This window comes from Periplaneta americana, chromosome 15, assembly GCF_040183065.1.
Source record: "Periplaneta americana isolate PAMFEO1 chromosome 15, P.americana_PAMFEO1_priV1, whole genome shotgun sequence".
Lineage (NCBI taxonomy): Eukaryota > Metazoa > Arthropoda > Insecta > Blattodea > Blattidae > Periplaneta > Periplaneta americana.
Window position 1 is genome coordinate 172,400,251 of NC_091131.1, and position 72,089 is coordinate 172,472,339.

At 35.7% G+C, this 72,089-nt stretch overlaps 1 protein-coding gene across 5 annotated transcripts; it reads right to left on the bottom strand.

The window, feature by feature from the left end:
• Window positions 1–599: 599 nt before the first annotated feature.
• Window positions 600–37,224, bottom strand: LOC138715537 (uncharacterized). Of its 5 annotated transcripts, none has more exons than XM_069848579.1 (5): window positions 37,138–37,224; window positions 35,797–36,041; window positions 31,316–31,492; window positions 20,897–20,993; window positions 600–920 (listed from the first exon to the last, which is right to left on the bottom strand). In XM_069848579.1, exons 2-5 carry the CDS (start codon window positions 35,918–35,920, stop codon window positions 845–847), a joined length of 474 nt encoding a protein of 157 aa, XP_069704680.1. In that variant the 5' UTR covers window positions 35,921–36,041; window positions 37,138–37,224; the 3' UTR covers window positions 600–844. The 5 variants fall into 5 exon arrangements, 4 of the variants coding, with proteins under 4 accessions (XP_069704680.1, XP_069704683.1, XP_069704682.1 ...); XM_069848582.1 differs by adding an exon at window positions 17,118–17,400 and having other exon boundaries at window positions 35,797–37,217; XR_011336396.1 differs by lacking the exon at window positions 600–920 and adding exons at window positions 1,876–2,139; window positions 17,118–17,400 and having other exon boundaries at window positions 35,797–37,217.
• Between the last annotated feature and the right edge of the window lie 34,865 nt (window positions 37,225–72,089).

The window sequence follows — 72,089 nt, forward strand, 5'->3', positions numbered from 1 at the left end:
CCGGAGATGTGAGCCTGTGTCAGGCGAGTCCATTTAGTTACGCCAAGGGATGTTTGGATTAGTCACTTTTCTTGCCTTCGGAGCGATAGAATGACATACGTGCAGTAGAGCAGTATGTCTATAGTACAGTTAAGCTGTATTGCATTCGACCCCTTGCAATTATCTCTACTCCGGAGCTCTCCCCACTACTCCTATTACTTCTCCTCTTTCGAGTCGCTGAGGTGTCAGGACTAAATAAACGGTCTGTAGCTAGTGTTGAGTTCGGAAGAATATTTGTAGAGTAACGTTAGAGAGTGAATAGTTCTTCACTCTTTGAGACGGACCCAGGACAGAATATTTCCAGCCTTGGCAATACATACCTCTGTATGTTGTAGTACGTAGTTTCCTTTTTCTCTGCTGTGGCGCTGATCACCAACTATTCCTCCTCGCATTCTGCTGCTATAAACGTAACACCTTGCGATGAAGAGGTTTTGAGTTTATATATTTGGTCTTTCAAACGTCTCAGTTTGAACAAATGCCACAAGTTTTAACACTGTAGGCAAAAAGTATTTACATACACCGCTTGCTAGAATTGTTGAATGATATTGCAATTCACAGTGTTCACATGTAAGAATTTTATTTAGCTCTAGTATTAAATACGATTGATATTGTTTCCTCACACCATACGAGGGCAAGTACTCACAGCATTCTCAACAAATTCTGAAGTAATAGCTAACACATGTACAAAAGAAAGTGTGGTATAATATAAATTGTTTCCACTAACATCACACTTGTATATTACATCCATAAGAACTGAACTGCAGGAAGATGTAGCAATTATATTTCTGCATAATTGCACTTCACATCAGCTTATAGTTTCTTTAGCACGTATCCGCCAACACAGACTATTGAAGAAAGCCTGATGCTGTCTATGTTGGGATCTGCAAATAAATAAAAAGTTATATTTTTTCTAACTTGATGAAAATTGCATGGTGAAATTAGATAGACATAAAACTACAGGTATTAGAGTTGCAGTTGTAATAATTTTAAAGAATAAAATGATACTTACTTACAAATGGCTTTTAAGGAACCCGAAGGTTCATTGCCGCCCTCACATAAGCCCGCCATCAGTCCCTATCCTGTGCAAGATTAAGCCAGTCTCTATCATCATACCCCACCTCCCTCAAATCCATTTTAATATTATCCTCCCATCTACGTCTCGGCCTCCCTAAAGGTCTTTTTCCCTCCGGTCTCCCAACTAACACTCTATATGCATTTCTGGATTCGCCCATACGTGCTACATGCCCTGCCCATCTCAAACGTCTGGATTTCAAGTTCCTAATTATGTCAGGTGAAGAATACAATGCGTGCAGTTCTGTGTTGTGTAACTTTCTCCATTCTCCTGTAACTTCATCCCGCTTAGCCCCAAATATTTTCCTAAGCACCTTATTCTCAAACACCCTTAACCTATGTTCCTCTCTCAGAGTGAGAGTCCAAGTTTCACAGCCATATAGAAGAACCGGTAATATAACTGTTTTATAAATTCTAACTTTCAGATTTTTGGACAGCAGACTGGATGATAAGAGCTTCTCAACCGAATAATAACACGCATTTCCCATATTTATTCTGCGTTTAATTTCCTCCCGAGTGTCATTTATATTTGTTACTGTTGCTCCAAGATATTTGAATTTTTCCACCTCTTCGAAGGATAAATCTTCAATATTTATATTTCCATTTCGTACAATATTCCCGTCACGACTTACTGTAGGAATTCGTAACAAGCTGTTTTTTACGGTGATGGGTTGTTAGCCCTTCGCCCAACCCCCAAGCTGGAGGACCACCCCTTATCGGCTGTCCACGACTGCTTATTCAATATATTCGCAGCTACCCTCCATATCTGGAGGCCGTCTCCTCTATCCGCAACCTGAGGACGCGCCATGCCGTGGTGATAGGGACCCACCATACATGGGAATAAAATGATAATTGCATAAAAAATTAACACAATTTTCATTTCAGAAACTAAATGTTACAACTCACGTTGGGTTTCTTCCAAGCCAGTCTGAATTTTTACCACATGATTAGGCAGTGTACTTGATGTGCTATTGTTTTCCTCAGTCGCTGTGGTCTTGGGAAAACTCACTATTCCATCCAGAGAGTGACCTATTTTGTACATCAAGATTTGTTGATAATGGTATACTCAGCGGCGGTTCCTCAATACATGCTACCGTGCTGTAGCACGCTTCTAAAATCTGCTAAATAATTCAATCATAAAATTACTTTCGTTTTCGAAAACTGTACTTCAGTTTAAATGGCCCTCATTCTTTTGTAAACGATATAGTGGGCCAGCAAAGCCGGCCTGCAAGTTTGCATTTTATACACTGTGATGTTGTTTTTGGCTGCACATTAGCGCATTCTGCACACATAGCTAGTAACTAACTACATGCTAATTAAAACTGAGCACGTGGAGAATGTTGTTTTAACACTGCGTTTCCCCTCACGTCTTTAATCCCCAGCCAACTGCTGCCACATGTGAGAACCGTACTCTGGTGTGCTCTTTAAAGAGTAGCGCGGTTAGTAGTGTTAGTACAGCAGATAATCAGGTGTTGGGAAACAGTGTGATTTCGTTATTGTAATTAGTGATTGTTACAGAACAATCTGGTAAATTAGTGAATGTGTAATGTGAAATATTAAATCTGTGTAAAAGCATTAGTGAGAGCTGCTCAACGTGCGAATATTTGACACGAATTCCGTTGATTCTTTATTAAAGAAACCGTTCTCTTCTAGAACGTTAGAGGAGAGGGTTGAAGTTAAGAATTTAGGTAGACCCACGCCGTACTTAACCACTGTTCAACAAGCTAAGGGTAGTAAATCTCGTTCTTATAATACACAATTTAAAAGAGAAGTATATGAACGATATGAATGGTTGTGTGGAAGTGAAATTCGAAATGCTTTATTTTGTTTCCCTTGCTTACTGTTTGGGAGTACTGATTCCTGGTCGAAGGGTGGCATGAAGGATCTTGGACACTTGTATGAATATGCTAAGAAACATTCACAGAGTAAGAAGCACTTTAATAATGCCGTCGATCTCAGTGCCCTAGGCAGAGTAAACATTGCAGTTAGGCTTAGTCACGCATACCAGGAATCCATAGAGAAGCATAATCAACAAGTAGAAAGAAATAGATATATTTTATCTAGAATTATAGATTGCATAAAATTCTGTGTTGTTTTTGAACTGGCATTGCGCGGCCACGATGAAACAGAAAGTTCCGAAAATCCGGGAATATTTCGTGGTCTTGTTGACTTAGTCGGTAGCATTGACAGTGCTGTGAAGGAACACATGGAGAGCAGTACTGTATTTAAAGGCACCTCTAAAATTATTCAGAATGAGCTGTTGGAATGCATGTTAGAAGTGTGTCATGTCAAAATCATGAAAGAACTGCATCAATCTGACTTCATAGCTCTCATGGCAGATGACACTACAGACGTTTCTGAGCATTTACAAACAGTTTTAATGTTCAGATACGAACTCGAAGGAAAAGTATACGAGTGATTTTGGGGTTTTTTTCAATCCTGAAGGTCAAGGAGCCACAGAAATTTCTGAATGCATCCTTAAGGAATTACAAGTTTTTGACACTGATGCCGCCTGTAATAAAATAATTGCTCAGACATATGATGGAGCATCAGTTATGCGGGGTTTAGTTAATGAGGTGCAGTCCAAAATAAAAGAACATTTTCCTTTGGCACATTATGTCCACTGTTACGCTCACCAATTCAACTTGATAATGGAAAGAGCTGCGTCACAAAACCAGTCGGCAAGAATATTTTTTTGCAATCTCTCTGCATTCCCAGCTTTTTTCTCACGGTCGCCACAAGATGTAGATGCATTAGAAAATGTGACATCGCGATGCATATGAGGTAGTTCGGCTACTAGATGGAATTTCAAGTCGAGAACCGTCAATTCTGTGTATGAGAATTTGGAACCACTGAAAGAGTGTTTTTCTGAGCTAGAAAAATCCTATTCCAAGAACACAGCTCATGAAGCTCAAGCTCTTTGTCGTAATTTAGAAGATAGCGAATTTCTGTTCTAGTTGCAGTTCTTCCATAAAGTTATGTCCCATGTCGATATTCTCTACAGCCAAATTCAGTCTAGGCAAATCGACACCATAAAAGTAAAACATAATGTAAAAAATTTTATCACTACAGTTGAACGTGTTCAAAATGAAGTGAATGACATCATGACGGGGAGAACAGATAGTGAAAGCAAGCGTCGACGAATTGAATCATGCCATGTACTGGATGCAAAGGAAGTCTGTGATCGCATTACTACAGAAACACGCAATCGTTTTGAGAAAACAAGTCATCTTGATGCAGCAAAACTTCTGGATTCTGCGAACTTCGAAGAATTTTCTAAGAAATTTCCTCAAAATATCCTTAATCTGACAGTAGAGAACTACCCTATGTTAAACAAGGAAATACTACACTCTTAACTCTCTGTGCTATATGAAAGCCCAGACTTTAAGAATATTGATGGTGCCGTCCCTCTTCTTCAGCTTATTTATAATAGCAATCTTCGGAATACATTTAGTGAAATTACAACCCTCCTTAAAATAATAGTGACAATACCCATGACAACAGCTGAACCCGAAAGATGTTTTTCAACTTTAAACAGGATTAAGAATTTTGTCAGAAATTCTATGCACCAAGAACGGTTAAAAGCTCTTGCTATGCTTTCAATAGAGAAAAAACTTATTAATAATATGGGAGATTTCAATACCAAAGTGATAGAGAAGTTTGCCAGCAAAGAAAGGCGGAGAATGGATTTTAACTTTCGCCTTTGATGAGTAAGTCAATAATAATTATTTTTGTAGCATGCTAGTTTACTAAGTTCACGAGCCGCCACTGGGTTTACTGTAGAAATTAAGCCAGTTTTCAAAATCTTGTTCATACTAAAAGTCACTGCTCTGCAATCTAGCAGATCGTTGCCACCTATGTCTGACGTAAGCCACTGAAAAATAATTCTATGGGATATGGATTAAAAGATCTTGTCAGGACAAAATGAAACCCACCATTTAACAAATAGCGTACACACTTTACGGTGGAAGCTGTTGTATGGGTCAGTTCTTCGAAAGTTTCATTTGTTAGAATTTTTTTTTTTTTTTTTTTTCTTCAGATTTCTGACTCTCCCTTTTTATGCTTTCCAAATACAGAGGAAACTCTGGTGTCTTTTTGTTATAATTTACAATTATATCAAGTAGCAAAATCTTTTTTTAGAGTGGTTTTCTTCTGACAGAATACTCTCTAGATTCCTATGGTATTCGTTATTTTCTAAATACTCTTCCCAGTCTGATAATTTTCTTAAATTTTGGTCGACGCGATCAAGTTTGTAATTCAGATGCCAAATCTTAGTTTTCAAAGCTCTGTTTTCCTTTCCTAGACTTTTTAATTTAGAATCAAAATCCTCATCTATATGAACATCACTAGATTTATATACCGTCATATACATTATAAAACCTTCTTCCTCTTGCGGACTATTGCTCCTTTTACGTTTCTTAGTATTTTCTTTACAAATTATGCTGCCTTGGTTTTTTAAAACTTGTGGTACTTCATGTGCAGGATAATTAGGGAATTTACTTGGAACACTACCTCGTTTTAGGACTTTCCTTTTCAAATTCCGGTGTATAATCATTTATAGTGAAATGTTAGCTACAGACTTAGGACGAACTTGAATATGAATTAGGTACAAACTTGTCTCTGGAAATTGTGTTTAACCATTTGGTTCTCATATCTTCATCTACAGGGAATTCATGAAAGCTTATCCCTGTCGTTTTTCTCCTTTCATTTGTACAGAACGGTACGTATCAATTAAGCTTCTGCAATAAAATAACATAAATAAGACTTCGTTAATAATGTAATATTTTTATCGTCCTAAAACCCATGTCGTAAATTATTATTACAAGACACTGACTGGCATTAGTTTCTAACCAGTTATTTAATTGAGGTCTTCTACTATAAGAATATAAAAAATAACTAAACGTCATTGCATGATGATTAATAAAAGCTACAATATTTACGCCTATATAAAACAGAGATCATGCTGTCTGCCAGTATCGTTGGTTACCTTGTGGAAGATTAAATTCGCTAACACATTTAAAAATACTCACGTAACATTACATTCACCAACACAATGAAATAATATTACTTAAAATTCAATTCAACAATATCACTGAACAAAAAATAATGACTTGGTACCATGAAACACATACTGCACATCCACGTGGAAACATGCTTCCATACCGCCATACTCACCACGAGGAGGTAGCTGCATGTCGAGTTCCGCCCTGCGCATCCCAACCTGCCTACCTTGTGGACAAGGACTCTTCATTGTTATTTACCCATGTATAATTTTCTGTTAATGTCTTCAGAATGTTTCGAGTGAAACAATGTCAGTCTTGTATTTATATAAACGTTCCATTTCAGAACTCTTTATCTGAGGCTTTGAAAAGCTCCATGAAGATGTTCTTGTAGTCCAATACATAATAATTAATAATATTATACTAATCACATATATCACATTCTTAGTTACATTTCTTTGTTTCTATATAAGTTGTTCTTTACTTCCATTTGTCACTAGTAAGAATTAGGTAGTATCTTAACATTTAGTTGACATAACATCGATGGCTAAGAAGTAATACCTCGTATCTGTGAATTTGCAGGTGAATAAAAAAATTGTATACATTTTAATTTTTACTGTAAACAGAAGAGGATTTTCATACTTTTCAAGCAGCATATTCCAATAATTTGTTAACATATTTACATAATTATTTAACCAAATCAAATATAATGTGACTTGTAGCGTTTTAACAACCAAAAAACTGTCGATCACAATTTTGAGGGTTATTATTATTAAGGTTTCCAATTAGTTTCTCTCAAAATAGAAAAACTTTTTATATATGCTTCTCCTTCGCAAGATCTTATACTCGAGGACAAAATATTAGTTAACTGTCGAGTTTTGTAAACATAATAATAAAGTAATTATTGTAAATAATATAATGCAATTCAACTAAATAACCATTTTTGTAGATACGATGTATCATCTCTTAGCAATGGATATAAAATAATCTTCTCTTCTTTGTACATTTCTTTTGTATCGTAGGGTATTGTATTTCTGTCGTTCAGTAATTCTGTGACTATTCTTATATTTTTTTGCAATATCTCTTTGTGTGTTTATTCTTTCTCTCTTCATTTCCTTCATTCATTTTCTTCGGTTTCTCTTCCTATTATTTAGTTGCTTGCCTAGATTTATCACTCCTTGGAAGAACAGAAATTAGGCGACAGCTTACCTCAGCTTTCAGGCAGAATATTGAAAGACAGAATGATCAAGTAAGGAAAAATCGCTATGTTCCTTCTAAGATAATTGCTCACAATTATTCCCGTTAAGCTCATTTTAAGGGAATTATCTACTTTAAAGTACTGTAGTATTTTTTTTAATTTTTCAGAAATGGGATATCGTTTAAATTGTTGGAAAATCATGTAATATCATAAAAATAGTGAACCCTTATTATTTTAGGCACGAACCGCCACTGAATTCCTGTATTAAGAAGTTTAGTGAGTTATCCTACATCACTGTCTAAAGTAGAAAGACATGACAGGATGGAGTTAGATTGTTTGTAAAGGCGTGGGTGGAAATAGTCAACAGGATCGTGAAGACAGTATGATGGAAAACTTAGTGCATGACCACCATGAAGATTTCCTTAAGCTGATCATTTTTCTTTCCTCGAGTTTACATAGTTCTTAGTTATATCAGTTATCCTTATTTCACAAATTCATTTCTCTTATCGACGCTCAATGAATTTAGTGCAGCGACTGCGATTTTGGTACTACTCTCCGATGGTAATTAAAGTGAATGTCATGTGCATGTTTAGTGTTAAGTCTAGTTCATCTGTGACAATACTTTACAGGCGAATTTTTTTCGACAAGTATGAAAAATAATGCATTTCTTAATTTAACTCGTTTTAACAGAAAATGATGTCCAGCTTTTCTTAGAAATACTCGGTACATATTTAAACATTTTGACGTTATTTATATACGTTGAGACTGACTAAAAATATTTTTGACCGCCAGTTAATACATAGCTTGACCACAACCCTAGATCATATATAAAACAGATTGATCAAGCTTATATTAAATTTAGACGCAACTGGAAAATAACGGACGCTATGCGTCGCTAGTGTCGAGAAATGAGCTTGCAATAACAAACACTAGATGGCAGAGTACCTGAACAGTACATAGAGTAATACGACTGTGGGATGACTTTTTTTATGTCATGCCACCTCCAAATTTCTTTCTCATTGTAATGTGAGGTTATGTTACAATAAGACTTTGATGTGTCGCTAAATTGTAGTATACAGAAGCTTGTTTTATCCAAATTCATCAACACACATAGATGACATTTTGGTTCATGGCTGATATAATGTTGTTTGCGTTCAATATATAATCTGTCATCATTTGATGTACGAAATCTAATTGTTTTTAATTTTCAGTATACAATACCTCCCTAGCAACAATTATCACAAAATACTAAAAAGATCAGATTTGTCTGCGTTTGTTGAATGCACATCATGATGCTCACGAAAAGGCACTAATTTATTTTGTGTGAACAAGATTACAATTTTTGAATATGAAGGAAAAGCAGGTATCCCTCTTCTGAAATTTATCCGAAAGGGGAAGAATTACAACTCCCTCCCCCCAAAATTGTTTCCTCTTTTTCTAGGCCTATATGTTTTCATTTTACAGGTGTATTATATGATGCGATATGGAAGCAGATAAATAAGAACTGTACGTTTCTCGTCCACATTAAATTCAACGTGTTCATAACGTAGACCTGATATATTGCTTCATGTAGGCTACACAGCTGGCAGTGTTCTTTTTACGAATAAGCGGTCGTACTAATCATTTTCTTTTCATCTGAACTATTGCTAGAATATGCGTTTGTGTTTTTATTTGCTCTGTATGTTGTTAAATAACTACTGAACATCGTCTTTGGTTAACAAATTGTTCTAGTATTCGTTTTATATCAGTCTTACGGTACTGAATTATGTCCATAACGTGGGCGAGATATTATCAGGCTGGAAAATTCGCTCTGAATGCATTTTTTTACACAATTTTCTAATTTTCAGCAGATTTACGATACCCTGTGCGGTTTCTCTGCCAATGCAGAGTTAATTGCAATATACGGTAATTCTGTTATTTTCCTGACACTTTTATATCCGTTCTCAAACGTACTGATTTAGATTCTTTACCCTACTGTAGGTATTTTGCTCTCTACAAATCATCGTTAGTCAAATGAAATAGCCTATAATAGTTGTTTGCAACGAATTAGTAGACAACCTCAATCCCTCCTGACCGCCTCCCTTACGAATTTCTTTCTCACTTTAATTAAATTTACTTTATACTGGTCCTTAAATTACTGAAACTAGTGCCGAGGTAGTTACGGTGATTTCTGAAGTGAAAATCGTTCAATTTATAAGGGTGAAATCAAAAATAACTTTTATAGCCTTTCCTTGTCCTTAATTGGAAATTTGAGTAACTTCATATGACGACAATATTTCTTCCTTCTTCTACAGTTAACATAATCGCAGATGGGCATTTCTAAATGAAGTTTGTTACACAGAAACCTTTGAGACAATATTGACACTTGAAGTTCTTTATGTAGTTCATCTATAAGAGTTAAATTAGCGCTGAGATAGTTTCCTTCATACTCAGCTTATTCACCTTACATACATGAGTCTGTAACAGGTTAGGTTTGGTCAGTGCTGTCATGGTAATTTTTTTCTTGGCCATACACCCCCACCCCTTGTTTTCTCCCTTGAAATATATTTTACTCTCCTCTCTCTATTTCTCCAATTGTCATTTAATTATTTTTTTTAATACTAAAGAAGAAGTAAAGAAATTGTTTTGCTTTACAATTTAATTGTACAAGTTTGATTTAAAGAATACACCATGTAGCACCACCATAGATGCACACTTGTCTCGATGAATCTTGGAGTGTATATTTGCAGCACTTCTTGTTTTTCAACCATTATTTTATATAATTCTGGATTCCAGTGCTGAAGAGGTGGATAATTTTTGTTTATGAACATCAAACAAAATAGGCGGTAGGTACAGTAGGAACAGGAAGAGATGATCTAAGATCTGTATAGATCTCCACGTACAAAACTTAGGCACCCATATGCCGTATGGCTCCTTACAGACAAAATTTTCATTTCCCCATACGATTAATTAAAAAAAATTGTAGGTTCCATACGATATATAGCCTCGTGTGGCCTCCATGACAGCACTGGGGTCAGTTAGTTTAGGCATGTACACCTTGCATGTACAATCAAATGCATCTCCACAAAAAAATTCCTTATAAATTGAACGGTTTTCACTTCAGAAATCACAGGAACCGCTTCACCCAGGTAAGTAGTTAGCAGTTAATCATTTCAAAGCTCTTGTTATATTATGAAATAGCATCACACAATGCTGCCAAAATAAATGTTCCCAGTGTTAAAATTACAGAGTGTAAATTTCGCTTAGGACAGTTTTTGCTCTGGAAAATTAAAGGAAACAAACAGTATATCAAACCAGCAGCTGAGACACAAAGCACCTGAAATTCGAAAGTGGTTAAAAATTTTTATATTTCGTTCTTTCTTATTTACCAGCAACAGAAGTACCGATATCAGATTTTTTGCAGAGCTAATATCAGAGGCCCCTCCTATTAGAGAATGTTTTGAATATTATTATATTCTGGAAAACTACATTGACACATCAACCTCCCCTCCCCCCGCCTGAATTCTGGGCTGAAGCACGAATATTTCGAAATGTACAAACTACAGATGCGGCAGAATATTACCACAATGGTCTTCAGCAAGAATTTTGTAAGACATATCCAACTATCTTCATGGTCATTATATGTATTACAATAAAACATATACTACATGTGAAGTACCTACTAAAAATGAGAGAAATAGAAATGGGAAGGACAATAAAAAAAGTGGAATGGACAAACACTAAGAAACTATTCATCTTGGATCAGTATGAACAATAGGACACTTTTTTTTGGTGTTAGTGGTATAGAATATGAAATTAAGTTGCATCAATAAGTTTTTCGAGTTTAGCATTACTTTAAGTATTTATTGTCCCCCTGTTGGAAAGATTGAATTACTTTGTTTGAAACTTGATGAAATTTTATTGTACCTTAACTCAATTTATTAAGGTACAATAAAATTCAAAATAATAACTGCAGGCCATTTTAGAATAAATCTGTTGGATGTAAATTATTTCTTAATTTATTAGGACCATAAAGGTATTGTTACAAGCGATAGATTGAATCATTTTTATCTTAATAATTTAATGTAGGATGATTATTTCGGGAATTGTTATGCTCTAAATTGTGAGGATATTTTAATACTTTTTTAAAATATAAATTTGGAATATGTTTCCAGTTAGTAAAGAGTAATTCAGAGAGACAGAGGTCTCAAGCATATTTATTGACACATGCCAGAATTATTAAATATGAAAAAAAGAATTCTTGCACTAACATACTGTTTATGAAGTAACCAAATCTTAAGAAATACAGTATATGTACTGGTATTCTATATAAAGGCATAGGAGTGAATATAACTCTGTTTTAAGGAATTCCTATTTAATATTCCTGCTATAGGAACATGACAAAATAAATACAACGCAGCATGGAAGCTAATTCAACTCTTATCGAGTATTGTTGATGAGATGTGTTATGAAGGTAGACCGAATCATTCAATATAAATGTATAAATAGGACGAATAATAATAGATTAATTTCAGTGTATGTAGTATCAAAACTGAAAGCGGTAACTAGTCTATGAATGATGTCTTAACAAGTATAAATAAAATGGACTCTTGACAAGAGACACACATTTGGCTTCAGTAATAACTAGGACTTCAAGGAATTTATGGTAGCTCACCTGTCAGGCAAAACTCTGAATAGTCAGCATTGTCGAACTATAGAAGCACGATTAAAAAGTATTTTTTTCCCCACCCATTACATATGATTGCTTTTTTCAAGTCCCAGTAATAACATTATTAAATTAATTATCCCACATATTTGGGTGGTGCCTTTCTTTGTTTCTGACATAATTTATGAGAGTTTCTCTTTTACACTTCAATAGAGAAATACAACTTTCAGTGGACAATGAACGTGTAACTCTAATGGAACTCTAAGAACCACAGCATTAATGTTTTCTTCTTTTCTTTCATGCCCTTTAGTTTTTGTTGCAGATAATATCATGCTATTGGATAATTATACATGCACCTTTCTAATAAAATTGGCATATATTTCACTGGTCTCAGAAGTAAAATTAAATGTATAATAGCTTCTTGGTGCAAAATATTTACTGAAAATTATTGTAGGATTTGACTAGAAATGTCACTTCTCAGGCAAGGTTATTCGTGGATGACTGTATAATATACAGAAAAAATTAGTGATAAATCTTATATCACCGCCTTGCAAAACTAGCTTGACGTTATTGAAAACTGGACTACAACAAATAAAATTAAAATCAATGTGAGCAAAAGTAAATCAATATGTATCCTTCTGTAAAACACAAAATTAAATTCGTCTCATATACCAATTAAATGGATCACCAGTGTCACAAGTAAACACTTAGGTACTGTATATATTTTAGTAACAAACTGGTTGAAATAAGTCACTAATATTATAAGGATAGCCTGGAAAACACTACATTTCTTTATGCGTATTCTTAAGAAAGCTAACCGAAAGTCAAAAGAATTAATGTACATAACCCATGTTCGGTCCACTGCTGTGGAGTAATGGTAGGCACATCTGACCGTGAAATGAGTGGGCCCGGGTTCAAATCCTGATTGGGGCAAGTTACCTGGTTGAGGTTTTTCCGAGGTTTTCCCCAATTGTAAGGCGAATGTCATGTAATCTATGGCGAATCCTCAACCTCATCTCGCCAAATATCATTTCACTATCATCAATTCCATCGAGGCTAAATAACCTAGTAGTTGATACAACATCGTTAAATAAACAATTTAAAAAAAGACGTCAGATAAGCAGAGGAAGTTACAAAAGCTTGTAGTGGCGAAGAATTTAAAGCGTCTGTGTTGTTAAAAAAAAAAGGGAAGTACTACAAATGGCAGAAAAAGTGGATAGCTTATATTGATGTATTTGTTACGTGACATTACACAGGAGATAGCACCACATATAGTTGTAAACAACCGTGGATATTTTAAATCTGAAAGTGTACTTTAATGTAATTTTTTTTTTATTGGGTTATTTTAAGACGCTGTATCAACATCTAAATTATTTAGCATCTGAATGATATGAAGGTGAAATGAGTCCGGGGTCCAGCACCGAAAGTTATCCAGCATTTGCTCGTATTGGGTTGAGGGAAAACCCCGGAAAAAACCTCAACCAGGTAACTTGCCCCGACCGGGATTCGAACCCGGGCCACCTGGTTTCGCAGTCAGACGCGCTGACCGTTACTCCACAGGTGTGTAATCAAGTGTTGCTTTGTATAATAAGAACTGTAGACACAGTGTATACGGTAAATCTCTATATGCATTTGAAAAGATTAGTAATCAACTTGACAGAAATGTTCGTGTGTCACAATATAATTTGTAATATTTTATTTGTTAATGGCACTGTTATTTTTATTAAAGTATGCGATTTAGCAGTTACATGTACTTCACAAATGTCTCAATTGTTTAAAAAACAATTAAATGCATTTATGACATTTGGCACAATAATATGAACATTTTCCATTTTGGTAATAAATTAAGTGGCAAGAAAATGTTCATGTGTCACACCATATAATATTTAATATTTTTTACATTATTAATTATTCCTTTTCATTATGATTTTCTGTTTATATTTTGGAATGCTTACGTTAAAAAACAGTGATGTGTCTTTCATGAACTCCTAAGTATTTGATTAAGTATCCTGTGAAGATCATAGTTCGAAAATGTTACGTGTGTGGCTATGGAATGACCCATCAGTATTGTTAGTATTGTTACAAATTACAAAACCTGAAACTGTTAGAACGGGATCAGGAGTAGTGACAAAAAATGTAATGTTGTAGGCCTACATCAACATGACTATTTTAATCCAGTTTCTAATAGTTTTTAAGGTTTGAAGGCCTTTTGAGGTAAACAGTATTGAACATGTGAGGGAAGGGCTATTTCTTGGTAATGGATTAGGCCTGTATATTTTATAATATTATTAACTATATATTGTTAAAGTACCTAGTAAATATCGTAATATGTATATTATATAATACTGTAAACGAGACAATATCACAGGCTGCAAACTAGATTATTCTTGTTTTTGTATAATTATACGAACAAGTCTGAAATAAACAAGACTACATTGGTTAGGTTAGGATAGGATTACTTATATATTGTAATCAGGCTATATGCACAAATTTTCCAATATACTACTATCGTAACTAAATAGGTAATGTTAACATTCATTTTCATAAGTTTTTGTGGTGCAAATTAAAATAATTCAAAGTAAAGTATAACTTAACTCCGACAACATTATAATTATGAACGTCAAATTCTCTTTTTTTATTTATTTTTCAGTGTTTAGTCCCTTATTTCCCATTGTTCTTTGGATTTATCATTAGTGAAATATCAATTAACGGATAAATTATGTTATACACTCAGTTGATAATATAAATAATATTCACGACAAATATATAAAAACAGAAGAGATAACGAATCATAATTTAGCCCACCGATAACTTTATAACATGGTCTAAAAATTCTAGGTAGATTGGCTTTGCGCGAGACTCTGCATTGTATTCTATTCAATACAAAGGCGTACTTTATCTTATCTCTCCGCTTCGCCCACGTGACAACTATAATTAGAACTCCCTCATTCCGAACTTGCCTAGGTCATATAGGCCAATAATATTTATCCATGGTCATCAATTGTCGACAGTACATACCGTTGCTTACGAGAATATCTCGTAAGCAAGAAATAATCGATTTAGACCGACCAGACCGGTTCAGAGTTCGTGTCTCGTGATGGTGTTGGTCATTGTGCCATCTGTTGACGATTATTGAACTACATCAAGCCGGCCTCGACTGCAAACCCTAAAGCCTATATAAAAGAGCTATCTGTTAGTATATATGATCTAGGCCACAACTTAGAAACGTTGCTTTCGGCTTGTGTGAATAAGGGAATAATTTTAGCTGTACTTCATACTTTGAGTTTTTGTCACACCATTCTGATATTTCAGGAAGAAAGAATGAATTTAACGATATCGTACTGCAGGCACTAAATCTTTGCAAACCACCATTTTCATTCCACCTCGTAGGTGGAGATAGTTCGCGAAGTGAAGTGATGGTATGAAGATGGGGCGAAAACCGAAATAACATTTCCTCGTATCGTGAAATACGTAGCTGTGAGTTTTATTTAAATAATTATTATATTTTTAAGTCTTAGAAGAAGTCTTCAGTGAAATCGGAAATTATTGCAACACCGTGTGTGTTGCAGTTTGCCTATTTCATTGATTCACATTAAGAGAAAGTTAAAGTAATAATTATATTATTTACTTCACTGTATTATATTGCCGTCCACAATGTCCTACAACTAAGTAATATAACAAATATTATAATAATCTTACATCAATACTGCAAAATAATAATAATAATAATAATAATAATAATAATAGTATTATTATTATTAATATTATTATTATTATCTATATAAATATATGTTATAATTAAAGAGTTTTATTTTATCTTGTTGTTGCAATGACCTTAAATTGATTTTCGCGCCCAAGAAAATTTGGTAAAAGAAATATTGTGTTCTGCTGTTACGCTATGATAGATAAGCATATGACATTATTTGAAAATCTGATATCTTATTCAATACAAATAAACGTAATTTTGAAAGTGGCATGCGAGATTGTACGAAAATTATCACCACAGAAAAAAAACTCTCGTTATGAAAATAATTGTGGGGTTAAATTCTTTCAGGATATAAAAGCGAGAAGGCCTACATTAAGTACATACTCGTATTATTATTTTCTTGGTAAATAGCCTATGTAGTTCACAAAAGATCGACAGGTGCATATATATATATATATATATATATATATATATATATCTCTCTTGATGTAAAATAAGGTTTAGGTGCGAACACCTATCAACAGATGCATAGTTTTACTGAGCTGCTTATATTTACGTATAGAAGAAAAATGAGAAACGAACAAGGAGAATATAAAGAGAACAAGGCGAATACAGAGGCAAAAGGAAAATAGTGAAGAAAAAGGAGAATACAAGCAGAAGGACGATGTAAATACAAGAAGTATAAGAAGAGAATATAGGGAGAACAAATGGAGTAAAAGGAAAGCAACCGGGATACAAGAACAACCTGAGAAATGCAAGGAAAACAAAGGGAATCCTAGAACAACAAGGGGAATACAAGGAGAACAAGGGAAATAGAAGAAGAACATAGGGAATGCAAGTAGAACCAGGGGAATAGAAGAAGAACAAGGAAAAGACAAGGAGAACAATAAAAATACAAGGAGAACATGGGGAATTCAAAGCGAACAAGGGAATTATGGGAAGAATATGGAGAATGCGAGGAGAATAGGAAAATACGAGGAGAATACGGAGGATACGAGAAGAACATGGGAGATGCAAAGAGAACAAGGGAAATACAAGGAGAACATGGAAATTCGAAGAGAACAAGAGAGCCACCGCCGTGGCTCAGTCGGTTAAGGCGCTTGCCTGCCGGTCTGAACTTGCGCTGGAGCACGGGTTAGATCCCCCCTTGGCCTGATTACCTGGTTGGGTTTTTTCCAAGGTTTTCCCCAAATGTAAGGTGAATGCCAGGTAATCTATGGCGAATCCTCGGCCTCATCTCGCTATCACCAATCTCATTGACGCTAAATGACGTAGTAGTTGATACAGCGTCATTAACTAACCAACTAAAAAAAAAGAGAACAAGAGGATTATGAGGCGAACAAGGTGACTACGGAAAGAATGGGGGGAATGCGAGGAGAATAGGGAAAATACGAGGAGAATACAGGGAATACGAGGAGAGCACGGGAGATACAAGGAGAACAAGAGAAATATACTTGCCTCAAAAACATGACGGCCTCTCTTCTTGGAATTGGTAATCTCTCATAAACCCCCATCCTCTACTCAACTCCTAGCCGTGTGGCAGAAATACAATAGATCCCAGCATTGCCAAATTTAGCAGTCATTGCCTCTACCTGTTGGGTTTCACCCGTTCTCAGTGTCTTTTTAGACATTTGTCGACGTGTTGTTTTATACCGTTGTGCACTTCAATATGTGTAATTTATTCCGGCCATGATTAATGAGTGTTGGAGGAGATGATCCACAGTCAGGCCTCCTGTTTCACCTGAAGAACACGACAAGAACAAATAACACCATCGAAGAAAACAGAATATCTTATTTGCAGAGGAGCGTAGCTATTAAAAACAAAGTGTTAAAATTGTGTCTAACATTAGAAATTCTATCCATAGAGTAATCGAAAATTGAGGCAGATTGATAAGTAGAAATCTTAATCACTTAACATCGGATGCACCGGCGGAGTTGGTAAAAAAAAATATATATGGGGCATAGAAATTAAGAATTACGCTTCACCAACTAAAGAGGGAATAAACTAAAACAGAATTCGGTAAGATAAACGATTTTATGCGTGATGTACTTCGTCGAACAATATGTGAACAGTACGCGAAAGAGATATCACCAACAGCAAATAAACTTGCGGAAATATTCTGGCCTGATTTGTACATTATCTTTAAGAATGCAGAAAAAATTTCATTCAATTCTATCCAGCACTTTCGGAATTACCAGGAAAAGGGTTTTTAAGGAATATAGTGTGTGAAGAAGAAAAAAAAGCTCATGCCGTTTTCCACGCAACAGCTATTGTAGCCAATGCCGCACTTTACATTAAAAATCATAACTTCAGAACTAATACAGAGCCACTGGCGTAGCTCAGTTGGCTGAGTTGACTGCCGATCCGAAGTTGCACTCGGGTATGGGTTCAGTTCCCGCTTTGGCTGATTTATCTGATTGGGGTTTTTCTGAGGTTTTTCTCAACAGTAAGGCGAATGTCAGGTAATTTATAGCGAATCCTCGGCCTCATCTCGCCAAATACCATTTTGCTATCACCAATCGCATCGACACTAAATAACCTAGTAATTGATACAGTGTCGTTAAATAACTAAAAAAAACTAATATAGGTTGTTTTACCTGAATTAACTTCAATAGTTAGTGTAGAAATTTAAATTTTATATTAGGCCTATATTTTACATAACGGAATTTTAAGGTATAAGAAGTGTACATGCCCCCTTAATTAATTCAGTCCTATTTCGTATCTTATAATGATCCTTAGGCCTATAGAAAATTTGCATAGAATCAGCAACTAAACTGGCAGAGAAACAAATATATTTTTTTGTGCTTTAATATGATTTTCGTGTTATGAAAAAATGATGTGAAAGGAATACATTTATCCATGATTGGTATCTAAACTGGTCTTTATTTCACCGTCCTTAGGAACGTAGACAATGACATTATTCACAGCAGTGCTTAAAAGTTTTATAACTTACAGCAGTGAATTAAATGTTTTTAAATCACTCTCTACATGACAACAACATATTAGGATAGTTAAAATGAATATATATGAACTTTTTCGCCAACAATACATTACAAAGAAAAGACTACAATTTAAAATTAAATTTACATACCAGTAATGAATAAAATATTGTATAGCACACTAGAGTAAACAGATTTTATGCACTCGTGGAAATTATCACCCAAGGCGAAGCGGATAAAATCTAATTTTACTCTCTTGGACTATAAATTGCTACATTACACCACACGAACACAACCTCACAGGAAACAAAACAAGAGGCGCCAAGACCAACAACGACCAGTTCTGAGGATGACCCATAAAAGGTCGAAACATGTAAACAAGGTACGATAGAATTTAACACAAGGAAGTCATATAATACATATTCCGAATATAAATTGCTATTCAATGATCACAGTTTCCGAAAATTTTACCAGTGAAACATCCTTAATTAAGTATAAAATTCTGGAACTTCAATAACATGAGAATTTAACACTTATTACAGGCTATAATTCTGCATTTCTTTGTTTATTTAGGCAAAACATGTTAGTGAAAATATAAATATACAGTGTTTTTAAAATAAGTTTGTTCATTTTTATACCAATTTTGTTTTAGTAATTATAAATTAAGGTATATTTACAAAGATAATATAGTCTCGCTGAAAATCGCGATTTCATGGAACACAGTTTGAAAAACGTTCGCAAATCACAATGACTTCAAGAATTGCCAACTCGGCTAAGGGTTTATCCCTTGCGCGTGCCTGCAATTACCTGGTGAAGGGTATGAGGGAAGGTCGTCATGTTTTCGTGCGAAGTATACAAGGAGAAGAAGGGAAATTCGAAGAGAACATAGTGATTACGTGGCGAACAAGAGGATTACGGGAAGAATAGGGAGAATGCGAGGAGAATAGTGAAAATTCGAGGAGATTACGAGGAATCTGGGAGAGCAAAGGAGAACAAGTAAAATATAAGGAGAACAAGTTAAATAAAAGGAAAACAAGAGGAATACAAAGAGAATAAGGAGAATTCGAAGAGAACATGGTGATTATGAGGCGAACAAGAGAATTACTGGAAGAACAGGGGGAATGCGAAGATAATAGGAAAAATACGAGGAGAATACGGAGATATGAGAAGAATACGGGGACTACAAGGAGAACACGGGAGATACAAGGAGAAGAAAGGAACTACAAGAATAATATGGGAAATTCGAAGAGAAGAATGTTATTACGGGAAGAATAGGGGAATGCGAGGAGAAGAGAGAAAATATAGGGGGAAAACGGAAGATACAAGGAGAACCGGGAGAGAAAAGGAGAACAAGGGAAATACAAGAAGAACATGCGAAATTCGAAGAGATTAAGGGGATTACAAGGCGAACATGGGGATTGCGGAATGCGAGCAAAATATGGAGGATATGAGGAGAATACGGGGGATATGAAGAGAATATGGGGATACGAGGAGAACACGGGAGATACAAGGAGAACAAGGGAAATACAAGGAGAACATGGGAGAGACCAGGAGAACAAGGAAAATATAATGAAAACATGGAAAATTCGGAGTACGTGAGGAATTCGAAGAGAACAAGGGGATTATTAAGAGGCGAACAAGGGGATTACGGGAAGACTAGGGGCAATGAGAGGAGAATAGAGAGGATACGAGTAGAATTCGAGGAGAATTGGGAGGATACGAGTAGAATTCGAGGAGAACACAGGACATAAATGGGAAATACAAGGAGAACATGGGAAATTCGAAAACAAATTGGGGATTATGAGGCGAACAAGGGGAGGAGGTGGAATGCGAGGATAATAGGAAAATACGAGGAGAATACGAAAGATACGAGAACACGGGAGATTCAAGGAGAACATGGGAAATACAAGGAGAACAAGGGAAATGCAAGGAGAACATGGGAAATTCCAAAAGAACATGGCGAATTCGAAGAAGAATGTGATTACGGGAAGAATAGGGGGAATGCAAGGATAATAGGGAAAATACGAGGGGAATATGGAGGATACTAGTAGAACACGGGAGACATAAGGAACAAAGGGAAACGTAACGGGAAAATGAGGAATTCGAAGGGAACAAAGGGATTACGAGGCAAAGAAAGGGATTACGGGAGGACTAGGGGGAACGTGAGGAGATTAGGGAAAATACGAGAATATTGGTGGGATACGCGCACAACACCTTGCCACACCTCATACATTTAGAATTCACTACGTTTACACCTCAGACACAAACAACAAAGTAGGTTAAGGAAAATACCATACTTTTTCTTCCTATTCTTCTCCTCTGCCTTCGTCTCCTTCTTCTTCTCCTTCTCAACTCTGAGTTCCTTTTCTGCTTCATAGTTCATAAACTGTATTTCTGCAAATAGCAAAATGAACTTGATCATTAAGCATGCATTCACTGGCTTTCATTGAATGTCATATTAATAGAGTGAGGATTCATAGGCTAGTCATGCAAAAATATTCTGTACATGTACATAGGGTAAGTTTGCATATATTGCACCACTTTAGCATTTATAATTTTTATTGAACAATACAATTTTTATTTTCTGCATTCCTTTACAGAAATACATTCCCAGAATATTTACCTTTCATGTAAAAAAGAATCCTTGAATTTGATTTAATATTTCTGAAGTAGAATGACATTTTCGAAACACTTGTCAATGGTGCCATTTAGGCAGCTAGTTTCCTAAATAGCACCTGTGGTTTCTTAAATCGCACCTCATTAACTGCAGGGAACAGGATGAAGAAAAGCTTTTAATATTGAATATATTGAACAATATTTAATATGAATAATGTGATAAATGCAAATTACAAGTTTATTGAAATTAATGAAAGAGAATAACGCACCTTCAAATGAAATTGAAAAAATAGAGCATAAATTACCTAACATTTAAACTTTCTGAATGCGTTTTTTATTGTTACACTTTTTCCATGTGCTTCACCAGGTAGTTCAAACTGTAAACTGAGTCACCTTTTCTCCACGATTATCTCGAAGCCACCTAAGAACTGCTTCATGATTTAGCTGTCTGAAATGGTTTGAAGATAGAAACATCTAAAGGCTGGGCCTCTGAGTATTATGACGAGGAAGCTGAAATAGGAGCACATCATTTTCCCGACATAATCTAGCTTCTAAATTTTTGGAATGGTTCGTATAGGTTTTTCTATGGCAGGTTTGAGTAGCAAATAAAATGTTTGAGCTCTTCGACAAATAGTTCACTGTTGATGTAACCTGAATCAGAGCAAACAAATAACGATCCTAGAAGAATACCAGCTGATAATGTAGGATGCACTGTTTGACGTCTAAAAATTTTCATAGGTGGCACAAAATATCTGGTGCGCTTGTACAACATACACTTGTTGTATTAACGCCCTTTTCACCACTTGATATTGCACCCACCTGTTGCATTCCTCGTTCAGTTAAAATTTTTTGGCCTTCTTTTGTAAGGCTAGAATTGCTACAGTTGCTCATATCGTACAGGTGCGAATTAGGCACCTACAAAGTGGTGCGAATTAAGAAACTACGTCATAAGTTATTATTTCCTTCATTCTAGCCTATAATCACCACATGTTCGAAAATCGTACTAAGTTAAATATTCTTTAATATTTCTTTTAACCAATAACATCTTAAGATTATGGATTCCTTTGCAAACAAATCCGTTATTTAGTTACAAAATGTTAGGTAAATATACATCCACCTGAGCGATTATATTAAATACTCTATCACCACGTTGCTAGCACAAAGAAGTGGCAGAAATCAAGTGACATGGTGGACGTTCATATGGTAGATTGTAACAATACCACTAGATGCTACAATACTACAGTAACTTGTTTTAAACTAGTAGTGGTGCCATTTAGGAAGTGATGTGATTTATGCTACTCTACCCTATGTTTGCACATTTCAAGCGCTCTTCTATGTAAAAGACTGTAGAGCATACAGTGTAGTAATTTTCAGGATTTTCTGTCAGAAAGCCCCAAATTAGCATACTTCGGAAAAGTATTATATTTTGGATTGTTTATTTTTTTTTGTTAATTTTACTCGATGGCAAAACATCCTTGCATATTATATTAAGGGTAGGTATGGAGAAGCTCAAACAACTACTCTCTGCCTTTGTTCCTCTGCAGTACTGCGCAACAAGAAGCATTTCCAAACACCCCTATGTACCTGACTTAAAAACCAATAACCATCTTTTCTCTGTTGGCACGGCAGCAGTCTGATTGTCGGGTGCGTGATATTGTATTATGTGTGCAGATTGTGTGAATCTGTTCGTAAGCCTCCTGGAAAATTATTCCAAGTAGTAGAATCCTAACAGAACACGTTAACTTTCCCACGCACAAGGGACCACTGTGAAGACAAAACTGGACATGGTACTGTCGAAATACCTTGGTTACAGCACTGTGCTCAACGTAGAAAATAACGAGAAAATGTGGTGTGCGTGAACCTGAATCTTACAATATCACACTTTGTACACAAACATTTTGTCAGTAACTTCACGTGATGTTAAACGATAAGTTTTAGCATTGAAAAATCTCCTTGTAAGAAGCAAATTATGACAACAGATAAGCTTCAAATGCTGTTGGCTGTGTTTTGTAACCAGATGAAGTAAGGTAAACAAAGAAATGAAGTGCACATATTGGATCTTGGTGCAAAATGCCTGGTATATCGTTCTCATTTTTTACAATAGTAGTAAACTCTAGTTAAATTGGATTTTGCTTGTTTTTGCAAATGTCTTGTTTTATTATGCACATTTGGAGACTTTGTGTATAAATCCTGGCCTTACTTATGAGTGTATGTTTGGGAAGTTTCTCCAGGCAGAGTACCAATTTAAAGGACCACAACTCGACTCCTTTTAAACCCTAGTTCATCCTTCACATCACTTCTCATGTACCGTGCTAGGTCTTTCGCCTCTCTGTTAGTATCACACCTGGCTAAACAAGCTTTCTGTGGGTATGACAGTGATCCACGTCAATGTGGTAAATGCTGGAAAAACACAAATAATATATAACTTATTCCAAGGTAACCGCAAATTTCATAATCCCAATGTAAATATGAAATAATAATCAGCTACAAATAAAGTAAAATATAAAATCAACATGATCTTATGTGTATCATTTAAAATCCTTGACTCACGTCAGGAAGAAGGGAGTTAGACTTGTGACACTTCTTCTGTGCACTGGGCCGATATCAGAGCAGTGGAGATTTGCCTCGCTACATCTTCAAATATATATCACATAAATTATCCTACCTGTCGAAGGTGCAGGCCTGCCTAGCCAGGAATAGAACAAAGTGCCGCTCGCTTGTTGCGGCCCTATACTGTACCATCTGCACACGCACTTACACACTCTACTGTTACCGCACATTAAGTTCATTTAACATGTACAGCATTTCAGCGTCACTTCGTAGCAATGCCGCATTGTGTCTTTGGTCCAGGGAAAATATAATGCGTTGTTGTAATGGAGTGGCGGGAGTGTGTTTTTCATAAAGACGAGTATTTTCTGTAGACCAAAAATACAACAGGGATTTCCTAAAAAATAGAAGTGATGTACTACGTATTTACCAATTTAACTTTTTACTTTTCGAAACATCAATCAACCACTACTACTAAAAAGACTTGATCGACCACTTTAACGTTTCATTGCGCTTTAGGATTTAGGTTTAAACATAAGCGCAGCTTTGGCTACTACCGACCCACGGCTATAAAGCATTCAGTATTGTTAATGAAAAGTGAAATTCAATAAAAAATTGTAAGAGAAATATTACTACAGGAAAACGAAGTAACTTATTAATGTGTAGGGCCCGGATTTTTAGGTTTTTAAAAAGACCATTTTAGGTTCTTGGAATAGGTGAAATATGCTTTTTTTTTTTTTAAGGTTTTATGCCCAACCTTTGAAAGGGGTCGGAAAAAATGCCAGATCGTTAAAAATGTATTCTTACAGTTATTCTTAAAAAATAAGTATATATTTATTACGGTAACATAGGCCACGAAACTGGCCTTTTCAAGAACCAAACTGTTTATCAAAATTTATAACATTCGAAATTTTTGTTCGTTCCTCTTTAACATTGGTTGTAGTTTGAATAAATTATTATAACAATTAACATTTTACCTAATATAATTTGCCTTGATATGACTACATAAACTTCAATTTTCAATAGATAAAAGTACAGTACAGACACTACTTTTGAATTATGTCAGAGGCGGCTTTTCAGGTGAATCAAGTGAAGCACAACTTCACATAGAAATTTAAAAAAATTAAAAAGTTCACTTTAGGTTCACTGTACATCACAATGCGACTTATTTTATATGATATTTATGTTTATATACATTCAAAAATCGCGCCACACTGAAGAATTAACGAACGTAGTGCCGGTGAATCCACTTTTTGCATTGCGACTTTCTATTTCGCTTGCTTCGTAGCAACAAGACTCCGATACGTTTAAGTTCTGCGCTGGTGAAGCGAGCTCCATTCTTATCCTGTTAGTGTTTCACTCAGCTGTGGTTACCATGGAAACGAGCCTAAACCCCTCGCCCCCCCAACAACAGTTAGGATCATGGCTTTGTACAGACGTGAAATAGTAAAAGAGACGAATTCACAACGTTCTGCCAATCAACGACAAGGGGACAAATCAGAGTACCCAACTCTAACAATGAAAATTACAGAAATTTAAAAGCGTACAATTAATTTCGCCCATAGGAAGTATATAATAAGTTAATATGTTCGTACTTTTTAAAACTGGTTTGCAGCAAGCACGAGTCTTGAGGAGAGTGAAAATATAATATAAGAGGAATTGAAAAAAAAACTTGGTTATGTTGTTAGCATTGTACTACTGTAGCCTATATACAAAGTTAAATTTTTCCGCGGTTACGTGAGCGAGTGTGCATAAAGATCGCATTGTGATTAGGTCATTAGTTTCTCGACTGTTCTTATTAGGCCTACATTAGATATTATTTTTAATTTAAGAGTAATATTCATAGAATCAGTGTGCTTTAGGAATTTAGTGCTGTTTATATTATCAGTAAATGGAAACTGTGTAATACTTGTGACATGGAACCACACAACGATATTGTGTGTAGTGTTTTAGAAACTCAGTTTTCTCTTTGGACTGATGAAGATAAGAAGGATGTGTTGGTTAAAGGAAGGCCGACTCCTGTACTGGATATAAACAAAAATAAAGTAAATCCATCTACTGGAAAAAGTTACACTAAACACTTCAACAATGCTTGGTATAGTGATAATTCATGGCTGTGTGGGAGTGCATGTTTAAATAAATTATTCTGCTGGCCATGCCTTCTCCTTGGCGTCAATAAACACAATTGGAATAAGGTAGGATTCTCAGATTTTTTCAATATATCCCGTAGGCTTCGCAAGCATGCAGATTCGGCGGAACACCTAAAATGTGCGCTAGGACTCTAGCGGCTTGAAAAAAATCTTAACACAATTGCCGATGTTCTGCATGAAAGTTCTAGGTTTTACATCACACAGTTCAATGGAACTGTCAGATTAAACAGACTCATCATGCATATTGTTATTGATACAGTTCTGTATTTGAGTAAACAAGAGCTGGCCTTTCGTGGCCACGATGAAAGCGTTACTTCTTTGAATCGCAGCAATTTTAAAGAACTCCTTAATCTATTAATTTCAAGAAGTTCCCAGGAAATTCAAGATCACTATTCAAAAATCAAACATGTTTTTAGTAGTGAATCTAAAACAATTCAAAATGAAGTTATAGAATGCATTTCTGAACTGATAGATGACATGTAAGAACTGAGATAAAGGAATCAGATTTCTTTTCTGTACAAATCGATGACACAACCGATATTGCTCAAAAGTCACAGTGCTGCATCATAATAAGATTGCTAAATTCAGATGCTGAACTAGTAGAACGATTCTTAGGATTTTACGATGTGAGTTCAAATTGGTCATCAGAAACATTATTCCAGCTGGTTGACTCAGTTTTAGAGCAGTTGGCCAGTGCTATGATGGAGCTAGTGTAATGGTTGGCCATTTAAATGGCCTGCAGAAGAAAGTTAAAGACGTGGCCCCCCCAAGCTATTTTTGTACACTGCTTAGATCATCGCCTGAACCTTGTTCTGAAACAGAGTTGCAAACAAATACAAAAGTGTCGGATATTTTTTTCTAACATAAGCGGAATACCACCATTCTTCCACCACTCTGCTAAGAGAACTTACTTACTGGATACAAGTGTAGGAAGACGTATACCTATAGTGGTAGATACACGTTGGTCCTCCAATTCCAGACTTCTCCGAGTAATTGTTGAAAACTGGGATAATATGAAATCTGTATTTGAAGAAATAATGGAAGACCCAGAATCTGATGAGACTGCAGTGCGTCTTTCAGAGGGATATTTAAATAACATGAATGATTTTGAATATGCATTTTTTTGCTTTGTGTTTCATTATCTTTTTGAGCTTACTACTATCCTTTTTGATATTCTACAAAAGAAGTTCTTAGATATCGCGTATTGCACTGCAGCAATACAAAACACGTGCAGTGTTGTCAGCAGCAAAAGAAGTGAGGATTCTTTTGCAAAAATATTTGAAATGGCGCATGAAAATGGTGACATCTCTGCAAGAAAGTACAAGAATCTAACAAATGAGCAATTGTATGATAGTTATAAGATATTATATTACGAAATAATTGATAACATTCTAATGCAGATGAATATCAGGTTTCAAGATATAAACAAACTCAAATTTGTTGCTTTGATTGATACTTCAAAATTCGAAGTGTATTCAAAAAAAGTTTCCGAATAGTGAGCTAAACTCATTACATGAACATTATCCAGCATTGTTCCCAAGAATGTCGCGTCTTAAAGCCGAACTTGAGTTGCTTTACTCTGACAGTCAGTACAAAAATATCCCCATTCAAAATGTTGTTAAATTATTGCGGGAAAATGAAGTTCACAAAGATGTCTTTAGTGAAACGTATAAGCTACTTTCACTAATTATGACAGTACCATCAACAAGTGTGTCCGCGGAAGGAAGTTTTTCTTCCTTGAATCGAATTAAAAACTATTTGCGTAGTTCCATGTCACAACAAAGACTCTCGTCACTCGCAAATATTTCCATGCAGAAGGAAATTGTGAACAAAATTATGAAGAATCAACCTTTCTACGATGATGTGACTGATAAATTCGCTGCCATGAAGAACAGAAGGACTCAACTTGTCTTCAAAAAAATAGGTATGATTACGTATTACTGTTAATTTTTTATTATTTTATTATTACTAGGCCTATCATCATCATCATCATCATCACATCACATCAATGTCACGTATTTTTAATAAACCGGCACTTAATATACTTAGGCTTATGTACATGATTTATGTTGTTATAAAATTAAAAATCGACCTAACACTGCTTCACGTACTTTTTACGTCACGAGCCGCCACTGAATTATGTTTGTTCAAACTTTATCATGAATTATTTTAAAATGTAACAAACAAACAAAACAGGTTCTAATTTCAAAAGTTCGCCAGTAAATGGCAGCAGTCACCTTTGCCTCAGAATATTTGTCCAGAAATTTCCGAGCCATAGTTAATCAAGTCATTAAAGCGTTGCGCCAATTACGTATTTCTATCTTATAAATTTTTAATTTGAAGATGGATTCTGATTCAGAAGAGGCTTTTGCCATTCTAGTATCATCTTGATATTCAAGTTAACCTTGATGGAATTTACCGACACATTCAAAACCTCAGGTCCATGGTATTTTAGATTTCAGGTGAAAAGGACCCTCAGCAATAAAATTGATGATTCGGACATAGTGACACATACAAAATCTTGTTTGGCCTTTCAGAACCATTACCGCAGGAAAAATAATCATGACAGAAAGTATTTCAAAACAAATTTGAATATGAGAGAAATGTGGGATTTGTACTGTATAAATTGTGAGTGTGAATACAAAGAGTCTCAGAAGCAGAAGTTTTACTATCATACGGTATCTTTTCATACAAATTTAACTTACATTTTAAACCTCCTGCTAAGAATACATGTAGTCCACGTGACCAAATGGAACTTCACATACAAGCCGAAAGTGATCCTGATGTGCGTGAAAAGTTACAGGCCTAGAAAAATTTGCACCTGCTCAAAGCTAATCAAGTTATAAATATACTTAAAACTGATGAAGCTACAGTTCAGAAACGTGCTATGTTCCCACGTTTGACGTAAAAGTAGCACTCCAGTACCCTAATTGACGACATCCTTAGTGTATTACAATAGAAAATGTACATATACAATTTCGGTATCCACTCACTAAACAATCAGAATGGTTACATGTACGTGTGAAATGAAACCGAAGATGGCAGAGTATCCCAAGGGGTAGCGGCCGACCTCGTGAAACACATCAAACATAAAGCCAAAAATCATATTCGTAAATCTCTACTCAAACTTATGTACAGGACAAAATGGAAACATAAAGCTGTCTGCTACATTACCACTTTCATTTCTCTCAGACCCTAGATAACCATCGCAGTTGATAAAGCGTCGTAAAATAAACAAATAAAAAAAGATAGACACAAATTACCAAAAATTCCTCTTATCACCACTCATTTCCACCTAATGACCGACATTTTGGTGTCATAGAGTCAAGCTCACGAAAATATCCTCTCATTATTAATATTATTGTGATCTCCTTTTATTTGATGTATTATTTATTTTATTCTATTTCTATTGTTATATATTCCGTATTTTGTGTTTGTGTAATTTTTTGTACACATTTACAATATGTAATTCTAGATTTACAACATATAAATTAACAATGGGGGGGAAAAAATTCAAAGTTTCATTAAAATAAATAAATTCTTACACCTCAAGACTGAGTTGAAGTGATAAAGAATGCGAAGATTAGGAATCCCTTGAATGTAATCGAAGTACTACACCAGATATTTAACTGCAAAAAAACTTGGGAAAATCATGGTCAACAGAAAGAAGATCCATGACGGCAAATCAATTAAGTGGTTAGAAATAAGGTGAATGAGGTGCGAGCGAATAGAACGTTGAACTCTGCAGGTTAAAACTACTTTGAGCACACTGATAGATTTTTAGAAAGTGTCCATGTCTTATCCACATACTAAATTTGTGAGACAGCACCAAGGGCAGACCATAGCGATGAAGACAGATATGATGTATCTTTTATGATTCGTCCAACTAGAGGAACCAGTGGCCCAAAACCACTTCAAAAACTTGCGGACAGAAGCAGTCACAAGGTCGATGGTCTACCAAAATGATTATGCTCTCGGATGACGATGTGCCCTTCTATGTCGATTAAAGATGAGCTGAGTTGTGGAAGAACAGACTCGTTGATTTTCTTGCAAAGAACCAATAACAATTCCATTATTCACACATTTTGCCATTGTTCCTAGTTGATTCATCTTCATGATGAAAAACATTCAGAGCTAAAATGGATCAAGTCCACTTTTTCTTTCTCAAAATATGATTAAGAGCTAACAAACAACTTTGCAGCTGATACTTCATTTCCTATATTTAAGTTGATATCTCTAAAGCAATGTTGGACAATAAAATTATTGCTAGTCAAATTAGATAATTCACTAGAGCAAGTTAACTTTAAGTCAAATTATCTCAAAACTATATGCAATGGACTTGATCCACTTTAGAACTGAGCACCTCATATACGTCATCTAACTATTAACAATAAATAAATCATAAAAGCGAAGTTTGAAAAAGAATCAAAAGTTAAACACGTACTAAAGTTACTTCTAACGCACATCTAGCCTTCAACTCAGTACTATATAAAATAATATTATTCCGAACATTTTAGGTTCTCGAAATAATAAACAAGTCATTACGAAGTTAACAGACCAGAGTGATGATTAGAAATGTTTTCCATTTTTATTTTATTTCTAAACAAGCTTTAAAAATTCTCTCCGGTAAAATTTACAAAACAGAAGATAGAACCTTGTTAGTCTGAGCACTCGATTGTTCGGCTTGGTTCAGTGGTAATGATTTTACCGCCAAACATAGAGTTTAGAAAAAAATATTTCGAACTTTTTATCATGTTTCCTTATTAAATGGCGAGCTAGGACAGCGTTGTTAATCTAGTTTCAGACAAAGTACCACATAATCTTTAAAAATTCTAGAACATTTGTAATTACTAACTACATTGAAGAAAACAAAGATTTGCTTGCATGAGCTTAGCTTGCAGTAAGTCTGTTGCCGTTCACACATTACTTTCAGTGCACTCTAGTGCCAGCTAGAGGGAAAGAGATTTCTCGGGACGGAAGTGTGAAAAAAATACGCACCAAGAAAAAAAAGTACACTCCTCTTCTGTTGCATGGCCATAAAAATGATTAATTCATAATATTACATATCCAAACATTTTTAAGCATGATGTGCCTATTGGGATACAAAAGAATTAAATGGAAAATGCTACTACACGCGCTTAATTATCGCCATATTGAGTGGAGCCAAGGGACAGAGCGTGAGAGTCAGACATATTTTAGCAAATAAAGAAAAGGGCCACCAAACAAAACGAAAGTTTTAATGGTTAGTAACATTAAGGACTGCACATAATGTACTATTACTGTAACAGAATTGCATAACTATGAACAAGTGGGGAAGGAAACACGCGAGGGCGATCTATCTGAAACTGGCTCTTAGACATACAATTTGTAAATACTTAAGTCTAAAAAGATGACGAAACCTACGAAATACATTCTTTAGACAGGGACAGCAGCCATCCTTCGCCCTTCTCTTATCTTCTTCTTTGATGACTGACAGTCCAAACATGGAAACTTCCTCGTTTTCTTCTTCTTTTTCGAATGATGGCACTGGTATGGGACCCATGGATGCTGCGAGCTTCTTATCAGTTGTTCCAAGTCCACCTAAAAGGCAGTGTAATTCTGAGTTTAAATCTTTGTAATGCCTAGGATAAATAGGTACTGCTCCGCTGAAAGGTTATGTCACATCCCGCTTTGCCCCACTCCTCTCTGTAAGGGCTAGTGGATGAGCTATTAGGCTCTTCTCTGCAAATACTCGCTGTACAGAATTGGAACTTTGCGTAGTATTATAGGCTCCGTGCGTGGCAGGGAGAAATGCACTGCCGCGCTCTGAGTGGCAAAAATTGTAAGTTCTTGCGTGTTACCGCGCGAGCATCAGCTGTCATCTCACAGTGTATTGCCATGGCAGATTTAATAATAACAGTGGGATTTCAAAGTATTTTCTATGACAATAATCGGCCAAATTCTTCTAAGAAAGGTCGTTTACTTGCAGAAAGTGGTCATGTATTAAATTTACAAGAAAAATATTTCGCTGGAATTTGCAAGAGTGTAATAACTGCAAATGTAATAAGACAGACATCAGTTAGCCTGAAACCTTATCATGTCACCATAGAGGTAACGTAGTTATTTATGTATTACTATTTATGATTGATGTTAATTTATACATTAAACGATGCTGACTTAAAAAGACGACCTCATGTTATCGTAGGTTAATGCTGCTAGAGAAGCGACTAATAGTTCCTGCGAATGTCTTGCTGGATCGTCAGGAAAGTGTAAACACATTTCCGCTGTTGTTTATGCAGTTAACTCCGAAAGCATCACTTCGCGAACTGATCAACCCTGCGAATGGTGTCGACCCCATATCTCAAATGCGTGGAAAGAGAAATATAGCAAGGGGAAGAGATTAGAAGAATTTTTTCCCAAAAAAAAGCAGAGGCTTGAAGTTGAAGCAATTGAAATTCCTGCACTGAAAACTCCATGTATACTGACAAAAATTTTAAATGAAGAGAAAAAATCAGAATCACTTAAAGTTGTCAATGAACTGCTGGGACATTTAATAACAGATATCACAGCTATTGTTGAGAATAATGCATGTAAAAGGCTAATCACAACATTATTAATGAAACAAGAAACTAGGCCTATAATAATTAATGAATGTAGTAGCAACATTTCTGCATTAGAAAATGATTTTTATGACAATCATGTCCTAATTGATAAGACCAGAGCAACTGAAATTTGTGTAAAAACCTTGCATCAATCAAAATCAGACTTATGGTTCACAGAAAGAAAAATAGGATTTCTGCGAGTAGGGCACATTCAATTAAAACTAGAAAAAAAGATCATGAGAAGCTGGTAAATACCCTCATGAACCCAAAATTGCTTCATGGTAGGGATCTTAGGAATGTAACTTTTGGAAGTAAATTAGAAAAAACTGCACTTGACAAATACACAAATTCATATGACAGAACAGTTGCTGGTCGTGGTCTTATCATTCATTTAACTCAACCTTGGTTGTGTGCTAGTCCTGATGGGATAGTAATGATGAATGGTAAGCCAGAAAGAGTATTAGAAATTAAATGTCCTATTTCATATAAAGAAAAACCCATTGTAGGTGAGAATGGGGACATTAATGTATCCTATATTATAAAAAATTCACAAGGAAATTTGGAACTAAAACAAAGTCATACATATTTCACTCAGTGTCAACTGCTGATGTACTGTAGTGGCGTTGATCTCTGTGATTTTTTCATTTATACAGAGAATCATATTTCCATTCTTATAGAAATTCAAAGAAATGATATGTTCCTGAATGGCTGTATTGAAAAGTTGCAACAGTTTTACTTCACACACTATTTAAAGGAACTGGCATACCGTTCTAATAATGATCTTCAGAAATCAATGGAGGCTGTACATTAGTCATAACACAACACATGTGTACAATGTCATCAATACAATGTAATAGTTCACTTGGACATTTTTGAAGTATATTATACACTTTCACTTTTTGAATGCAGCGTTCAACGTGGATCCACACACTAGCAATATTATAAGTATCATCAACTTGATCAGGTGTTAAGTGACCTTCATTCATAAAGGGTGGCATTACCAAAATTGCATTGCTCTCCTCCAATACAGTTTTTATTCCGGGAAAACCTTTATCTGCCATAATTTGATCTCCTGGTTCTATCAGTTTCAAAATTTCACAGTCATTTGTGATAAAACTGTCACTGGCTCTACCTCCATAACATTTGGAAATAAATGTTACCATACCACAAGGCGCAATTCCAATAAGAACTTTTGCAGTATATGCAGACTTATAATTAGAGTACATATATACACGCTGACTGATTTCAGGAGGTTGTTCTGTTTTAATTTCAGTGCAGTCAATAATAGCTCTACAGTTCGGATAATTATCTTTAAACACAGTAGGCAATGTTGCATTAATAGTATCTTTGCTGGGCCAGAAAACAAAGTTTTTAGTTGCTTGTGCAAGTGTAGGTAAAACAGATTGGAATATTCTAGAAATAGTACTACGGTGAACATTGAAAATTACAGCAAGGGCAGCAAATGGCAAGGTTAACTTCATTTTCATTAAGAATATTAAAAATTTATTTTCTTTACTAATTTTACGCTGGGTACTGTCTGACAGTAAGTTCAAAAATAAATTTAAAATTTCTGTGTTAACACCAGCCAGGACATTTAATTGTGATTCATCAGAAATTGAACTATAACCAAAAAATCCTCTTTTTTCATATGGGGAGTCAGGCCCAGACAGTTTACTTGAACACTTAGGTTTGGCATATAATGCGTGGAAGGCTGATATGCATGCTTGTGTGCTGACATTGTTTCCATCCAGCACACAACTGAATTCAAAATTGCTTTCTTTGTCATAATTTCTATCTGTCTGAGTTTGGGCATCAGTTTTGGTGGTAACTAGGATAGATCCACTATTTTCCAAAAGGTCTGATGTATCCGGCTGTGAAATTATTTCAGTTCTTTTCTTCAGTCTTTTAAATCTGTTGAGAGAGTCTGTTCCTGTTGACTTCCTTTTGTAACATTCAGGAAAGATGCTTGGAACATATGCTGGACTAGCAGGATTTTGAGATTTACACCCTCCTATGAAATGTTCGCTACAGATTCTAGATGATTTGGAAGGTGTCCATAAAGTGCCGTCTGCCCTATAAAAATAATTTGTGTAAATGTGACATATTAATGTAAACATATTTTTTAATGTTTGGCAAAACTATAAAGGCAGATGATATTTAGAAAATCACTTCAAATAGATTTAATAAAATGTAGCTTTGGTTTCTATTAAATGTTTTGTAATTTCTGTTGTAATGATATAAATTATTTTTTGTTTATGTCTTCGTAATGTTATATCTTTAGGACTATTACAATATTGTAATGTACTTTTATTTATATTATTTTTCTGTATATGTAATTCCTTCTATATTCATAATATGATTCTGTAATTGTAAAATATGTATGTAATGATACTATGTTTCCGTATTTGTCATATAGGACTATTTCTGTAATTATATAATACAGGCTATCATAAAGACTTTGCTATAATTACTGAATATAATGCGCCCTACTATTATGATGTGTTTAAAAATATGGCCTACAGCTGCTTATTTTGTAAGTATAACATTAACATAATTATTTGCATGCAATAGTTACTGTTAGTTTATTGTAAAATCCTTGATTACGATAAGTTCTGTAAAAACTTAATTAGGTATTAATTAAAATACTTAAATCCCAAATACTTAATTTAAGCTCACTCTTTCCGATTTACTGCTATTATCCATCGTCTTTTCAAATCCATTTCGTGGGGTCGTGATGGAAAAATATATAAAACCTCACATTTTGCTCTGTATTACAATATCTATTGTTACAGCTAAAAACACAGCACATAATTTTGTTGGACCGCTTTGACATTTTTAAAATAGCAATCTAAAGGCAACACTTTATGAAAGATTAAATAAATGCATATAAAATCACTCCTACTCGAATCTTCCAGCAGTCGGCTGTCAACACAGATCACACACAGCTGTTGAAGACAAGCCTACAAGTAGTTCTCGTAGTGTCCGCCTGTAGCAGCACATTGCTATATGCATGGAGCCTATACAACTGTTTAAAATAATTTAAAGATAAGGGTCACGTTAAGTAAGTAACTGTCATGTGATATCCCTGCAACATAATAACTTGGATAGACAGTAACATGAGAACATGTACCTCATCAAAATATTAACAATAACTGAATCATAAAAGTAAATCAATCAAAGATGAAGCAATTAGTACCGGTTACTTCGAATGTAGAGACAACCCTAAGCATTTGTTCTCTATGGGGTGTATTTATTTACTGCTTACCTACTTTGAAATATTACTGATGTAAACAATGACTGTACCTTCAGAAATGCTAGATTCCATTATTTGTATGGATGCCTGCGTCAGCACAATAAGTACAAGCTCCACGTACAAGTTCTGGCAGCTGGTCTGAGTTGCTGCTTCTGTCATGATTTTCCCTGCCATGCCGGTCCAGATGAAGAGCCTCCATCGTCTTCATCTAAGTTGATACCGGTACTGCTGTAGTTGGTGGTCGCCTTCTCTAGAGCCGTCCGGATGACAATCGGGCTCTTAGTCTCCATCGAATCTGTTAAGTAAAGCAAAATTAATATAACATTGAACATCATAACTACATTGCAAATTTTGAAGTGCCCTTTCCTCAAATATTTTACTTTGTTCACATTACTATGTTCTAATTTAACATTGTAAAATTCAGGAGTACAAGGGGAACAAATCCAAAGCAAAGCAAACTTGTTGAATACAAGGAGAACAGCGTGAATACAAGTAGAAAAAGGGCAATATGTGGAAAAAACGGGGTATACGAAGATAATAATTAGAATTCAAGAAAGACATAGGACACTGGAGGAGGAAAAGTGAAATGCAAGAATCGTATCATATATCATATTGTATCATATCGTCGCCTGAATGCAAGAACTAGGTAACTTGATTTTTCATATTTTGTGACATCGCCTATTTACTTATTTATTGCACTAAGGAATATGTCTCGTTTTCTTTTACCTATTTGTTATATTGGAAAATAGATGTCGCTGGTATCGTTCGATCAGTTACCTAGATCCTGGATTACATTTTGTGCGATTTTTGCTATGCTATAAAAGAGGTAACTAAAAAAAGCAAATTTCGAGTTGCCTAGTTCTTGCATTCAGGCGACGATATATCGTGTCATGTCATATGAATACCATAGGGAAAGAACCTGATAAGTCACGTTTTACTATTTTTACAGCACAACAAGTTAAAAGTTTCAAAATCCATTATATTGTATTATCTTTGGGTGCGTGAGTGAGTTGTTGAAATTTAGTAAGGAAGATTAACTAGAGGCGGCCTACTCTGCAGTTGTCAAAGTATGTGAACTTGCATTAACAATTCCTACCACCACTTCCTCTCTATTCTAAAGAGGGTAAAGGCATTTGTGAGAAACTCTATAGGCCAAAAGCTAATGTCAGAGTCGGCAGTTTTGAAACTGAAAACTCTTTATTAAGGAACTGTCACAACAATTTCGATTTTACGATGTCGTCATAGACGATTTGACAACCAAAATGGGAGAATCATTCTGCAGTTTAAAAGACAGAGGAGTGGGTAATTTATTTTCTAAATATGTATTGTATTTAGTTACTTCTTCCCTACTTTGAAATATTACTACAGCTTGATGTAAACCATTAGTGTACCTTCAGAAATGCTGGATTCTTCTGTCTGTGTGGCTGCGTGGATCTTCTGGATCACTTCGGGAGCTTGTGTGGCTGCATTCGTCGATCTTTCTTCCTGTACGTTGGCTTGGGCCATGATATGTCCTTCCCCAGTATCCCCCTCCCGGACATCTGATTGGGGGGATAGTTTATGTCTGGAATCTTTTACCGGAGAAAGACTCAGCTTCCCATTGCTGTCCGCACTCCACTCTCTCTTTCGCATCTTAAAAGATCCCCGGGGGGCCCCAGTGTGGAGGTGAGGGGAGTGGATTTAATTAGACCCTCCGGACTTCACCGAAATTCACCGCAAGGGTTAAATATCACTTTCATCAGGGTTTTTGACCCGATCACAGACCGAGAAATCCCAATTAGCCTTTGTCCCCCTTTTTGAGTCTAAATCATTATAATTGTCACCATTATGAAAAGACCAACTAAGACCCTTATCGAACATGACACCAAGAAATTTAGTCTTGCAGGATGATTTAAGCCATGTATTGTGGGTCCCTATCACTACGGCATGGCGAGTCCTCAGGTTGCGGATAGAGGAGACAGCCTCCAGATATGGAGGGTAGCTGCGAATATATTGAATAAGCACTCATGGACAGTCGATAAGGGATGGTCCTCCAGATTGGGGGCTGGACGAAGAGCTAAAACCCATCACCGTAAAAAAACAGCTTCTTACGAATCCATACAAAAAGCCTCGGAATGGGACTGATTCTCTGGCACGATCACAGCAAAGTCTTGCACAGGATAGGGACCGATGGCGGGATTATGTGAGGGCGGCAATGAACCTGCATGTTCCTTAAAAGCCATTTCTCAGTAAGTAAGCAAGTAAGGATGATTTAAGATTAAAATCATGTCATTGAAATACTCGATATGTAAAATTAACATTATTACTAAAGAATAAACATGATGTTCTGTCTACATTAATAATAAGATTGCTAGAACGACATCATTGTTTAATTCATAAATGCCATTAATTAGTATTATTCTGTTTGCGAAATACCTAGATGCGAAACAGAACAAGACAAAGTTAAACTTCTGTAAAGATTAACCAAACTAGCACTTCAATATTATTAATTTATGCAGTGATAAGGACATTAGTGAAGCAAAACAAAGGAAAAATCGTGACCTGAACATAATTTATTAAAGTAATAATTATATTATTTGTAGAAATTTGAAAAAAAAAAGTTTTAACTTCAATTTATATATTCATGTGGAGTGTGGGACACACAGATAGGCATGGGGTAATTTTGATTGTGCTATGAAAGCCCCTTGGGTCTTGGTGTCCCTCAGTGAAAATATGTCCAGCAGAGCTCACATTTGAAGGAAACACCATTTCATGGCACTCCGTTTTCTTAACCATTAGGATAACCAAGAGCAGCGGTCATCAGCACAGTGCACCCTGGGTCTAGAATCCCTTACTGCACTATGCCTGCTTGCAGGTACGCTCTCTCTTTCTTCCTTCTGCACGACCGGGCATATTACGATGCACTGCATAGGTACCCGTAATCCAATTCAGCGAGTGCTGACGACCACTGACCCACAGTGTGCAAAAACGCAAATCTAGCTGGACAAAATTAGTAACTTCTCTGCATTTTAACTGATTGTTATGAAACTTTGTACAGATCTTATCGGTAGCATATATTTTTTGTGTACAAACTCTGATTACGTTTGTGTAAGAGGAACTACCCCTCTATAAGTGATAAATAATTTTAGACAAAATTAAGAATTTCTCTCCTTTCTAACAGATTTTTATTAAACATTGTACGAAAGTTACAGCTAACATATATTTTTTTGTACAAACTATATTTACTGTTCCATAAAAGGAACTACCCATTTATAGGGGATACATTTACACAAAATTAACTTCTCTCCTACATGAGAGATTGTTATTAGATTTGTACAAGAATAATTACAAGTAGCATATGGTTTGTGTATAAATTCTGGTTACATCTGTATGCTACCTGTAAGCTAATTGTTGTACAGAGTTTCATAAAGATATGTTATACAGGAGAGGTGTTACTAATTTTGTGTAGCCTAAATGCACCATTCCTAAATGGGCAGTTTCTCTCATAGAAACATAATCAGACTTTGTAGACAAAAATATATGTTTCATAACAATCAGTTAGAACGCAGAGAAGTTATTAATTTTGTCCTGCTACTAGATTTGCGTTCTATTCCACAGTATGTTTAAGTTAGATACAATTTTTTCCAATATATTTTTAACCTCATGTTCGATGTCTTGAGAAAAACTTTGCATGCTTAAAACACTTACACAGTGATTAGAAACTTCCTTACTCCATGATTCTTTTCTGCTGTTAAGCCAAACATGGGGCAGTTGCAGCTTCAGCAACGTATGCCCCACTACTGAAAAGAAATTAATTACTGATAAATGCGCAAGAACGCTCAAACTTTAAAACCAGGATTCAACACTCTAAATGATGCTGTATTAAATGTCAAAATAATTGTTGTAACCGGATGTGACCGGCTATACTAAAATTACATCATATTTGAAGAATTTTGAAAAAAATATATATGTTTTCCATTGTAGTATTTAAGCTGTACTGTACAAAGAAATATACTTTCCAAATTCAAAACTGAAGGTTCATTAGTGAGAACGTACCTATCTGAACAGATTCCATTTCTCAAACACGATAAATCACTAACAATTGATTCTTTTTCACCCACATAGTAAGCCTCTCTGACTACGACTCAACAGAAGTGAGAAATGTTACAAACAACTCATTGTTTATACTCTTCTAAAATAACTTTCTGCTGATAAAACAGTGAAAGCTATTCCTCAAGCATCCTCCAAATATTAAAGAACATGAATTCGTATTCACTTATGTCTAACTAAGCAAGTCGAAATTTGATTTTTGTCCATCTACATTGGGAAAATTGCACACTGTGTGACCTTGAAAATGAAAATGTACAGCTGTAATAGGTCCACGGTAAAATACTAATTTTTATTTAATTTGTATTTTATGTTTTGGTTCAGGGAAAATACCCATCTTTCACAACAATTGCAAAATTACGATTATTATTACTGTTATTATTATTATTATTATTATTATTATTATTATTATTATTATTATTATTATTACACATTTATTGAAGTGAGTTTAACTGTAGAATTTAAACAATGTTAATAATGCCCATAGGCTACATTGTCAAAAACTTGCATTTTGAATTTAGTTCAAGGTGCACATTCGCTGTCGGCCTACTATGAACTTTTATAAGATCTTTAGCTATATTTTGCAATACTGCGTAAGTACTTATGTACAAAGACTGTTCAAATTAAAAATAATTAAAACACATGTTTACTATTGATGGCACAAGAGAAAATAAACAATTGAATAAATACGTAAAAACATATATGTCCCCTGGACCAAAACTAACTGTTTCAATAAGCAAAACCGACACAGCTATGTACTTAGGCCTATGAGGTATTCTGAAGTCGTGCCTATCTCTAAAAGAATAGAGGAAAACAAAATAATCCTTACGATGCGAATGTTATTATACTTTTATATCATTTAATAAGTAATACACGTAATTATAAAAAATCTAGTACTTAACAATTGTTCTGTTGGCATAGGTGATGTTTCATGCTTTCATTGATTCGTTTTTTCGTGACTTTGTATACAATTCCAGTATTCACTAAATTTAAGATACTATTTAAATACAATTTACGATTCACAGAATTGCAAACAAAAATGCCTGTCCAGTCGTAGCTAAATAATCAGCTCCCAATACACACATTTAATCTTAGAATCGCCATTGACACCACAAAACGTAAATGTTTTTATTCCCTACTTATTGTTGCAATTTTCAAGCATAATTCGTAATATAACTTAGAAACCTTACCTCAGTGGGAAGAGGTTTATCCTAGTTGTCCCATGGAAATCGAACCGAGCTCCTCAATGCACATACTGACCATAAGGCGCTATTTTTGCTTGCTTTAATTGAAATCGAAACTCATCATGGCTGTCAATATGTCATTTGCATTGTTGAAGACGGCATTGTTACACATGGAGCAATGAACGCGAATTCCATAGAGAATGAAAAAATGGAACTAGCGTCAATGAGTAGAATCTGTAGATAAGAAAATTAATACTACTTGGGTTGAGAACTTCCGATCTGATTTTAAATGTAGTCAACCGGCGCAAGGGAATTTAAATATTGTCGTTTTCATTTGTTATATTTAAATCGTATTTTTTAAGTTTTCTGAAGAAATTGATTACCATACATTTTTATCTGTATAAAAATCACAAATCTCTATTTTTTCTGAGAATATTAATTTCAAAACTCTTTGGCTTATAGATCTTCTTTTTCTTCTTCTTTTTATTAATTTTCTAACTGAAACTTCATTCTATACTATGTTGGCTGCGTTTTTGTAATTGGAGATGAACCTTAACGTTGCGACTGTGCAGTTAAGAAAACATAATTCTTCCCACGTTCGTGTGTGTATTTGGTTTTAAAAAATTACATTTATTTGCATGTGTCGCCATTTTCTCTGCAATAAGTGAAAGTAGACAATTGAAATTTCACCGTTTTTCAATTTACTACATTTTGTCAGTCATGTGATAAGTAACGTACCATACTGATAGAAAATATAAATTAGAAACTTCTGTCGATGTCAGAACATTTTCAAATATTAATGCAATACAAATAGGTTAATTCGGTATTGGATACTTTGAATGGATGTTTATTACAACTGCAACTTGCATTACTACAAAAATATAGATTTCCAGTTCGACTAAACTGTTTATTTTTGCATAATTGACGGAAAGTAGTGGTTTTTGAATGAATAATATCTCTGTCTTTCTGTCTGTGAATAGGCAATTCTTAGGTGTTATTGAACGAATACTGTTACTCAGTAATCTACAGTTTATATACAAGTTCATCTTGAACAGTGCAATATACTATTTACAGATGAACACAGATTGGATTTTTTCGAATGCTGACCAAAATACACAACACGTCTTTTCGAAGGTTAGATGTGCCTTGCTTCCTGCGATGGCTGCGTAATATAGAACATCAGTCTGTGTTCAGGCGATCTTGGTATGAGTCTCGGTAATTCTGAGATTTTTCATTCAAAAATTCATAATGACACTTGAGGCAGGCAAGGTCCCAATTAGGGTTCTTCTCGATATTCTTTCGTTTCCCCGTGTTAGGCATTAATATTATTCTGGCCGCCCTATAGGCCGTTATCATATTCATAACACTTCTTTGATCACTGAGATATAGAGAAGGCCGGCTGGACTACGGACTTTCAACCAGTATATCTATACGCTGCTAACCTTAGCGTAGTCAACTGGTGTTGGCGAAAATGCGCCTCGGCAGGGGTTGGTGTAATAGTAGATTTAGGTGTTCACCTTCCCCTTTCAAGGAGTTTTCAAGCGAATTATATTAGGAGAAAAAGTAGAGTAGAGTAGATACATGGATTTATTCAGCAATACAGGGTAACTCAAATGTCACTCAACATAGACAAACTCTGTTTTTAGTGCCAATAGCGAAAAATGAAAACAGAAGAAACTTGTTAGTTCAATCTAATGTGCTTGAATTTTTAGCGTAGAATACACCGTTAAGGCTGTACACTAGTACGACACACCCGCCAGCCCAAATGTTTCGAAATTAGTGCATTTTCCGCTAGTTTTACCGGGTTTTAGATGCGTAGTGTATGGGATAAATTACGAAATGATGACTATGACTAGCAGTGTTGCCATTCAAGAATGAAATTAGTGTCGCAGTTATAATAAGTATTTTCCAGTTTATAACAATCACTAAGGTTAGAACGTGTTCTCGATGATTACGCTGTTTCCATAGGCAACACACATTACTAGAATTATAGAAGCATGTTCTATGATTCGAGGCAGGCCACTTGTTAATGATAAATCTCGTTATTAGAGTATATTTAGATGGCTGTTATGATCGTACTGTACGAGTACAGTATGTGTTCTATGACAATAATGTGTCAAGTTTACGTGTGTAGTTCCCCACAGCAAGCTGTTCATTTCTTTTCTTGCTGTATGAAAACTTCATTTAATAATTATTACAGCATAAAGATACATTTAAGTGTTCAATACACTCCTTCATAAACGTCACAGTTATAGGTATTACAGCAACAAGAACTTAATAAATTACAAGTAACAAATGAAAACAACAATGTTGCAAATAAAGTAACAATAAATCTAAACATTTCCAACTGCATTCCTCGTGCAAACTCTCCGGCTTCCGCATATAAGGGAACACTATACTGAAATTTCTCGAAGTTCATTAGTTTTAAGAGTTCACAACAGTGAAATCAATAACTACCATACTTACGAAGCTAGATTCATCAAATTTTGATCACTGGTAGGCCTATATCTGCTTAATAGTGACAAGTGTACAAAATTGTATCTGCCCATGACACGTGGTTTGCATTTTATTAATTATTTTATTAAAATATTGAACCACTTTATATAGAAAGTCGTTTGCACTACAATTGACATCATTCGTAGGTGATTTTCACTTAATATATGGATTCTTACATAGATGGAATCAAAGCTTACTATAGGGTTTTTCTGTAAAATTAATCAGTAAATTAGGCCTACTAGAATTTTTTATTATAAAAAATAAAAAAATTAGTAGTCATGAAATTTCCTAATAATTATTTACCCATTCGCTGCAATTAGTGCTTAAATCTTTCCACTCGCGCAATAAAGATGCACTTACCTCACAAGTACCATAAATAACTACTAACTCATAGCACTGAATTAAATGGAGTCCCAACAACAACAATTAAGGAAATTTCTATTATAGCTTCGAAGGGTTCTCTGCAGATTTCACGGCGACATTTGTATTTCAATTCAAATTACAGTTCAATTTTCTCAGTCTATTTTTAATCTGTATTTTTTTTTTATAAATTTTCATTACCTGAAATATTATCTACTGCAAATTTTAGTTTCTTGTAAGACATTTTTAATGTAATTTTAAATGTTACTGTTTAACATTCTTTGTCTTTGGCAACCTCACGAAGTTGAGGAAGATTGAATTATTTATAAATTCGGCAGACAAAAGAATAACGCCTGCAATCACTGCCACTACAATATTACGTTTCATTTGTTGCGAATACGAATAACAGAAAGATAACCGCCCGCCAAGTAACTACGGTAAAGAAATCTTGGTAAGTAATGGTGCAACAGATTACCTCCTTAACCGTGATAACGATATTACCACGGTTAACTATTAAACCATTTTAAACAAGATTGAAGCAACCGGGCATAAGGGTGTTTAAGAATAAGGTTCTTAGGAGAATGTTTGGTACTAAGAGGGATGAAGTTACAGGAGAATGGAGAAAGTTACACAACGCAGAACTGCACGCATTGTATTCTTCACCTGACATAATTAGGAACATTAAATCCAGACGTTTGAGATGAGCAGGTCATGTAGCATGTATGGGCGAATCAAGAAATGCATTAGTTGGGAGACTGGAGGGAATAAGACTTTTGGGAAAGCCGAGACGTAGATAGGAGGATACTATTAAAATGGATTTGAGGGAGGTGGGATATGATGGTAGGGACTGGATTAATCTTGCTCAGGATAGGGACCAATGGCGGACTTATGTGAGGGTGGCAATGAACCTCCTTACTTACTTACAAATGGCTTTTAAGGAACCCGAAGGTTCATTGCCGCCCTCACATAAGCCCGCCATCGGTCCCTATCCTGTGCAAGATTAAGCCAGTCTCTATCATCATACCCCACCTCCCTCAAATCCATTTTAATATTATCCTCCCATCTACGTCTCGGCCTCCCTAAAGGTCTTTTTCCCTCCGGTCTCCCAACTAACACTCTATATGCATTTCTGGATTCGCCCATACGTGCTACATGCCCTGCCCATCTCAAACGTCTGGATTTCAAGTTCCTAATTATGTCAGGTGAAGAATACAATGCGTGCAGTTCTGTGTCGTGTAACTTTCTCCATTCTCCTGTAACTTCATCCCGCTTAGCCCCAAATATTTTCCTAAGCACCTTATTCTCAAACACCCTTAACCTATGTTCCTCTCTCAGAGTGAGAGTCCAAGTTTCACAGCCATATAGAAGAACCGGTAATATAACTGTTTTATAAATTCTAACTTTCAGATTTTTGGACAGCAGACTGGATGATAAGAGCTTCTCAACCGAATAATAACACGCATTTCCCATATTTATTCTGCGTTTAATTTCCTCCCGAGTGTCATTTACATTTGTTACTGTTGCTCCAAGATATTTGAATTTTTCCACCTCTTCGAAGGATAAATCTCCAATATTTATATTTCCATTTCGTACAATATTCCCGTCACGAGACATAATCATATACTTCGTCTTTTCGGGATTTACTTCCAAACCGATCGCTTTACTTGCTTCAAGTAAAATTTCCGTGTTTTCCCTAACCGTTTGTGTATTTTCTCCTAACATATTCACGTCATCTGCATAGACAAGAAGCTGATGTAGCCCGTTCAATTCCAAACCCTGCCTGTTATCCTGAACTTTCCTAATGGCATATTCTAAAGCGAAGTTAAAAAGTAAAGGTGATAGTGCATCTCCCTGCTTTAGCCCGCAGTGAATTGGAAAAGGATCAGATAGAAACTGACCTATACGGACTCTGCTGTATGTTTCACTGAGACACATTTTAATTAATCGAACTAGTTTCTTGGGAATACCAAATTCAATAAGAATATCATATAATACTTCCCTCTTAACCGAGTCATATGCCTTTAGGTTGCTTAAAAGCCATAAGTAAGTAAGTAGGTAGGTAAGTAGGCAGGTAGGTAAGTAAGTAAGTATTTTTTATTTTAGTAGGTTATTTTACGACGCTTTATCAACATCTTAGGTTATTTAGCGTCTGAATGAGAAGAAGGTGATAATGCCGGTGAAATGAGTCCGGGGTCCAGCACCGAAAGTTACCTAGCATTTGCTCATATTGGGTTGAGGGAAAACCCCGGAAAAAACCTCAACCAGGTAACTTGCCCCAACCGGGAATCGAACCTGGGCCACCTGGTTTCACGGCTAGATGCACTAACCATAGTAAGTAAGTAAATAAGTAAGGGAAAAATGCGAAAAATGGCTTAAAGTGATTTCACGTGAAGACTTTGTTTCAAAAGCAACTACCCATCTTCAGTCGTTTGTAGTTTACATTTCAGGAAAGAAGATTATTCTAATAATGGGAAATTTATACTATTAAAACCAAATGCTGTGCCAATAATATTCCCTCATTATCCTAGGTATAAAGTGACAGATATCAAAAGACCGTGACGAACAATTATTACTAAAACTGATCTCACTTCACCCAAGAAACGCAAATCTTTTAGTAGGCTAATATTGGTTTTTCACTATTTGAACAAGATGTTCCAAGTGGCTCAGAATCAGTTAACGACATTTCCTTCTTGTCAGTTGAAAATGACCATAAATTGACGTAGACAGACGTTGTCAACATTGACGAGCTAAAACGAAATATTAACAGATTGCATGTGAAAATTAAATGACTTAATCAGGTGTTACAAGAGAAGCAAGATGAGATAACAAAAACAACCGAAAAACTCCAACTAATTGAAAGATATCCATTACACAAAGAACTGGAAAACGTAAAGAAAGAGGCTGATGAAGGCAGTATTCATGCAAAATTTATTCTACATCAGCTGCTTAATCATCGAAAGAGAATACCAAACAAGAATATATTAGAAAATTTGTGTTCGGAAATTGAGCTGTTACTATATAGAGGCCCTCTCTTGCAATGCCAATTTGTGATGAAGATGGCCAAAAACGACTTGCTAATATCATTACTGCGAAATTTGTTAGGCCACTTCTAGATAACATTAAAGCAGCTTTAACTGAAAAGCTTGTTCCTTCGAAGAATGCGGCTTATAATCCACTGAGTCACACAATCTTAAAACTGTGATTCTTGAATCTGCAATATCAAGTGGAATGTATCAGTGCAGTGAGTGAAATTATAAAACTATGTGCAAGTTATGGTAAATAATTACCCAAGTGATTACTTTGAAACATCGCAGTTTAGCCTGGGGTTGCTACTTAGCGAATGAACTACAAAATTAAGCCTCTGTCATCGTGTTACTTAAATTGAACAGGTTACTGTGTGTTATCTTCCCTGCTTTTAAACTTACGCTTTTACCATAATTAACAGAACTAAACATAATAATACTTATTATTATATTCTTATTTATTATTTAAAAGTGTTATGACTAATTACTCTTCAATCATTTATCTTAATTCATATTGAGTAGGCTATTTCTTCTGTGGACACCAATGCTTGGTAGACAATGCCTCGTAGTGAAATTGAGAAATTAACCAATTTCAGAATACGGTTACTATTGTCAGGGCCGTATACAGAGAAGCGAAGGGAGCACCATGTCGGCCGTGGTAATACGTATGCGATTCCTTCCATTGGCGTTTATGCCATATATCTCCCCAAAAATTTGCGCTTATGATCGCCAGCCATGTCTTCGTGTGTGTCGAAGAGTTTCACACATACTCCAACTAGCCTATGTGTTAATGTGGAAGTAAAACCATTTGAACACATTCATATTTTTCTGCCCAACAGCAGGTCTTCCACTGCAAACCCAGCATTTTTCAGTATATTGATAAATAGTTACTCCATGTTCGGTATTAAAATGTTAGCCGATTGTATTTTGTCAATTTCTGAAGTAATTTTATCAGAAAAAATTCAATTTTGTTAAAATTGAGTGGTGATAAAGTACCAACATTTTGAAGTGTTGTTCATCAAGGAAGCTTTTGCGAATATTGTGGGTGAAATTAAAAGACCATTGTCCTTTGTAAGCACCATAAAAGTTGAGTTGCGGAATTTATAAGAGGAAGAACAGGAATAGAAGACGAACATCATGTTGGAAAACCTATTTCTATGATCACTCCAGAATATATCGATGCCGTGACATGATTTTGGAGGATCGTTGAATTGGGCTCAAGCGTATATCAAAGACTGAAAATTTCCCAAGAACGTACATTTAATATTATTTTATTTTATTTATTTAATGCAGGGCTGTAGAGTTTATCTTTAGCCGTGATAATGGCAACATGCAATAGTGTGAGATAAGTAAACAAATATACAAATAAATAAACAAACATTGAGAAGAGTACAAAAATAGTTCATCTCAGCAAGAATAATGGAATATATTTATATTTGGATGGCCATCATCTTCTCTCTTGCTTCCCAGTACTTCTCTACCAGTGTTGTGGAGGACAGATTGGAACAATCCATTAGATGGTCTGAGTCCATTACGATGTTCTGGTTGCAGAGTGGGCAGTTAGGATTCTGGAGTAAACCAATGCGGCATAGATGTTTACCCAAGCAATCATGTCCAGTTGCTAATCGGAATTTGGCAACTGCTTCTCTCCTTGGCCAATCCGGTACCTAAGTAACATTGTCTTTCCATTCAAAGGTGCTTATGTTATCTTGCAGAGATTGTTTGTAAGTTTCCTTTACCTTCTGTCGTATGATGGTTGATGCTCAACTGTAGGGTACTTCACAAACATAGGGCAGAATTTTAGTGCCTTTTTTTGCAAGATAATCAGCTATTTCATTCCCGGGGATACCACAAAGGGATGGTATCCACTGCAGGACCATTTTTTTGTTTTGCTCAGTAAGGTTCCTAATTATTTTCCTGCAATCGTGTATATCAGGACAAGGTGGAGAGTTAGAGTTGTTGGTGATGGCAGATATTGCAGCTTGGGAGTCACACAGAATTACAGCATTTGAAAATGTTGATAACCGAGGCAATAATTGTGTGAGAGCAGTTTTTATGGCTCTCACTTCTCCATCAAAGGCAATGTGGTCTCTGCCCAGAGATAGATATGTTGAGAAGAGCCTACAGTATATGCCACCTCCAGCAGTGCCATCTCTTTCTATCTGTGACCCGTGGGGTGCAATGGTAAACTCACCTCTTCATGGTGCACCCTGGAAACGCAAAAAGAGCGGCTAAGTAGTTTACCATGCCTGCAGGAAATGGCAACCAACAATAATACTAAGCATAGAAACTGTCCTTCTAGGGACGACATCCTCAAAATAGCACAATGGAATTGTGGAGGACTAACACAAAGTAAAAGAACAGAGTTTCTTAAAATACTCGATACCAACAAGGTTGATGTCTTTATCCTGATTGAAGCAAATAAAAGACAAGAAGATATGACTAAGTTCCCCTTCCCCGGCTACACAACTTATCTCGTACTTTATAATTTGGGTATAAGAAAATTATCTGTCAAATGGATCCCTAATTGCCTGAACACAGATCAGAAACGACTCAGTGTGGCAATATTTCCAAGTCGCTTAGCAGCAAGAGGATTATTCTAACTTTCTGGATTGTATAGACGAAACATGGATTCATGACCACGATGTAGAAACAAAAGAACAAGCAAAAGATTGGAAACACTTTGGTTCTCCCTGTCCAAAGAAATTTCGCGTTGAAAAATGGGCAGAGAAAGTCCTTGCATCGGTTTTTTGGGATATAAACGAAATACAGTAGTTATGACTGACTACTTAGAACAAGCTAAGGGTACCCATGAGTGAAATTACGAAATTCTAAACTATAATAGCTAGATTTTTCAAATTTATACAATAGGTGTACACTAATACAACTAAAGAACTCACAAAATTGTGTCCTTGTAGCTATCATGGTTCACAAGTTATGGGCAAATTTACATTTTGGGAGGGGGCGTGTAACTCAAAAAAAGTCCCTTGCGTAACAATTTAATTTTTTTCGGTCTCATATTTTGTAAATAGGTTCACCACACATATACTTCTTCATATTGCTCTGGGTTTCAATGTAGATTCATTAGTTAAGCCTCCAGAATTTTTTTAATATTGTATACTTTTTTTTCTTAAAAATAAAAAAAAAAAAAAATAATAGGAAATTGAAAAAAAAATTCTGTTCACAATAAAAACCAAAGCAATTTTTATTCATTACGTATCTGTGAACTTATATACCAAGTTTCAACTGTCTATCACAAAATTTGCATCGCAAGGAGCATTTTATAGGAAAGAAAATGCTGAAATTTTAAAATGTGAGAAAACTGCAATGAAAGATTTGAATACATTACTGACATTAAAATCTTCCTGGCTCATAGGTTGGACCCTCAGATTTCTTCTTCTTCTTCTGCAATTTTTTTCATCTTCCTCTTCTTCAGCTGCTCCTTTTCATCTGTACAGCTTCGCTTCTTACTCTGGATGATATGATTGGTATCGCGTTGTACAGAAATATTTTTTGCACAGTCCACTACTATATCACCTCTCAGCTCTTGCTGAAGTTCAAGTGATTTGACACTCCCCATGTTGAATTCATTGATAGCTCTAGTCACTGCCAAATCCAATTTGTTTTTAGAAACAAATACCTCTTTAGGGCATTTATTCCAAATTAGATGATGGAGAGACTCGTTGGCATTTTGAGTTTTTCCCTTAGCACACCTCTCCAGTAATGTTGTAGTGGCCAGTCTCTGATAAATGGGCATCATTTTTGCAGCAATACTTTCAGACAATTTAACTTTTCTCTTGGAATGTGTATCTACACATCCCTCCACAACCTGCCTGTTGTACCAGCACCATGAATCAATTCCTTTTGGACATGTCGTATCCTGTAGTTTGTCATCGGTGGAAATGTAATGCCTAAGTGTGGCATAAATGGCATTTTTCATGTTTTCCACATCATTTATATTGTCTGCAATGGCCTTCCTACAGTAACTAGTGAGTTTCTTGATCATTGTTTCCTTTAAACTCTTTTTTCCCTCCTAAAGTAACACCTATACGTCTCCATTCTTTCACAAGATTGCAAAGAGCAGTCCCTAAACGTTTCGATACATGGTTAATACATTCTTGTTTCACAACAGATATGTCAGATCCATAAACTTTAATTTGATTTACATGTGTATGAGTCTTGGCATCTCCATCTGACAACATTTCTGTATATCTAAATTTTCTGTTTTGGACCAATCTTCGCCACAAAATTTCTGCTGCATCTTTCTCCATTGCATTTGAAGATCCATTGTAATTTTTCTGACAATGTCCTTTTTCTAAATGATCTTCATACCATTTTCTATATTCCTGTGTATTAGCCCCTAAGCTGTCTATAGCAGAAACACACATCCCACAAAACTTGGAAAGTAATTCATAGTCTAATACGATACCTGTCATAACATTTATGACTATACCTATTCCATAGTTTGAGGTGTGTCCGCGTTTATGGAAAGTGCCATCATATGAAACAGAAATATCAATTACATCTTTGTCTTTCAATGAAGAATCAAACTCTATGTAAGTAGCCTGTACAACTTCACTACTTAGAGTAAAGAGTTCTGTTTTTAGAACCTGTCCATCTTGAACTAACCGATTCTGAATATGGTCTTGAACCCATTGCATTCATTCCCATATTCATTGAAAATGTTTGCATGACAGCATGCCCCTTTCCCATAGCTAAAAAAGAATCTACCATCCTTTTATTCACATTAAAAGGAGCCCTTTGAGAACTATCATTTCTTATCCTTGGTGATGTGTATATCTCACAAGCATCACATTTCACAACTAATTTTGAACAAAAACCTAAATTTTCAGTTATATCAACATTTATATTGTGTGATTTAAGTTTCATATCCATTGTTCAAGAATTAAAACAGAAAATCAATATCCCGAATTTAAAAGAAAACTTACAAATTAAACCAAACTCTTTAACTATATTAAATATAGAATATAATCTAAATTTAACAGAAGACATACTGAAATCAGAAGTAACTTAAACACTGAAATACTGAAACAATTGTCTTTAGAGACAATTAATATTAGGTACCCCCCACAAAACTGGCTTCATTTATACACTGACGGATCCTTGATCTCCAGAGAACAAGGTGCCGGTGCAGGTGTTACGTGCTGTCTCTTCTCACTTTATAGATCTCTTGGATATGGAACAACAAGTTTTGATGGTGAAATCATTGCAATAAGTGAATGTCTTAGGAATCTTCTATGCCACATCAATAAATTTAGGAATGCAGTTATGTTGTCAGGCTCCAAAGCAGCTATTCTATCAATCGTCTCTAAACACACACCTTCATCTCAAACAGCAGAAATAACTAAAATGCTCTCTTAATTAATATCACTCAATAAAAGAATTGTATTCCAATGGATACCATCCCATTGTGGAATCCTGGGAAACGAGAATGCGGATGCTTTAGCAAAGAAGGGCAGCACTGCTACTTACAGACCCGTTACTAAATCTACGTATTACTCTGTGAAGAGATTTATTAAATCTACATATTTAGACTTCAACAAACAAAATTTTATAACTCAATCCCAAGGGAAAAAATGGAACTCTCTGCATCAAAATCCACAGTTAATTCCCGATTTACCACGAAAATCGTCTGTAGCTGCATTTAGATTGGCAACAGGCCATGACTGTTTGGCCAAACACCTGCATAGAATTGGAATATATCAGTCCCCTAACTGCCCATTGTGCAACTCAAACCAAGAAATGGATTCGGAACACCTCAAAATTTGTGCTTCAGTGGCTGGTCATGATAATATCTTTGAAAAATATTGGAGTGCAAGAGGTCAAATGACTTTATTTATTGTCAAACGCTTGGCATTAGAAAACAACAACAACATATCGTGTGATTTACAAAGACCACATAATAAACCCTGAAATAGGCCTAATTGTTTCCAAACACTACTATGTACAAGTGTTTAAGCAGCACTGCACCTTGGCTTAGGAATATTATTTTCACTGTCATGAACATTTTCTTTCTGAGTAAATGCATACAATTTTCTTTCACTTGCTGTAAGCCTATGTCACACTGTAGAAAAAGAATCACTTTGATTTGAGCTATCACGTTCAGTAGAGACACTTACTACGATAGGATTTCCAGGCAATTCACATTGTTTTTCCCTGGTTTTATAATAATTCAACTTGCCTGCTTTTGTCTTCTTAGAAAGACGCTTTTTTGGAATTCTATAACTAGTTCTTGGAGATTTTAACATTTTCCTGGAGAACAATAACTATAGGTCTATGTTACACTAATAGAATTGACTAAAACAACTGGTATAGAATACAGAGAAGCCTACTTTCACTCACTAATAACACGTTTTATAACCAGACACATGTACACATCAAACACGTGTATGTACAAAAAACCAAAACAAACTCCATTTTGGGAAACAGGAACATCATAGATCAACATAAATAATAATGTACTAAAATAATATTCATAGACTTCATAGAACTATATAGGAATAAAATAATATTTATTCTAAATATTGTAATGTCTCTGTGTTGGACTAAAACATTACATGTAATAATTTTGTTTTATAAATATTGTGTACTATGACTCAAACAGTAGTTGTAGACTATGAGAAATTTTAGAGACAAACACCAGTGAACCTATGGAAACATCTGCCAATCAAAATAGAGCGGTATCATCACAGGTATCATGGATAAATATCAAAGAGTTTGTAGTATTACAAACTCTTTGATAAATATATAATAGGATGCGAAACTCACGGCCGACTTGATGTGCTCGCTTCGCTTCTCCTTTACCGGCCTTGACAATTAATTTTGATCCCTGTGTTAAAGCCATAGACAAATAAATAGAGGTTAAAGCTGTAATCGAGAAAATATGAAATTCCTGCCAGATGGCACTGAATCCCAAGGTTCACTGAAGAATGTGTGTATGGTTTCTTGTACGATTATAATTAGTAATATTGCGCTTCTTTCTACTGGTATGTGAGCTTATTGTGATATGATTCAAAATGACGTATTGTTGTGTACTATTGTGTACTTCGAATAGAAGAAAAGAGTGAAGGAGCAATATCATTCCACGAATTTCCGAGTGACAGGGAAAGGTTATTATATTTCGTGACCATAATATTGTACGAAATCGAAATATAAAAATTGGAGTTGTATCCTTAGAAGAGGTGAAAAAATTCAAATGTTTTATTTTATATTAGTAGGTTATTTTACGACGCTTTATCAACATCTTAGGCTATTTAGCGTCTGAATGAGATGAAGGTGATAATGCCGGTGAAATGAGTCCAAGGTCCAACACCGAAAGTTACCCAGCATTTGCTCATATTGGGTTGAGGGAAAACCCCGGAATAAACCTCAACCAGGTAACTTGCCCCGACCGGGAATCGAACCCGGGCCACCTGGTTTCGCGGATAGACGCGCTAACAGTTACTCCACAGGTGTGGACAAAAATTCAAATATCTTGGCGCAACAGTGACAAATATAAATGACACTCGGGAGAAAATTAAACGCAGAATAAATATGGGAATGTCTCTTATTATTCGGTTCAGAAGCTTTTGTCATCTAGTCTGCTGTCAAAACATCGGAAAGTTAGAATCTATAAAAACAGTTATATTACCGGTTATTCTGTATGGTTGTGAAACTTGGACTCTCATTTTGAGAGAGGAACAGACATTCAGGGTGTTTCAGAATAAGGGTCTTAGAAAAATATTTGGGGCTAAGAACGATGGAATTAGAGGAGAATGGAGGAAGTAACATAACGCAGACCTCACGCATTGTATTCTTCACCTGACATAATTAGGAACATTAAATCCAGACGTTTGAGATGGACAGAGCATGTAGTATGTATGGGCGAATTCAGATATGCATATAGAGTGCTAGTTAGGCCAGAGGAAATAAGACCTTTGGGGAAACCGAGACGTAGATAGGAGGATAATATTAAAATGGATTTGAGGGCGGTAGGATTAATCTTGCACAGGATATTGACCAATGGCGGGCTTATGTGAGGACAGCAATGAACCTCCGTGTTCCTTAAAAGCCATAAGTAAGTAAGTAACTAAGGGAAATATATGAAAATGGTCTAAAATGATTTCACGCCGAGACTTTGTTCCTAAAGCAACTCCCCATCTTCAGTCGTTCGTAGATTATTCTAATAATGGGAAATTTAAACTATTAAAACCAAATGCTGTGCCAACAATACTCCCTCATTATCCTAAGTATAAGTGACAGATCTCCCTCCACCCAAGAAACGCAATCATTTAGTAATTTTGACTTTTCACTATTTGAACAAGATGTTCCGAGTGGCTCAGCATCAGTTAATGACATTCCCTTCTTGCCAGTTGAAAATGACCATAAAGCGACGCAAACAGACGTTGTCAACTTTGTGGAGCTAAAAAGAAATAATTAACATTGCATGTGAAAATTACACAAATTAATCAGGTGTTACAAGAGAAGCAAGATGAAATAACGAAAACAAGCGAAAAACTCCAACTAATTGAAAGAGGTCCGTCACATAAAGAACAAGAAAATGTATGGAAAGAGGCCGATGAAGGCAGTAATCATGCAAAATTGATTCTAGATCAGCTGCTTAATCATCGAAAGAGAATACCAAACAAAAATATATTAGAAAATTTGTATTCAGAAATTGAGCCGTTACTGTGTATCGCCCTCTCTTGCAATGCCAATTTGTGATGAAGACGGCCAAAACGGACTTGCTAATATCATTACTGTGAAATTTGTTAGGCCGCTTCTAGATAACATTGCAGCAGCTTTAACTGAAAAGCTTGTTCCTTCGAAAAATTAGGCTTATAATCCACTGAGTCGCAAAATCTTGTAACTATGATTCTTGAATCTGCAATATCAAGTGGAATGTATCTGTGCAGTGAGTGAAATTATAAAACTCAGTACAAGTTATGGTAAATAATTACCCAAGTGATTACTTTGAAACATCGCAGTTTAGCCTAGGGGTGCTACTCAGCGAATGAACTACAAAATTACGCCTCTATCATCATGTTACTTAAACTGAACAGGTTACTATGTGGTACCTTCCCTGCTTTTAAACTTACGCTTTTACCATAATTAACAGAACTAAACATAATAATACTATTATTCTCTTATTTATTATTTATAAGTGTTATTAATACTCTTTAATCATTTATTTTAATTCATATTGAGTAGTTGTTGTGTGGACACTAGAGCTTGGCAGACAGCGCCTCGTGGAGGAATTGACAAATTATCCAATTTCAAGAAAATATTACCACAGTCTAATACTTACAGTCACGCAACTCATACGTATAAAATACGCCAACATTTGACAGCTGGCGCGACAGTAGCCCTCTAGCGGCAGGCAAGTTAACAGTGTGCACACGACATATGATAACACATCAGAAAACGGGTTTTGCGTAATTTATTTTATATGTTTATGCTATACAGTAAGTTATATGTTCTTATTAATTTTACTTTAGAATCCTAGAAGAATTTCACACGCAGTTAATCTACAATTTTCAGAAGCTGGGAATAAACGTAATTCTTTCTGCTCCTTACAACTGAATCTTGGCCCTGATCACGTATCATGCTTTGAAATAATATAATTGTTCGTACGTGGACGGTTAATTCAATTCATTCCCAAATTTATTTATGAATCATTGGAACTCTATATTTACTGTGAGAAGAGTAAAAATTAGCAGCTTCAAAATTGTAGGCCATATCTCGTAGGGTACATCGCGTGGTGAACTCCTCTCCCTATTTCCTGAGACATTAACTATTTTCCATACCACAAATTGGGGTAAACTCGGTCGCTGAGGTAAACTTGAAAATAAAAAAGGGAGGATTTAAACCTTAATATGACAATGATTTATGAAGTTCATTATTTTTCCATTTCTTAAGAACCGGTATTTCCTTTATTATTTTGAGTCACAAATAGTTCTGATATTATGGTGTAAATTTTTATGGCAAGTTTACCGCATTTTACATTACATTTCCAGTTTTCACACATAAGCTTAATTTTAACTTATCCTACCTATATAATACGTAATTTACATGCACTTACTGTTAATATGACGTAGGTGAGAACAAATAAATGAACACACAATTTTGTTGAAAAAATTGTAACTTCAATATTAACTCAGAAAATGTAGGCCTAATTTTATTTTCAGAGCAGAATTGGTGTAAGTCAAAAATGGGTAATGAGGGTTAAAGAAAACATTCTGTAAAATACAGCGCAAAGTAGCAATTAATATTAAATTTATTTAAACTATTAGTAGTCAGTGAATAGGATGAAGGATATATTAATTGCTACTTTGCGCTGTATTTTACAGAATTTTTACTTTAACCCTCATTACCTAATTCTGACTTACACCACACTCTGCTCTGAGCGGCTCAAATAATCACTGGGAATGTAAAATCAACACCAATAACAGTTAACAGTCATGCAAATTATTACAGAAAAGATTGCTTTTTATATTAAATTTAAAAAGCCTCTTTTATTTCTTGAGAACTTAATACGTCTGCCACATGAATCTACACTAACACATCAGAAATTTTATCGACACAGTCCGGATTTATTCAAGAAGTGAATATTTCGAAAAAGGATTACAATATTCCATGAATTCTTGAAAAATTAACACCATGATCCCTACTTGAATGCAATATAACATTCAACTTCTGAAAATATATAAAGAAATAAACACGAATACAAAAATTATGGAATTACTTGCATTAAAAACTCTAGATACATTATCCAAAATCGGAATGGTTACACATTTACACATATGATCTCTGCAAAAAAATAATATACTGTAACAGGTATCTACTTTGACATACAAATAGGTAACTGATAACTAATAAGCACAGAACACAATACGTAGGCTACCTACAACGTGGATTATTGGTTATGACTGATTTATAATTTTCTCTTGGTCTTTAGGGAATCTGAAGAACGACAAATTCGGAGATTTAAACTTGTTCTTACTGCAATTTTCGTCATTGTACACATTGCCTTTGTTCCGACGCATGATTAAAACGTTTATAACATCTCGCATCCCTTTAAAGCACGTGCTGGCTGAACGAGATTGTATCAACCCTATTACCAGTGCCTTGCCTGCCGCTTGGGCGCTAGTGTCGCGAATGTTGGCAAAAAAAGTATTGAAGTTGCGCGACTGTAAGTATTAGACTGTGATATTACTGTTGTCGGCAACGTTGCCTTGTACAGCGCTCTAAGCGGTGCCGCCAAGAAACATAGCAGTTGGTTGGTTAGTTGGTTTATTTATTTATGTGGATTGCTTCATAGACGATTCTGGATGGTGCAAATCTGGACAAGCCAAGTTTCCGTTTCAGATATGTCGCTTTCACTTTCTCCAGATACTTCAGATTACCTTTAATGAGATATTGCCAGACAATGTCGAGTTCATATTATGTGGTGATAGCACAGTCTAATATACAGTCGCGAAGCTTGAGATCATTTTTTGCATTTCTCGCGATAGTTGCTAGCCGCTTGGAGCGCTGTGAGTACTAGGAACAATAGACTGTGCCATTGCCATCGTGATCTATTACAGGCCGTAAGAAAGACCATGTGACTCCCTTAACCCGATCACGAAGGGTGGCTTTTCAACCACATAAATTAGTTTGAATGCATAAAGAGCAACTTCTTTCAAATGTAGTGTAATTGCATTAATAAAATTAAAAACAATGGTTATGAGACATTTCAGACATAATTCACTTGCGACTTAAGGTGTAACATTATTTTTGGTGTGAAAATGACGTTGTTCGTATGTGTAATACTCGCCATTATTTCGATTAAATATTGCGAAATTCTTGTACATTCATTTATGCACGATTCAATAATTTTCAGTTGCACCGCACGGATATTTAGATATGCAGAAATTATATGTTATGTTTACTGTACCAGTTGCCCCTTTCTGTCTAATTTTAGTGGTCTCCAATGGCCCGCCATTACATATATACCGGTATATTATGTCCATTTTGTTGCAGAGTTATCCCCAAGTATTTAAAGGTCAGTAGCTCGCCCACCATGCATAGCACGTCTGTTGCCGCTTGTTTGCTCCCTATTTTGAATGTCATGTCACTGTCTTTGTCCTGTTTAGAATAAGGTCATTTCTTCTGGCCCATTCCACCAATCTTTGAGTGCTCCTTGCAGTGTGTTCCAGGCGCGGATCTAGAATTTAATAATAGGGGGGGGGGCTAATAATAATTGAGGGGCTGGGTGCAAGAAGGGCATTTTAAAGGATGTGCCCTTTTTAAGTAAAACGCTTTATTGTGTTCTCTGATCTGTTATGCATTTTTTGTGGCACTTTATATGCATGTTTCAATAAGTTCCAGGTCTCTTATGGACCTTTGCCTTTCGCAGTCGTATGGAGAAATATGATTATGTTACATTGACGTTTTCATCTTCCTTTTATCTTCATCAGTGATGGAGATAGGTGAGCTGAGTGTAGCAAGTGGAGGGTGATCACTGAGTTAATTCGTGCATGAGAGGGTTGATGTGAGAATGTAGCTTTTCCAGATAATTTTTCCGTAACGTTCGAACGTAGTCACTAAATAAACTGGTGTTGAGGTTTCTGTACAGTTGGGTATTTCGGATGTGGTAATCTGCTCCAGTGATAGTTCTGCATACTGCACGTTGGATACCGTCGAGTCTTCGAAGATGGCGAGGGTGGGCGTGAGACCATGCTTCACATGAATACATCATGAGTGATCTGATGACGGATATGTACAGTTGTAATTTGGTTTTTGTTGGTATTGAGCTCTTGAAGATGGGATATAGGAACATGAATCGTTGAAAAGCTCTATTTCTCACGGAATGAATATGGTGTCTGAACATTAGTCTCTTATCAAGCATGACTCCAAGATATTTTGCTGATGAATTAAAGGGGATGGCTTGATTTTGAATATGAAGTGGCTCATTTATACGTGGGAAACGTCTTGTGAATATGAAGCGTTATTTTATCTAGAGCTTCTTGCATATGTTTGCGGGCATACAGTATATTGAAGTCCTTCGTATATATGACTGTATCATCTGCATAGAGAGCATGTTGGCATTTTGAGTGCGAAGGGATATCTTGAACGTAAGCTGAATATAGAATTGGACTTAATATGGAACCTTGAGGTACTCCTGCATGAATTGGTTTGGAAGTGGAAGTTTGTTTGTGATAACGGACTTGAAATGTTCTTCCTTCCAGAAAGTTTGCTATTAGGTGAATGTATACATCAGGGATTGAGAGTTTTTGTAATTTATACAGAAGTCCATCATGCCAGATAGTATCGAATGCCTGCTCTATATCTAAAAATGTTGCAACGGTATGTTGTTGAGATAAGAATCCTGTCTGTATGAAGTGCGTTAGCCTGACCAATGGTTCCCGAGTGCTATGTTCAGATTTGAATCCAAATTGTTCATTTTGAATAACATCTGGAGCAGTTAAGATTGGACGTAGTCGTGAAAGCAGAAGTTTTTCCAGTATCTTTCCTAGGAAGTCAAGTAAACTGATAGGTCTGTAGCTTGTAGGATGTTTGGGGTCCTTTCCTGGCTTGTGGATTGCAATAATTATGGCTTCTTTCCATGCTTGTGGGAAGTAAATGAATTTGAAACAGGCATTGTAGATCTTCGTTAGGTGTATTATGGAGCGTCGAGGTAATTTCTTCAATGCTTGTGAAGGAATGTTGTCTGGACCAGCTGTTTTCTGAAGTGGGATTTTGCGGATTATGTTATGTACTTCTCGTGGGGTGATGAATGGTATAGTATATCTTGGAGGCTGTTGTAGTATGCTCTTCACAATTTGCGTGACTTCCGCTGTGAATTTAGGTTGGGATGGCTCTTCATGTGGTTCAAAACGATGTTGGAACGAATCTGCAAGAATTTCAGCTTGTTTTCGAGGATCATATATCATTTGGTGGTTGGTATTTTGTATAGGTGTGTTATGTGAGGTACTTGTTTTACCTAATAGTCTTTTTGTTAATTTCCAGAAATCTTTTTTAGTTGGTGGAGAATTTTCTATTTTTGTGGCGAAGGCATTTATTTTGTATATTTGATGTTTTCTTCGTATGGCCCTTTGGTATCTGTAAAATGCTATCTTGGCTTGTGGATCCCGGAATTCCTGCCATCTTTTCCTTGCTTTAGCTTTGGCTGTAAGGAGTGGTTTCAGGTTTGGAAATTCGTTGAGTGATGGAGGTATTGGTGATGTAGTAGTGATAGAGTTGTAGGTTGCAATAATCGTGTCCGTAAATAATTGTAGTGCTGTATCTATATCCGATGGTGAAAAAATGCGGAGATTTACTGGTATTGACTCGTTGAGTTGTTTTGTATAGTAGTTCCAGTTTGTCGTCTTTGCTATTATATTTTTCATTTCATATTTTGTGATCGGTTTGTTTATTGTAATTAGGATTGGAATATGATCGGAATCCAACGCTGTGAGACATTGCTGATTGGTTGGGATAGTATTGGTTTTATATGAACAGATGTCTAGAACATCTAGTTTATGTATTTGTGACCAAGGATATCAGGTTGTCATTAATGGGCCTGCAATCGCATAATGATATTTTATAGAATGGTCCAATAAAAATTGACCTTTTGGCGTAGTGATACGGGAATTCCAGGCTGTATTCTTTGCGTTAAAATCACCACAGCAGACGAAATTGTTATGGACAGAAACTAATGAGGTCATATCAGGTTCGTTCATTTGCAGATACGGTGGATGGTAAACAGATGTCACTAATAATTCAATATTATCGAAATTAATGTAAACTCCAGTGGCTTCTAATATGTTGAATTGTGGTAATATTGCTCGTCTATGAGGTATATTGGATTTTATAATTATAGCGGTTCCTCCACCATTTCTCTGAAGTCTGTCTGTATGATGGATTTTATAGTTGCAGATTTTAAATTTCGTATTTGGTTGTAGATGTGTTTCAGTGATGCATGCTATATCTATATCATATTTGTTTAGTAGTTGTTATAGTTCGTAGGTTTGGTTTTTGACTCCATTTGCATTAAAATTAAGTAATAGCAGATTTTTGTGTCCTACCATTGGTTTAAGGTCCATCGACAGTGGAGTTCATATTTGTGAATAGAGTAAATCCGTCTAGTAGAACCATTATTTTAGACAAAGGATCTGGTGTCGTTTTGAGGCGTTGTATTATTATATTAATTGTACGAATAATTCCCTTTATGTTTATTCCTCGGGGAAGAGCAATAATATCTTTCAATGAATCGGCAAGAGATTCAGGAACAGATTGCGAATGTGCTGAAGATGAGGCGAAAGTGTTTTCGAAAGCTGATAAATGTCTCGATCTTGGTTGTCGCAATGCAGGAAAGTCGTCTTGTGTTGGTATTGGTAGATGTCTGTTTGCTGTGGAGTATATGGTTTGTTTGTTTCTCAGTTCCTGTTGAAGCAAGTCTCGTTGTTCTTGTTGAATTGGGCACTGTCCGTAACTGGCAGTATGTGTTCCTTGGCAGTTGGCGCATTTAGCTGGGTATTGGATTCCTTTCGAGGGGCAGTCTACAAATAAATGATCGTTTCCACATTTTACGCAATGAGTTTCTAGATTGCAACGTATTGATGTGTGTTCAAACCCCTGACATTTGTGACATTGTGTTACGTGAGGAGTTGGTCGGTAGGCTTCAATAGTTACTAAGTGGTTGTTGATGTCGTGTAATTGATAAATGGTTCTAGAAAATTCAATGTTTGGACGTGTTATAACCCAGATTGGAATTGGGCGTCGCTGAGTGGATCCGTCTGGTGTATGATATGGCATCGTCATTTGTCGCACATATTCTATTGCGTAGCCTAGTTTTTCTAATTCTTCCTTTACAACAGCTGATTCGACAGATGCGGGGAGTCGTTTTAGTACTACTTGTATGAGTTTGTTTTCTCGTGGTTGATGGGAATAGAATTGAAGTTTTTCATTTTGTAAGATATTATAGAGTTTGTCATAGTCAGCTCTGCATGAAGTGTAGTATTTTATGCCGTCAGATGTGTAACTAATTTTTATGGGTTGACTCAGCCTACTTTGTATTGTCCTGTTTTGTTCAAAGAAATTTCCATCTGGTAATTTTTTTACAACTATTGGTGGCATTCTAATTCTTTTATTCGTATTATCTGGGGTAGTGGATTGCTTATTGTTGTCATCCATGGGTTCATAAATATGTTCTTGGTACATTTCTTGTTCGAGAGGAGAAAATGAATTACTTAATGGTATACTTGGGTGTATATTTGACTGCCAGTGTTCGTTTCCCTCTTGGTTTAATTTTTGTTTCTTTGTGGTTTCCGTTTGTTTAGGTTCTCTCTTTGAAGAAGAAGCTGAAGAATTGTTTATTGTCGGTGTCATTGTTGATGTGATATTTGTACTTATAGTTTTGGTGCTGTTTGTTACTGTTGTTGTTAGCGATGTTTTACTCGCAGTCACGATAGTAACACTCTCCTGGTTGACTTTCAATGATGCTCAGGTTTTCCTTTGGTCGTCTGTATACTCGTACAGGTGTAGAGGCTGTGCCGTCGGCAGAATCAGATCATTGTGTAGTAGATTCGTGTTCCATGTTGACACGTTGAGTCGAATGGGCCATGTTGTGAGAACCCGCTATCGGATTTCCACTTGTGATGTTGTGCTGATATTCTGCCAACATAAGTTTGACGTTTTATAATCACTAATAGTTTAATTGTATATATATTACACACAAAAGTAGCACTAAATAACACAACACGAAAATAGTTCTAATACACTAAGTTTTCTTCAATGACTTGCTCATAAGAAGTAGCGTCAAAAAACACGTCCTTTCACCAGCAATGTCTATCGAAGTCTCTGTTATCACAAAGTTGTAGTTCAATACTCTGATCATAGAGGCCAGGAGTACCGGTACCCAAAATGTAAAGGCGTGCATAGTTAACATTATTATGGTTTGAATTTTCAACATCAATTTTCTCAAAACTTGCATTTGAGAGAAGTGTCTTTCTTGCACCCAACCTCTCAATTAACATATGAATACAGTAGTATAATCATAACACAGAACAATGGAATTAAAAACAAATAAATAAACCACAACTACATTGTCAATCTTAGGTTCTAAGTCTTCAATTAGTTCTAATTCTAAAGAAAATGGTGACTGGAATGAAAAGTCGATTAAATGTTACTTACAGTTTAACGGAGCTGAAGTCGTCTGGGATGTTTTCTTGCGAAAAGTTCTATGACTTCATCCGGACTAACGTCAATGTTAAGATGAATATTGAGCAATACCAAACCATTCAGTCTGTCCTGATTCATCGTCGATCTCAGGCAGGTTTTCACACGTCTCAGTGTTGAGAATGACCGTTCCGCAGTGCAAGTTGTCACTGGCATGACACATAATATGGTGAGCAGCTCTCTTATATTGGGGTAGAAATTATTCCTAGTACAGATGCCTCAAACTAGGATGCTGCCTGGAGAGGGGAAGTAGTAGAGCTAACGGAGGGGGCCCACCTAGGCTCCGATACCCAGGTATAGTCATATTATCTGAAAAGTTGACCTCTTGACAATGTATTCAAGATGTACCCTCCCTATGCAGCCTTCTCAACTGTTATTAGAACTGAGCTGTACCGTTTTAGTCCACAGTGCACAGCAGTAGGCGGACAGTGGTAGGGGAGAAGTGCTTTATACGCCTGCGCGAACGAGGCAGCTTGCTTCTTTGAGGCATCTGTATGCAGCAAGGCTTCCATAGCCGTGTCTGGTTTTTTTTTTTTTTTTTTGCTCCTTCCAAAATTGAAACCACAAATGTAGCTCTCCTTTAAGTTCTGGAATAGTTCCTGGCAGATCCTGTTCATAAATCGCTGCAGCTTGTAAGATGACATCAATATTTTTATCAGGATCGTATAAAAAGTTATGAATCAAGAATTGGAGTTTAATTACATGACTGTGCCTAGCAGGCGAAAATCGTACTGACATGTCGCTTAGAAGGTGGTCAAGAAAAGGAAGAAATACATTGAGGCGGTAATAATCTTTAGGAGACTTAGACGGAACATTAGTGTGATGAATTTGTCTGGATGCAAGTCGAGGTACATTTACTTCTACTTCTACAGATTGAGCCAATGTAACAGCCTTCTCAAAAAGAAAATTGTGTTATTATCTCAGCAGGCCTGACGAGTATTCGTGGTACATTCAACCATCTGGTAGCACTGATTTAGTTCGATATTTGGGCTCTGTAGCTTCCGCAAAACACACAGTGTTATTCCAAATATTTCTGCTAAAATATGCAATGAAGTTATGAATTCGAAATTTACAATGGAGTTAAGCATCAAATGTGACTTTGTACCATAGGAGCCAAAATCTTCCAGGAATTATATAACTGCGGAGAAAATGTCTAAAAATTGTAGCACTACGTCATGCCGTTCAATCCAACTTGTTTCACACATGGTCTTTAGTTTTGTTTTCTTGGTTCAGGGCATATTTGACTAATTTTTTCTTTCATCATGATTGACCGCTTGCTAGATTCCCTAACATATTTTGCTACTTCAGCTGCTGTGTCTTCAGTTTGTGGAACACTGGTAACAGAGCACGATTTTGAAACTGAAAAAATTAGGCAATGTGAGACACAGTGCATATAGTATGCTTTGATACCGCGAAACTTTCCCGACATAAGCACCACCGTCATAATCCTGTCCGCGAAGATTCGAAATGTCTAGACCTAAGTCCCACAGTTCACTACTGACAATGCCTCTCCACTTAGATGTTGCACCACTACGAATCTCAAAAATTCCTCATGCAAGTAACACTTTTCTCGATCTTCGAATCACACACATAATGACAGTTGCTCATTGGACCTGATGTCGGTTGTTTCATCTACTAAGATAGAAAAATATTTACTTTGGTTAACTCTTCAACAATTTTCTTTTCAATAATGGTGCCACAACAGTTTATGAGATCGTTTTGCGTTGTTTTACTTGTTAGAGAAGAGTTTTTGGGGGCATTTTTAATATGGCTATTCAGAATCTGATCACCGGCATCAACACGATATTTAAGAAGCTCCCTGAAATTACCTTCGTCTTGATTTTCGCTTTCCAAGTCAATCGCACCATCATCCCTGTGTCCTCTTAATGGAATATTTTGTCGGCCGAACAAAATAATTGTTTTTACTATTGGGACAAGTTTCATCCTGTTTTCGCGCACTGTTTGTAACACTTCATTATTCAATTGAACCAGAACGTTCTCTACCTTACCTTTAAACACTCGTTTAAAGTTGTCACATTTTAAGAGAGCAGTTTTGTGATAACTGTTCTCTGAATGTCTTCTGAATATTTCAGAGGCCTTTTTTAATTTTCTTAGAGGTTTCGTAACTAAATTATGTAACGTAACTTTGCTTCGCCGTCCGTCTTTAGGTCCGAATAAAACGCACACGTGACAGAACGCACCTTCATCCTTCTTACTGTAAGACAGCCATGGAAATCTTTTAAGCCACGCTTGCTGAAATTGTCGAGAATGTCCCAATTCTAGTCTCTCCGGAAATGGATGTTTTTCGTCTGGAACCCACGGATTTGTTAGAGCTTTGTGTTTTATCTTGTCTCTGCTTATTTCCTTTTCCACTAAGCAACCAATATCTAAAACATTATGAGTCGTCGAAGTAGCGTCATCACATTCACCGCACATAACCAATTCCACTGTTACGGTATTAACAGGCATACACTTTTCTTCATCAGTTGTATCAGTCTTAAGCAAGTTGCAGAGGAAGTCTGTTTGCTTTGTGCAAGTCAGGGGATAGTAACGTGTAGTAGAGGCGTTGACCTATGTTACCGGTGAATAAGTGTGCGTAATGAGGAAATGGAGGACAGTGCAGTGAAACAAGACCTAATGGAAATGAAGGAGAGCATGGCACAGCTAAGGAAGAAGATGGAAGAAATTCAACTGGAAAACGAAATTCTGAAAAGCAAATGGGATCAATTTTAGGAGGAAATGAGGAGGAAAAACTTGTTATTTTTCCGGATAGAAGAAAAAGATAGAGAACAGAGTATCGATACATACGAGAAGACATTAGGAGTGTGTTGGGAGTGTTTTGGTACGGACGTGAACGATGGACAAGTACAGGATGCATTTAGAGTAGGAAAGAAGCAAATACAAAATACAGAACAAGTTAGGCCAATATTAGTAAAATTTAAGAGTGTGGTTACGAAGGAGAGGATTATGAAGAATAGGTGGATGCTAAAGAACACAACAATCAGAACAGATGACGACTGGAGCTACGAAGTGAGAAGTAGAAGAAGAGTTTAAATCCCTTTTTTTAAAGCAGCACGAAGGAATGGACAATTCGCGAAACATATCAAGGACAAAATTAAGATAAACAATTTGGTTTTTAATGTAGAGGAATGCTTAGTAACGTTAAAGGAACCAATTGTAGACTCAGAAGAAAAGGAAAGGAACAGAAAAATGTTGAAAGAAAAAATCAAGAATATTGTATCTGAAGGCGAGGTTAGTGACACAAGTGTGGTGAGTGTACGCGAGTCAATTGTAAACGTATCAAACTCAGCGAAAATTTCCGAAAAGCAGGCAGTGACGTCAATTGAAGAAGAAACAGAAGTGACGCGAACTGGTATTCAGCAAGTTCAGCAGAACAAGACCTCAATGCAAGCGAATGGAAATAGTGGACATCAGATGGGAGCAATTACGAAGCGGGTGAAGGAACTAAGATCTAAATCGAGCCTGACGAGAAGGTGAGTAATGCAAGTAGGAGATAGTTCAGGGAGCAGTGATGAAGGAAGAGGGGAAAACAAGGTGAAAAAACAGTAGGACTTAAGGAAGTGGTTTGGAGGGGAAATAAATCGTGAGAAAAGAAAACTAAGACCTAAAAAGTAACTATGTGGAAAAGGGAATAGTAAAAAGTGCAAATAATTAGAGTTGTAGAGTGAGGGGAGTTACAGTATTTTTGGTATAATGATGGGTTAGGAGCAAAGTAGAGGAAGAATTGATGAAATACAAGAAAAGACTATTGAAATAATTTCAATAATAAATTAAAATATAAATAATGTCCCAATTGTACGAGAGGCGTGTAAAACGGTGAGACGACACTGTATACTAATAATGTGAAGTGCCGCCTCATCGAAAGATATATTGCTTGAAAATGTTATGGTTTATTTAACGACGCTCGCAACTGCAGAGGTTATATCAGCGTCGCCGGATGTGCCGGAATTTTGTCCCGCAGGAGTTCTTTTACATGCCAGTAAATCTACTGACATGAGCCTGTCGCATTTAAGCACACATAATTGCCATCGACCTGGCCCGGGATCGAACCCGCAACCTTGGGCTATACCAACTTGCCAACCAGGTCGACGAAAGATATATTGCTTGAAGACAAATATATACATTCATAAATTCATCAGTAGTATCATTGTCATCCGTATTGCACTTTTCTTTCACTTCACCACACGGCTTCTTGACGAATTGTAAGATATTTGTTTGAAACTTACGTTTCGACATTTTATAATTTCTTATAACTGTTACACTAAATAATTCACTTGTACGGACTGATCACTTCTCGTCTCAATTGAAAAGTTGAATGTAGTGGCTATTGTAAAGTACGATAACAAAGATATTGGTAACGGCCTAGCTACAGTGTGGTAGGGGTGGATACCGTTAGATTTCCGTTCCGAAGTCTGAGCTATAGTTAAACCCAACGAGTTACATACTATAGAGAGGCTGAAGACCTTTGATAAGCGCTCCCTGCGGAGGACAACAGTACTATGGATCGTTCCCTAAAAAACATGGCGGTCTATAGTACCGCCAGCTTCCGCAAGGAGTCCTTATCAAAGGTACACTGCAACGAGTTGGTACATGTATTATATTTTTCAGATACATTAATATTTAATTTAAACATTTCGCTATAGGTTTTGTAAAAAGCTCATTTGTAAATGAAAAAGTAATAATTAAGACTTTAAAATTTCCAAAAATGTCTCATTACCTCGGATTTAAATGAAATGTACCGTAAATCATAATATTCGTTGCTGGATAATTAAACCCTCTCAATACAGGTACCATTGCCGCAGAGAATTATAAGATAAGACGGACTTATCATAAGCGAAATATCTGTATTAATAAGTTTGTACCATCAAGAGTTTAGTATTTATTGTGTTTATAGGGCCTACTCCAATTTTCTTTTTATTAATGCGTTAGGGCTCTTTTTGTTACCAAAGAGGAAAGTTAGCACTTGCATCACACAAAATTTGTCATTATTGTTCAAAATACTGTACGAACAGTTTTATTCTGCAAAAGCCTCTGCCTAGTTGCGAGACACGTGTGAGATCAATGTTTATTTCAAATTATATTAGACTACACGATGTCTCCATCACGCGACAATATTTGTTTCAAATTATATTAGACTACATGATGTCTCCATCACGCGAAAAGAAGTGTACCTAGCTGTGGCTCCTGTTGTTTCTGATAACAATGTTAATCGTAAGTATCTTATCGTTTCAATAAATGTGGTGAGTTATGATCATGAGTAACTTTCTATTAGTGTCATTCTTTAATTATTATGTTGCATGCTACGGGGTTATTTGTAGTTTTAATAATTGCAGTTTTCAAAAGTTCTCTGTGTTAATTCCAATTTCAAATGAATTTTTCTCAATAACTTAATTACTGGTTATTTTTTTTATTTTCGCCACTACCTTTCCTATATTTTACTCCTATTAGTTACATACGTCGTCTCTCTTGAAATCACCTGGTGAACACTGAATTGCATAATTTCATATTAGGTTAGATTAGCTGTAAGGTAATTAAATTTGTGATGAAGTAAAAAAATTATTTATTTTTCTTCTGCCGATTAAATTCATCCGTCTTTAGGTGCTTTGCTTTGGTTGCATCGAGTATAGCTTGTCATTTAATATCTGGGCTATATTTAGTGAAACTAATAAAACATAGGCCTATAGCTGTTATAAAACGTAAAGTTTTGTGTGTATTTTACTTTTTACTTATTAACATAGTCTTAATATGTAACTCATTTCACAATAATACTAACTTCATCACAGTCATTTCCTACAACATCCGAGCCACGTCCCTTTGTTTTGACTAACCAAAACATGGCGGTCCAATGTTCAATTGTCTTCAACATTCAGAGGTCTTTGTCTTCTCTATAGTATCTAACTCGTTGGTTAAACCCCATGGTAACGATCCCTAAGGAATGCGACTACTTATCTGATATATTCACTGCCAACCAACGAGTTAGAAAAAGAAGAATATAGAGTGACCATGTTGTCCTGTACAGCTCTCTTTGCGGTGCCACCGCGAAACACGGCAGAACTAAGCTCCCACTGTTGTAAAAATTCGTCTGCTTACAATGTTGTGTATACGGAGGCAGAGCTATATAAAAAAAAAACAAAGGAAAAACATGCCTGTTGTATGTGCTGCATATAACTGCAATGTCAAAAGGAAAAAGACAATTGATTTATCATATTTCATGTAAATTTTATGAAGTTAAGTCCATAGTTTTATTAATTATCTGCATTTTTTTTCATGCATAAATGTGTAACAACGCCCGGCATACCATGCGGTGTGTACAGCATTTTTCTTTTCTTCCAGATTCCCTTTGAAAAAAAGGAGCTCTTGAAACAGTGGAGAATAAATATGAAACGAGACAAATGGTGTCTGTCCGAGCTGTTAATTTCTAGAAGTTCTTTCAGTATTCCATCAAAACATATTTTATTTATAATTTATGATGCAGTTTCACACAACCTATTGTTCAAGTCCCTAATTATTTACTGTAGTTTTGGTGAACTGCATTTTCTTGAAAAAAGAAATGAAATTAACACTGTCTTTATCATAAGCTTTACGTTTCGTAGGTGAGGATCTGCAGTTAATGTTGTTCTATAAATGTGCAAGAAAACCAGCAATTGTTTTACTGCCTTGTCAAAATCTGCCTCCTACTCCTTGTCATGTACATATATTTGTCTTCTGAATGTGGAGAGCATAGGAAGCTGTGTTTAGTGGGATGCCATTTAACCCTTGTTGTGTTTTTTTATCCACTGATTTAACAAATCTTTGTTTTCTAAAGGAAAAATGTAGGTTTCTCTGTTGTATATATCTAATGCGTAAGTAATTGCAGTGTATTATTTTTATTATTATATTTGTAATTATCCAAAAGTGTTCTTCTCTTACATTTAATATGTAATTAATATATTTTCTGATGAAAAATTCTTTAAGTGTTGAGTGCTTTCTTAATGAACAAAATTATGTAATATGAATATCCTTTATTTCTGTTCCTTGTGTCCGTCCTGCTTATAGAGAAGACGATGAGCCGTAGCTTATAAAAAGTAGGCCTATTTCGAAGACAAACGATAAACCAAATAAATGGTTCACTAGTAATATACTTAAACTAAATACGGATAAAGCCACTACAATTCTGTTTCAGACCCAGTGAAAAACAAATAGCTATAAAATATTAAAATTGTGTTTCTACACCGGCATCCTTTATTTCTGCTCCTTGTGTACTTACTGCTTATAGAAGAAGACGATGAGCTGTAGCTTATAAAAAGTAGGCCTATTTCAAAGACAAACTATTAATCAAATAAATGGTTCACTAGTAATAAAGTTAAATTAAATACGGATAAAACCGCTACAGTTCCGTTTCAAACCCAGTGATAGCAATAAAATATTAAAATTGTATTTCGACATTCTCGTCCAAAACAACGCAAAACTCTGTGGTAGGCCGTATTGTTAGTATTTTGACTAGAAGTACATGAAAGAACATAATTGAGCACCTACATGCAATAATAGGGTAAGTATGAATATATTTCGTAACTATTTACCCCATTATTGCACGTGGGTGCTCAATTATCATTAATAATAATGTGGTGCCACAGCCCTTGAAAAGCTCAGACAGACCAGCCGGCTGTTGGCCTCACGTTCACGTTTCGATAATATTTATACTCTACTGTAACAAAAAAAAAAAAAAAAAAAAAAAAAAAAAAAAAAAAAAAAACTGAAAGGGTGTTTGGTCATGTTTTACCACGGTCGACTTCATGATATGATATGAACCAATCGTTAGCCGAGAAAGAATCATTTTTCCCTCACTTCACATCAAGTTTGACTTGATGAAACAGTTTGTCAGAGCATTGAATACTGATTGTAATTGTTTGCAACATATACTCGTACATAGTTTCAGCCTTTTCTACTTTGTAAGATCAATGGACCTCAAATTCG

What these genes read in the sequence shown, in the direction of transcription:
- LOC138715537 (XM_069848579.1), bottom strand. Translation starts at nt 35,920, where the DNA reads ATGGCAGGGAAAATCATGACAGAAGCAGCAACTCAGACCAGCTGCCAG. An exon ending in GGAATCTAGCATTTCTGAAG is followed by an intron (nt 31,493 to 35,796) that starts GTACAGTCATTG and finishes ACTGCCTTTTAG; the next exon opens with GTGGACTTGGAACAACTGAT. An exon ending in CTGTCTAAAGAATGTATTTC is followed by an intron (nt 20,994 to 31,315) that starts GTAGGTTTCGTC and finishes TGCTATTTGCAG; the next exon opens with AAATACAGTTTATGAACTAT.